Raw genomic sequence first — 72,089 nt, forward strand, 5'->3', positions numbered from 1 at the left:
CAATACAAGAAGTGTTTTTCTCAAACATACAAATGAACGAAGATCGAGCACGCTTGCTTGACACAGTATGTAAGGTCATATAATGCATACAAAAAATAATGCATAACGTATAGAACAAATAAGTGAAGGTCACACAACAACAAGTTTTAAGAAAATAAGACACTTTATATACATTGTCATATCTATTCTTCCTAACTGATGAGTTAAGGTCGCATCACCACAAGTTTTAACAAAATAAGATATTTTATACAGTGTCATATTAGCACATCCTAACTAATGAGTCAAGGTAACAATGCCACAAGTTTTAACAAAATAAGACACTTAATATACAGTGATATTAACACTTCCTAGACCTTTTCATCGACGCTTCACAAACATAATCATTCATAACATTTTTCTTGTAAAGTTTGCCTCTTTTTGATAAGCCTGCCTGAGCACTTTCATCTTGAGCTCCTCGCAAACAATCAGTACTTTCCTCTTGATCACACTGAGCTCCTTGCATACAATCATCACTCCTCTCTAGAGCACACTGAGCTCCTCGTGCACAATCAATACCTTCATCTTGAGCAGACTGAACTCCTCGTACATAATCAACACCTTTATAATTCACATTTATAATGTCTGTAACCAGAACAACTTCATCTAAAATGCATTCAACACTAGTTGATTGTTGCCTTGGTTCCTAATTGAAAATTTTAACATATAAAATCTGCAATCTGATAAACATCTAAAGAAGTATAAAAAATTAAAATTAAAATCACAACCTGAGTTATGATAGATTGATTTGTGAAATCGACATCCAATTGAGAATTATCCCACATATCATGGTTAAATTGGTCAGAGTATCCCGACGAGACATAATCAGACACTAGGTCTTGAGTTTCAAAAGGTTGTCTTGCTTCAGGCACAACAGTGTTGATATACTTATAGTGACCTCTTGCATTGTGTCCATCTCTTTTGCATATCGAGCACTTTATATTAACAGTGCCTTTTTTAGATAATTTCTTTGGAGCCGGTTTCATCCTTTTTCGCTGACCTTCTTTCAGTTTTCCTTTGCGCTTCAGCTTGTTTTTGTTTTTCTAATTCTTCGGCTTCCTTGCGTCTTAATTTAGGCTTTCTCCCTCTCTTCTTTTTTACTATATTAGGAGGAAGAACCTCACCACCATTCATTACATCTGGCCAGTGATCTTCAAGGTTGGTTGGATTAATGAAATATGAATACACATTTTTGAAAGTTTCAACCTTGTAGTATACATTCACATAGTCTTCAACTTTATCACTATTTTCATGGATACTAACCAAAGCATGCGGACAAGACAGTCCTGTTAAATCCCATCTCCTACACGTACAACTCTTTTTTTGCATATCCACAATATATGGCCCTCCTGGACCCTCAACCGATACCCTTGGCCCACCAGAAAAATTTGGTCTAAACAATGCTGCTTCAAGTCTTATTTGATTCAATTTTTTTTAATTTTTGGACAGATAATACATTGGTATTTGTTAATCCATTCCTTCTTCTTATACAACCTTTTCATAAGCTTATTCTTTATCATTTCCAATAGAGCTATAATTGATTTATCTCTTGCATCAAGTATGTACCTACAAATTAAAATATAATGAGAGAATTGGTAAGTATGTGTGATACTTTAAATAGATACAGAATGCAAAAGTACCTATTGAAACTTTCACAAAGGTTATTCAAGAGCATGTCACTTCTACTATGTGTCTTGAACAACGCTCTAGTCCATGTCTGAAATGGTCTTTCAGGATGATCAAACCATTTTCTAGCCTCTTTGTTCTCTTGCTCGAGTCGTTCCATACAAATCTTAAATTTCACCTCATTACTTGCTCTTGCTGCATTCCATACTAGATCCTTCAGTGCCTTGCCTTTATGTTTCTGCCTAAAATTTTGATACAAGTGTCTAACACAATTTCTATGTTCTGCTTCTGGAAATAGTTCTTTAACAGCTCCAATCAATCCCTGTAACATTGATTTTAAATTTAAAAATACATAATAAAAAAAAAGTAAACTAGAAAAATGAAAGAATTTGAATGTCTCACTTTTTGCTTGTCAGACATGAAAGCAATGTGGTGACTATTTGTTATCTCTAAGTCATATCCAAGATTTGTTAGAAACCAACTCCAAGTCTCTTTACTTGCAGCATCACTAATCACAACATATGCAATAGGAAAGATGCAATCGTTAGGATCGATTGCAATAACAGCTAACAAATTGCCTCCATATGTGCCCTTAAGCCAACAACCATATAGGCTTATTAATGGCCTACACCCAGACTTAAAAGCTTCTTTGAGAGGAGCAAGACACACATAAAATCCCTTGAATTTACATTCATCTCTCCAAATTTCTACGTTAGAGCCTGGATTTGTGTTCGACAAATCAGCCCTATACTGTAACAATTTTCCATATTGTGCACCCTCATCACCATAAACCCATTTTAAAGCTTGTTGTTTGGCTCTCCATGCCTTCCTATATTCTATTGTGTAGACAAGGTCTTTTTGCACCATTGCTATTATTCCACTAACATTCCAAGTTGGATCAGCTCTAAAAATATTAAAATATTTCCTTGCAATCCATTGAGGTGTCATATGAAAATTGTCAGATACGGTAAGACCTGTATGATTTATATTCAAGGTTTTGATTTGAATCGTAGGATCACACTTACTTACTGGACTTGCAAAAATATGGAATGGACACCCAGAATGTTTGCATTTACAAATACATCTTTGTTTATCATTAGTGGTGAAGTATATTTGCCTCATATGTTTAATCCCCTAGTTCATGCAAACCTCCTTAAACTGATCAAAGCTAGCAAACTTCATCCCTACTTCTAAAATAGGATTGTCATTTTTTGCATTATACTCTATGTATTCTACCTCGTCTTCTGAATCAGTATCCCCCTCCAACAATTCATCAGAATAGTCATAATCTGATTCTGCATTCTGATGCACTTGTGGAATTAAAATTCCAGTAGTGGATGGACCAACACCATCACTTCGACCATTAGTATTCTTTTTGGGTCTACCTTTCGCCTTCATATCATGACGCTCAACGACAACATCATGATAATCTTCATCATCTTCCTCCAAGTTATAATCAGGATCATTAAAATTAATATCATCTACCTCACCAATCATAGTATCTTGAACAATCCCTATTACATTATCCCTCAAACTCAAAACACTACCATTCTGAACTTCTTCAGCCAACATTATGCTAAAAATTGTTCACATTGTAATGATGTTTCCTAAAAACACAGATTAAACATAGTGTAGATAAATATCATAAAGTAGATAAAGTTCTAAGTTGCTAAAAATAATAAATCCTAACCTTATCTAATGAGAAAATCTAATACCCACATGGATAAAGAACCCTAACTTCACTCGTTGTTCCCATTCAACAACAACTAACTAAAAGAAAAAAATTTAAGCGCACCTTGTTTTCTCGAGAGTTACCCGCGTAGTGGTCCCTTTCTTCGTTAAACAAGGAATGGGGAGATAAGTTAGAGCCATTTACTAGAGATTCAGTTGTTATTCTCCTTGATTCAGTAGAGTCCTCCATCTTCACAAGTTGAATTTTGGAGTATAATGGAAGATACCTAAATCAAAATAGAGGACGAGGAGAGTCCATTCATATTTCTATTTAATATAGAGCTTGAAGTCGAGATGCCCAAATTAAAACCTAGCTAAAAGGGGAAGAAGAGGAGAGGCACCAACAATGGAGAATGAAAAAATAAAATGTAGAGAAGCTGGGAGAAAGAAAGAAAATAATTTAGGATTAAAAACAAAATAAAATGGGTCATATCATATTTTTTAATGGGTCGGGTTAGGTGGATGGATTACTAAATGGTTTAAATGGTATTTTTTATTTTTTAAAAATTTTGATTTATTATATAAATAATTAATATCCATAAATTTTAATTAAAAAAATAATTTAATAGATTGAGTGACTTTCTGAGGAAAGAGCAGATAGTTGAGTGACTTTCTGGGGAAAGAACGGATAGTTGAGTGACTTTTGAGTTAAAATTCAAAGTTGAGTGACTTTCTGAGAAAGAAGTGCATAGTTGAGTGACTTTTGAGTGAAAATTGAAAGTTAAGTGACTTTCTGAGAAAAGAGTGCATAGTTGAGTGACCATCTGAGGTATTAACTCTTAATTGGTGGTACATTGTATGCAAATGTTACCTTTACCTTAGAGTAATCATGGTTGTATTTGATGAATCTTTGTTTCAAAGAAAAAAAGCAAAATATAATAGCAAAACAATAATAACAATTAATAATCTTAATAAAATGAATGAGGCTACTTCGAAAATAAAAAGCGACTTATTTAAGCGGAGTCAAAACTTCAAAATAGTGACAAAAATATTATATACAAATCACCCTCAGAAAGTAGACTTGTGGCCTTTTGGCTAAGCTATTGCAAAGTCAAAATAATAAATAAATTTTTATTCAAAAAAAATAATAGTAAACATTGATAAGAATTTAAAATAAGAACTAAAATAACACAATTAGTACTATCGCAAATATCAACCACCCCAAGCAAGATAATATTACAATAGCTACTAACTCTCTACGCTAATACGTGTCCTCCACACCCTCTTATATATCTGGGATCACGTCATCGATACATGGAGCTTCGTTATATCCAGTCTTAACACCTCTCCCTTGTACTTCTTCAACCTACATCTGTCTCTCCTTGTACCCTCTATAACCAACCTCTTGCACATTCTCACTATGTGTTTATTCTCTCTAGTTGTTCAAACCATTTCAGTCTCACTTTCCTCGTCTTATCCACCATGGAGGCCACACCCACTTTATTCCAGATACTCTCATTTATAATTTTATTAGTTTTAATATGGTCTACGCATCCACCTCAACATCCTTATCTCTGCAATATACATCGTTTGGACATGAGATCTCTTGACCGACCAACACTTAGTTCCATACAACAATGTTGTTTTAACCACCACTCTATAGAACTTGCCTTTGAGTTTTGATGGTATTTTTTTATGGTGATAATATTTTTTTAAAAAGTAGAAAAGCAAAATTATCAAACTGAAAATTTTAATAATGTATCATGCACACCCTAATGCGGGGTGTCGGTTGAGAATGATATTGGCTAATGGCGATGTTGATGTTAGAACTAACAATCATGGTTGATGATGATGATAACTGATAGTAATAGTAAATGATGGCAGTGACAAACTCTCTCTCTCTCTTTCTCTCTCTGTCTATATATATATATATATATATATTTATTGATGACTAATGGTGATGACCCAATAAGTAATAATAGAGGGTTCCTAGACCAAATTAAACTATTAGCAGTAAAGTATTTTTAGGTCAAATATTAGCGCATAACACTTTCAATTTCATACTCATTTTGTTCCATATTAATGAATTTTGGGGTCTTTTGTGTTCAAAATAAATAAATTGTTCAAAGTTCAACATAAATGTTTGAATTTTTTTTTATAATTATCCACTCTTTTGATGAAATTTTATTTTTCTACGATATAAATTACACTACTTACAAAATTAAGTTTATAAATTTATAAAAAGAATAAAAATAAAAAATATAATTTAAATTATATCCTTAAATATAATTTTTTTAATAAATGCATTGCGTCACAAATTCACGTTATGAGATAGTTGGAGACTTTGGAGTATAGTATAAAAGGATATTTTTCAAAATGTCAATATTTTAACATTCAATAGGAATCATTGACAATACTTTTATATTTAGTAAAAAGTGTCAAAATTTTAATTTATTATGTATCTATTTAAGTTTTTATTATTTGTTTTAATTTAAAGAATACAATTGTCATAAATAAAGAAAGGGAGAAATTGAGGGGAGAGAATTTTTGAAAATGAACAATTGCTTAAAAGTCTCATTAGTTACAAAAATTGAAAATTATATACAATTTAAAAAAAAAAAACACAGAGAGAATCATCCCACTTGTTGATTAAATTTATATTATCGATTTTTAATTTTTCATTGATAATACTCAATTTTTGTTTAAATGAATTTAATTAAATCACTTTTTAATATCCAACTACGATTTCAATGGATCAGATTTTAGAGCCAAAAATCCAGTTTTGTAAAGAAGAAAAAAAAAAGAAGAGAGAATCAAAGAAGAAGGTTGCAAAGAAAGAGAGAATAGAGAAGAATGTTGCAAAAATTGTATTCATATTAATTTTTATTTGTCAATTATTTTTCTTTTACTCAACATTTATATTTTTATTAAGAATATTGTATTTTTCTTTAGTTTGTAGTAATTTCAGTAGGTGTGCCAAATTAATTTGTATTTCTTAAATATAGATGTATCCTATTTCTTTCACGGTCAATTCTATTTTTTTCCCAGAATTTTGTATCTTTTTTAATTGTATTCATATGTAATGATTAGATTATATTATGATGCAATGAGTAATACTTTTGTAATACGAATAAAAGAAAAATATATTTGGCTGTTATGTAATACAATTTTGATCACTCATATACAATTTATAATTTTCACTATGAAAGTAAAATTATATAGTTAAACGGATCTTCAAGCGAATCTACAAGATAGCTATGGTCTTCTATAGTGATCCCAAGTCACATCCGAACTCTCTCAATATTTGGTGGGCAAGCATTGAATAGAATACCAATCATCATTTTTTTTAGGTTAGGAGAATCCATATTTATTGAGATTTCTTCCTAACCCAAAAGGACTAGAAAATCTTGTTTTTCTAGAGGACTAGAAAAACCCATATTATTCTTCCTTTTTGTATAGAAATACGATTCTGAGTTCTAGTTATATATGGGCATTACAGGGACCACAAAATTAATTACCGAGGCTTCCTATTATAAAAATAATTTCAAATAATTAATTTGAATTATTCTTACCATAATAAATTACAAATCCTTCCACTAGAAATTCGTAATTGCACTCCTTTATTTCGTAATTCTCTATTAAACACTTATGTAATTTCCCATGTTAAGATTTCAGATACGAATCAATAAATTAAATTACTGACGAGATTAACTTAATGATTAATTTCCTTTAGAGCACTACTTAACTTATTTCATGTATCGGATTCATAAATCCACTTGCAAGATTTGACACGATGAAAACTTATAAGTTTCTCAAAAAGGCATATCAATCAATCTCTATAACAAGACATGAATTCCATCAACTAACTTATTATTTCACCAATATATTTTATGATCATCCAACTTACCAGGCGTATTGACCTATCTCAGAATCTCACCTTTTAATAAATCAAAAAGATAATTAATATATACAGATCATAATAGTTATATCAAGATTAAGAATATAACTACATTTAATAGTTTAGAGAATATGTTTTTGTCAGTCAGTCTAAAATAACTATCTTTACTCGGTCCCGTTCAATACATACAAAATGTACTAGCACAAGAAGTTGGAACTATACCGTCCCATAACCAGGACAAGTTACATATAATCTTGTGTTACAATCGTACCCGATGACATGTCCAATTTCTATCCTACATTGCGAACCAAAAACTTTATACTTATAAGAACCGATGATTTAATCCTCTGTGTTTAAGCTAAAACTCTACACACTAAATCATCTACTATATAATAAATAGACACCATAAACGAATATATGATTTATTGATTTTAGCAAATATTTATTCTCTAATAAATATTATTTCTTAACACGTGGTTAATAGTATATGTCCCAACAATTGCCGCCTCAAATAACTCATTGAAAAGATCAAGAACCTCATTATCTTCACCAAGAAAAGGAATAGCATCATGTCATTATTAAATTCATTAGTAACTGTTGTAAAACTAAAGCAGAATAAGACGAGAAATATAAAATACAAAACAATAGAAATAGGGAGACAAAAGATGAGAGTATTTCTTATTTTTCAAAGTATTCTTCAAATCTTCAAGTGTATACAATAGGAACTCCTATGCCTCTATTTATAGTGTAACATAGAGGCATACAAAAGGTTAGTCAATAAATATGACATTAAACATGAATATAAAGAAGGAGGTTATGGAGATGAAAGGTTACAAGAATAATTATCATAAAGGTGGAGGTTATCTTCATAATGGAGGGAAGTAATGTAGTAACGTTTTGATATAGTGGATTATCTTCATAATGGAGGGAAGTAAAGTAGTAACCATTTTGTGTAGTGGACATCCACAATATATTATTTTATAACACTCCCCCTTGGACGTCCATAGATAATATGACTCATTAAAACCTTACTTGGAAAAAATCTTGTGGGAAAAAATCCTAGTGAAGAAAAAAGAGTGCACATATCTTTAATACGCTTTGAATGTTGCTTCGTTAAAAACCTTATAAGGAAAACTCAATTCAGACAAAATCATGGTTAATGAAAAGAGTACAACGCGTATTTTTCTCCCCCTATAAAAACTTTATTTGATATCTTGAAAACAATGCATTCCAGTCTTGCATCACAACTTTTCAGATGTTGATGTTGACAATCTTTAGTGAATAAGTTTACAAGATTATTACTTGAACGAGTATTTGAACATCAATCTCACTATTTTGTTGAATATCACGTGTGAAATATACTTTTGGTGGAATATGATTTGTCCTATCTCATTTGATTGTATCATCCCTTCAATATTATTTTTGTATATAGTGGCTGGGATATCCTTTGCCAAAAGAAAATCATATATTGGTTGAGTATGACAGATCATGATTCCAACCAAACACACCCCTGACTTACTTATTGATCAATATGATTTGAAGATGTTTGTTGAATGTCAAGATATTGTTGTGTCTCCATATGTAAACAAATAACTCATTTGCGGTCGAGCTTTATGTAGATCTAATAAATATTCTGCATCTACATAATCAAATTATTTCTGACTCATGAGAGATTGATCAATTTTATTGAAACTCGTCTTTTCTTCTCAAAGAAATTCACACATCTTCTAGCATTTGCATAACCAACAATCTGTAAGTGCACTAATGCATAACATTTTAAATCATTTTCATGAGGTTTGAAAGATTATTTCTTTGTGTTAATCAATCTCAAAATCATTGAGTACTCAATGGAATAGCTTTAAAACTTTTTAATTCCTTTAAGGATTTTCATATAACCTTTATCGTCTAGTTAGACATAATAATCATTGATTCTGCATATTGAGTATTTCATCTATTGTCAGACTAAAACAAGTCTCATTGCATTTACCATTGAAGAACATATCTCCATTTAATAATGTCAAGACTTCTGCGAAAATTCTTTATGCCCCGAGGCACGAACCATACTTTATACCTTACAGTTACACTTTCGCACAATGATTCATTTGTATCCTCACTAACATATGTTTTAATCTATGAACCATATGTTCAAAAGCATCATTTTTTTAAGTGAAACAAAATACACTTGAATAGTGTAAAGCATTTATCTGTCCACACTATACGACATATTCGAATGTAAGATCCTCCTAATCATTTATAGCACTAAGTGCTACATCATATCAAATATACCGTTGACAGTCATCTTGATATCAATTTCAATACGACATAACTTATCGAGATCTCATCATTTTTCATCATTTTCGGGTACTTGAACCTTTGCCAAGGTTTTATGAAATGTTATGTCATGGTGCTCTTCAAAGCACTTGCCTCATTAATAATGACCATTTTGATAATTTACTCCTCTCTTTTATCAAGGAGTTTCACATTTGGAATCGATTGGTATATCACGCTTCATGCGTACCATAAATTATGCCCTTTAAGGACTACTTATTGAAGCATTTGCAGCTTGATCAAAATATTGGTCAGCAAATACATCTGACAAATTACTTGCAACATTTTGGAAATGAATTATCTTTTAAACTTCAAGTTCACAATTTTTTTTAACGAGGATCTAGATAATTCACCCCTCACATAATTTTCAATTGCTACATATATCTCCCCCTAATGTTAGGAAATCCAACATTCACCCTCAACCTCATTTGGGAATCCATCTTGGTGCATGGAGCAATAAAATCATATGTGAGCACATTAAATTTTTAGATGAAAATTATTTGGTTCCTGAACCTTGTTGGCTTGATGCATACATGTTAAATAAACTCATCTCATACCAAATTTTATTTGAGAGATTTGTTCTCATAATCAATGGTCTAGCTATAATTGGAGGCATACAAATTCTGCTAAACCAACCAGCATTATCAACATGACTTTATAATTTGGAACTGTGCTCTTAATTTAGTAATTCAATCAAACAACCTTACAAAAACCAATTTGTAAGTTGATACAAATACACATGTGACCATACCATAGATGCATCTATTAAATCATAGTAGTAAATGGTTCACATGGCAGGTGAACGGGCCCATATTCATCTTTTTATATGTTCCAAATAATTTTAGGGGATACAATCCAACCTTAGCTGGTACAATGATCATTTTATCACGAGAACAAGTTACAAAAGAGAATTCTTGAAGAATCTTTTATTTTCTTCAACATATAGCCATGTGAATTCTCAATTTATTTTGCATCACATGTGAATCAGAATGGTCAACCGATTATGTCAACTGATATTTAGTCTAGTAAACTTTAGTTTACTTTTGCATGTGGTTCAATCATCATGCCCATGCTTTTTGTACAAAAAACAAGAGGAAAAAAATGAGCGATCTTATAGTAATTTGAAGATATTAAATCTTTCTATAATTTATAATCTCAATATATATTATTTTTTCTATTCAATTCTTTCGAAACTTAAAAAGTTTCTTTTGAGACTCACTACAACCTCAATATTATAGAGAATTTCATTCCTCCGAATTTGTGTACTACCACAAACTTCACAATGTCATTCTTGTGGTAACCATCTCCTTCGAGGAGAATAATATTATTATTGTCATGGTTAAAAGTATTACATGCAAGACTTATTTCTTGACAACCAATGACAATTTGTTTGGTCATAACCACAACCTTTATAGGTAAAAATTATTTCTTTATTTTGTCCTTCAATAGTTCATAATTTAACATATCACAATATTTGTTTAGTACTAAATGACCATTCATGTCAAAATATTTATCTCAAACCTCCCGTAAAGGCGAGATGTGACATTTATCCAGCAATTCATGGATATGTTCTTATCCATAAGAACACAAGTCACAATTTCTTTAAGAAATGAACCATAACCATTTGAACATGCCCTATAAATTTTTATTAGAAACTCATTGACATACTTTCACATTTATCAAATTTAGGTGACTCACCTTAACATCACTTTAAGAGTCAAATGTACTATCATTTTGTATTCTTTTATTTTGATGGAGGATCTAAAAAAAAAACTTTCAAATTGGGTTGCACCAACTGAATATGCCCAATAACTTTCTTACCACTTTGATGACAAAAACTTACCTTCACACTTGAAGGACCATCTTAAGAACCCAAAATGTTCTTCCTTTTAATTACCACTATTGATTATTAACATTTTACCATACTCTAATTCATACATTTGACCACTTGTCATTTTCAGATTTATTATGTCCTGCTACCACATTCACATAAAAGAATGGAGCAAATCAATTGAAAAAATTTCATGACTTTTGTCAAGTGCATATCAATTTGCTCAATCATTGTTACATCGTCTTTATGTAATGGTGAGACTTGAACCCAACGTCTTATCCATAATAAGGCATTTTACGTCATTATTTTTTGAAACCCAACCCAACATTTCATTATCATGATGCATCGGGACTCTCACCCAATGTATTGTCCTCTTGGTGTGATAGGACTTGAATCCTTCGTCTTACCCTCAATTAATGACATGATAAATCAAAATATAACAGGATTCACCATTGAACCTTGAAATTTTTTGTCACTTTGTGGTTAACATGCACAAATAAATATAGAACAAAAGAAACACAATAAAAATATTCTCAACAAAGTATATATCAATATCTTAAATTTATTAAAATAGAGAGTTACATATAGCGTTATATTATATTATATTATATTATATTGAGTTCTCATACATTATCCTTTTTTTTTTTTTATCATCATCGGCACCATTAAGATCATTGTATCATCCAGCTTATTGATCATTGTTTTCTCCAGCTTGTTGATCAGGTATCATAAGCATATAACAAAAAAATATGTGTTAATATTCAAAAGTTGGATTCATATAATATGCATTTGGAAACCTCAGGATGACGCCAAGAGTAACGTCATTGAATGCATTGTTGGTGTTTTTTTTTTTAAAAAAAAAAAAGGGAATCACAAAAAGATTGAAAATGTATTGAAATAGTTTTCAATAATTTTATTAAGTATAAAGAGATTCTAACTAGCCAACATAAAATAATAATAATTGCATAATTTTAAATTCAAAAAATTCTAAAATATCTCAATAACTAAATATAGCCCAACTAAAATACAAATTTTAAATTTATCTTTTAAACTAGACAACTTATTTTCGTACAAACTACCGTCACTAAAACAAACTTCAATACTCTTTTGCTTTAGTCGGTGCTCTTCAATTTTTGCTGTATAGTTGATACTTGATTCTTTTCTTTGTTTCTTCTTTTGATTTTGTGTCTCACCTTCCGTACCATTATCTTATATAAAATTTTATTTGAAATTAGTTTAGTAAGAACTTTGTATGATTTGCAGAGAGAAGTTGTAAGGATTTTTCTTCCATCACATTATCACATACATAGGTTTCAACAATATGATTTTATTCTCACATACAAGATTTGATAATTTTGTTTGTGAAAATTTGTGTATTTTCAAAAAGATACTATTGATTGTCATTGTTTTTGGTTAAAAATTGGTTTTAAAAAGCTTGTGAATTAAAATGGATAATTCTGACGGGTTAAAATGGATAGCAAATATATTTCACAGATTTCATCCAGAAAACTATTTTAATGGAGCTATTGATACCAATTTTGGTTTTTTAAAAAATATTGGAAAGCACGAAAAGATATTAAGATTAAAAATGTCTCTCATTAAAATGACTTTAAATAAAGGTTTTAAATAATCAATATAAAACATTTACATTGTCAAAATATATAAAAGTATTTAAAAAATAAAATTTTAAAAACAAGAAAAATCATTTTTTTTTAAAAAATATCCACCTATTACCATTTGCATCCTCAAAATATATAAAACTTTTTAAAAAATAAAATTATGAAAATAAGAAAATTCTTTTTTTTATAGAGAAGCTATTGATGTCCACCGTTGTATCGAAAATTTGCTAATATGACTTATCATATTTTAGCTTTCCAACAACATCTCTTTGTAGAATTTATTTATATTGGGAAAGGCTATTTTAAATTAATAAAATGTTAGTTATTTGTTGTAATACAATACATTCATTTTTTGTCAAAAACATTATTGACATATATGTAGATTTAAGCGATTTATTTCAAAATTTTAAAATAATAGACAAAGTCTAGAGTCAAGAACTAGAAAAAGTTAACTAAATACATAAAGGCTTTGAAAGAATATTTACTACATTACTAATGACATGACCTGATGACCACACAATGAAATTATTATTTTTTAAAATTGTTAATTGTAATTTTTATCGCGTAAAATATTTTTTTAGCGATTACAAGAATTCCTTTGGTAAAGACTAAAATTAATCGTAACTTTTGGTAACCAAATTTGTTGTATTAATCAACAAATAAAAACATTGAAAGGCACCATAGTGCAATGTAAAAATACGCATAATATGTAATCACATTGCAACTTCTGATATAAAAATTAAAAGTTAAAAATTTGGATAATGAATTTAATGCATCTATATGTGATTATACAAGAAAAATAAGAAAATGTTATAAATATATTGAATTAAGTGGATTATCCATTAAGTTTATCATAAACTTATCCTTATAAAGGATATGTATTCCCAAGGTGATATGAACCTTTTTGGGATAGAAATGTATCTACTAATGTGACATTAAACATGTTGACCTTTTGGTTAATTTCTATACCTATAAATAGACATATTATTCACCATTGCAATATACACTTGAAAAAGAAGAAAATTCTTCTTCTTCTATCTACTTCTCTTTTCTTCTTCTCTTTATGAATATATTCTTATAACTTGATTTTATAACACGTTATCAGCACGAATATGCTCTAAAAATTATAGCACTTCGCAAAAGTGTTGTAGTTGAAACACTTGTGAGCAGGAACATGTTCTATTTATTTTTTCTTGTTACACATCTATATTTTCAAATGTTTCTCTTATACTAATAATTTCTTTTAGTATATATGTGTTATATGAAAATGTTGAAATGTTGGTTTGTTTTACTTTAACAATTTTATATATTGATTTATGATTATACTAACAGTTCTTCCTTTCAGAAAAAAAATTGAAGGACATAGAAGTAAATTTTCATGTTGATTTTCTAAATGTTAATTATGAGGAACTTATTAATATTTACAATTTCTAGAGTTGGGAAAACTCTCAATCTTATTTTGACAAAATTTGCTCCTATAATTCTTGATTTCATTTAAAGGCTCATGGTTGAGTTCTATGGGTATTGACTTATATGATATCGATTGAAGGTTAAGACGATGGATTCAAGTTTCATCGCATCAAAAGGGTAAGACATCAGGTTAAAGTCCGGATGCACCAATAAAAAAAATATTTGAGGGTAAGACGGTAGATTCAAAATCTATCACACCAAGAGGGTAAGACATCAATTTTAGTTTTGATTCACCATGATGATAATGATTGGGTTCAAGTCCCATAGAATTTGGTCCAACACGCCTTATATGGATAAGACATTGAGTTTGAGTCAATGCACCGTAGTGATAATATAATGATGACTAAGGCTTTGATGAAAAGTCTTGAAAGTTGTCCTATTGAATTTGCTTCATTCCTTGAAAAGAATGTGGTAGCAACATATGATAATTTTGAAATCGCATATTCACTTGCTCCATTCTATCGTATGAATGTGGTAGCAGTAAATAGTTAGTCTGAAAGATGACAAATGATTAACGATATGAAAAGGGACATGGAATGAAGGAATTATAATAGTCATCATTGTGGTAATTATAAAAGGAAGAACACTATTGGTTCTTCAAATAGTCCTTCAAAATGTGAAGGCAATTTTTATTATCAAAATGGTAGAAAGGTCATTAGACTTGTGAATGTTGTCGACTCAATAATTTGACAAGTTTATAAATCATCCATCAAGAGACAAGAAGATAAAGTGATGGTACACTTGATCTTTCAAAGTGATGTTGAGGTGTATCATGGAAATATGATGAATTTCAAAATCATAATAATGTACTTATAACGCAAATTTATGAAGTACATATAAATGATTAGTCCATTCTTTGAAGAGAATGTGACTTGTGATGAGTATCGTGAATGCTCGACCATTCTATAAGAGAATGCGTCAAGATGTGATAAAATTATTATGGGTTGAATATATGCCACAACTCACCTCTATGGGAGGTTTGAGAAAAAATTATATATACCAAAATTCACCTCTACGGGAGGTTTGAGAGGAAATAAATTTTATTTGCCAGAAATAGTTAATGGTATTATATGTTTATATGTCACTATGGTATGTTTATTGTGAACTACCGAAAGGGCAAAAGAAAGAAATAGTTCTTGCCTATAAGGGTTGTAGTCATTATTGGTGGTAATACAAATTTGTCATTGGTTGTGTACCTATGGTACAACAAAAGTAAAGCAAGAAACATGTCTTGCTCGTAATGATTTTGACCATGACAATGATAATATAATTTTCTCCTTGAAGGAGATGCTCACCATAGGGATGGTGTCATGGAATATGTGATAGTACACAAAATTAAATTGCAATCTCTAACGAGTTGTGCTATTATCGAAGGAATAATATTGGGTTGTAGTAAGTCTCAAAAGAAACTTTTTAAGTTTCGGATAAATTGAAAAGAAATATTGAGACTAAATTATGAAAAGATTTAATATCTTTAAATTACTACAACCGAAGAGGGTTATAAATATACCAATTTTTTCCTCGTGTTTGTTGCACACAAACATGGGCATGCTGATGGAATCACATGCAAAATTAAACTATAAGTGTACTGAAATAAAGATCAGTTGGTATGATTGACCATTTTGATTTAAATGTGATGCAAATGTAATTGAGAATTTATGTTGCTTATATGATGAAGAAATAAAAGATTCTTCAAGAATTCTCTTGTATTGCTTGTTTTCATTGTACTAGCTAAGGTTGGGATTGTAATCCCCTGAAGTTTTTGGAACATATAAAAAGGTGAATATGAGTTCATTCACCTTCCATGTGGATCATCTGCATGCATCTATGCAATGATCACATGTGATTTATTGTCAACTTACAAATTGGTGTTTGTAAGGTTGTTTGCTCGAATTGTTTACTTAAGAGCACAGTTCCAAATTATGAAATTATATTGATAATGCTAATTGATTTTGCAAAAATTGTATGTCTCCAACTATAGCTAAATCAAGGTTATGAGAACAGAATTCCCAAAACAAAATTTAGTATGAGATAAATATATTTAACATGTAGCAACACATGTATGCATCAAGTCAACAAGGTCACCCCATTAAATTGGTTCAGGGTCAGGAACCATATAATTTTCATCCAAAATGTTAAATGTGCGATTATGATTTTAATTGCTCCACCATGCACAAATATGAATTCCCAAATAGGGTTGGGATGAATGTTAGATTTTCTAACATTAGGGGGAAAGATGATTTTAACAACTGAAAATTATGTGTGAGCTTAATTATGAATTATCTAGATCCTCGTTAAATATATATGTGGACTTAAAGTTCAAGGGATAATTATTTGCATAATGTTGCAAATTAATTGCCAGATGAATGCACTGACCCTATGATATAATTCAGTTGCAAATGCTCCAATCTGAAGTCCTTGAAGGACAGAGCTTATGATACGCTGGAAGCGTAATAGACCAATCGGTTCCAAACATAAAATTTCTTGAAGAAGGAAGGAGCAAATTATCAATATGGTCATGATAACGAGGCAAGTGTTATAAAATAGCACATTGACATAACACTTCATAAAACCTCGAAAAAGGTTAAGGTACCTGAAAAATGATGAAAAATGAAGAGATCTCGATAAGTTATGTCATATTGGAATTAATATCAAATAACCGTCTACGATATCTCTGATATGAGGTAGCGCTCAATGATATAAATTGTGACGAGGATCTTGAATTCAAATATGTCATATGGTGTGGACAGATAAAAGGTTGGTCAAGTAAAATGCATGATTCAAGTATATTGTTTCACTTACAAAAGTGACGTTTTGGACAAATAGTCCATAAATTAAGGTATAATATCAGTGGGGTATGAATAAATTATTATGCGATTGTATAACCGTAAGATATCAAATACGATTTGTGCCTTGGGGCATAAAGATTTGTCGCAAAAATTCTGACATTTTTGAAAATATTTTTCTCCTATGGTGGATGCAATGAGGCTTGTTTTGATTTGGCAACATACGAAAAACTTGAATGCATGTAACGAATAATTGTAATGTTTAGCTAGACAATGAAGGTTATATGAAAATACTTGTTTCGAGGTGTCTGGAGCATATAAAAGTTTGAAAGAAACTTTTTCAACAAAGCTTCAAGATTCCTTATATGGATTGATATAGTCAAGAAAAAAAAGGGTACAAAAGAATGACCCTAATTATCCTTATATTTTATGAAAATGTTTTGGTAAGACAGAATGACCTATAGATTGGTAATTTGACAAATAAAATTTTTATCTAACAGTGCACAACTGAAAAGTTTTGATGCAATTTTATATGGATAAATCACATTCATTGAGTACTCCAATGATTATAAGATCACTTGACATAAATGATGATTCAATTTGATCTCAAAAGAATGATGAAGACTTTCTTGGTGATGAAACTTCATATCTTGGTGCAATCAAGGCACTAGTGCATCTTACTAACAATATTTGACCAGATATTTGTTTTGCCGTAAATTTACTGGCAAGATTCAGTTTCTCCCCGATAAAAGGACATTGAAATGGTGTAGAGAACATGGTTGAATATCCTCGAAGGACCATAGCTATGGGTTTATTCTATTATGAGGAATCCAAGACAAAATTGATTGTTTATACAGATGCAGAATATTTATATGATCTGCATAAAGCACGATCTTAAACACGCTATTTGTTTTCATGTGGAGGCACATAATATCCTGGTGATCAATAAAGCAAATGTTGCTATGCAGAAATAAAAGCCCTCCATAAATCAAGTCGAAAGTGTGTCTGGTTGAGATAAATTACACACCATATTCAGGAAATGTGTGGTTTTTCTTTGAAATAAAATGTACCTACCACAATGTACGAAGATTGGAGACATCATCACAAGAAATTAAGTGATGTTTTAATCATGGGGAGTATAATACGCGTTGCAGTCTTTTTCCCTTGATCGAAGTTTTTTCCCACTGGATTTTCCTGGTTGGTTTTTAATGAGGCAGCAAATAGTGCATATCAAAAGATATGTGTACTCTTTTTCCTTCACTAGAATTTTTTTCCCACAGGGTTTTTCCTAGTAAGGTTTTAACGAGACACATTATCTATGGACATCCAAGGGGGAGTGTTATAAATACATTGAATTAAGTGGATTATCCATTAAGCTTATCATAAACTTATCCTTATCATGGATATGTATTCCCAAGGTGATATGAACCTTTTTGGGATAGAAATGTATCTACTAATGTGACATTAAACATGGTGACCTTTTGGTTGATTTCTCTACCTATAAATAGAGATATCATTCACCATTGTAATATACTCTTGAATAGGAAGAAAATTCCTCTTCTTCTATCTACTTCTCTTGTCTTTTTCTCTTTATGATTATATTCATATACCTTGATTTTATAACAGAAAAAAGTTTATTTAAAAAAGGCATGAAAATAGTATTTTATGTATTCGTATCACTTGCTATTTTTTTTAATGATTTAAAATTTCAAAAATAAGAACATGAAAAGAAAATATAATGTATTGGTGGTGTCATCCTATAAGGAAGTAATTAAATTCTTTATTAATTAAAAGTACCAAATAATGAAGGGTTCAACATAAATTGTAACTTTTTGATAAATGATGGTAATTTTCTTGTGATATAATTTGGAATTAAATAAAAATGTGACCAATGATGATTTTTTTAATCAATAATTGTAATTACAAATTATCAAACGTGTAATAATACACTTATAAACGATAAAATTCGATCCGCATTAATCGTGTAGATAATATATAAAAATTTAAGTATCATAAATAAAGAAATGTCCACTCTTTCGGATACAGTTGGGGTTATTCAATAGAAAATTTTTCATATACTCACTCAAAAATAGTTTAACCATGCTTTTTGATTTGTTAATTACAATTCGTATCTATATTTTATAGGGAGGAGAGCGGCGAGTGAAATTGAGAGAGGGAGGAGAGCGGCGAGTGAGATTGAGAGAGAGTGGAGACTGATTAAGTATATGTATATTTGTTAGATAATTGTATATAGGCTCAAGTTATATGCGGCTTTATAAAGTTGTTCGCGTAATTCATTTAAACACATCATGACCTCATTTAAAGATAATACCTATTAATGGAACACCTAAAATACTTAAATTATGTATCTATTAAGCACAAAATACTGATGTGACAAAAAATGTGTTCTTCACATTCCATGACCAACAAATGATATTTTTCCATTTTCTTTTTCCCAAAAAAGTACACTATTAAAAAAAAGTGTGTTCTTCCCAGAATGTTACCTCAACATAATTCAATCATGTTTGTACTTACCTCCTATGCCCCTCCAACTCTCTTTCTCTCATCCTCTCCAATTTTTTTCTGTTTTTTCCTCTTTTTTCAGATTTTTAATATTTTGGTGAAGCTTTGTTTATTCTGATGAAAGTAAACTGAATTAATTTTTTTCGACAAAAATTTAATTGTTTCTTGTAACTGTGATAATGTTTGTTAATCGAAAGAAGATAAAGATAATGGGTAGGAGGTGTTGCCAATGCTCGATGAAAGAATGGAGGATGATTATTTGCATGTCAATGCCGACGGGAAGGGAAACCAGTTGAAGAAGAAGACGGCAGGGAAGGGGAGTTGATTAAAAAAACTATTTTTATTTTCTTTAAAATTCTTTTTATATTATTGAAATAGAATTTTTTAAAATTAAATTTAACTGTCACGTGTGACATGTCATTGTTTCATTGGTACACCTGCTATGCATTTGCGTTTCAACTACACATAACTATTAAACATTTTGTGATGACATGGCAGCATATGTGTAGTACACACATGAAAAAATGAAAGGGTATCATTTAATCAAAAAAATAATAATTTTATTTAAAAAAAAAATTAGCATCTCTTCATCTTCTTCTTTGACTCAACCACCATTGGAATCAACTTCTCACCACCACAATCATCGGTGTTCCACCATTAAAGTTCATTCCATTTTTTCACGAGCTGCAATCATTCTTCTTCTCTATGCCACCTTGTTTTTTGATTAAATATGTGTCACCATATCCACAGTGCTCTTTTCCTTTATTTTTTCGGTCATCTTCTTCCCCTTTTTTTCAGACCATCATCTTCTTTCTCCTTTTTTACCAGCCATCGAACACCACCTCATTTTTTTTCAAATTTATCATCGTCAATATCTTTTTTTCTTTTTAGCTTTTCAAACAATCAATCACAAATTTTAATTTGTTCAACGGAAAAGGGCCTAAAATACCCTCGAAGTATTAAAAATGGTACACAATTACCCCCCATCCACCTATTGGCCTCCAAATACCCTTCACATCCACCTTTGGGTCCAAATTTACCCCTTCATTAACGGACCAAAATTAAAAATAATTAAATAATAAGTTTTAATTACGTGCAATCAACCATTGGTTGCAATTTAATTATTTAAAATAATTTTAAACTCACCCATTACCCACCCATTTTAACTAAACCCGCCCCACTTGACCCAATTTTTAAAAAAAAACATCTAATTAAAATATCCTAAAACCTTATTCCTCCAATTTTTACAACTTCCATCGACTCCATTATCTTCATTTTCTTCTTCATCGACATTTTGAAGTTCTTTAGAAAAAGAATCAACCAAAATTTTCAAAAATTGTTCTACAATATGCTGTAAACAATTCTCCCTCACAATATAGGCACCATATGTGTGTGACAAAATAAAACGAATTTCCAAAATGTGTCATAATCTTCAATGACTAACTTGACCATGTTCTAGCAGATAAACATTAACTTCTCAGTTTTAGGTTGTTTACTGCCTGAGAAGTTAAAGGTACAAGCACTATTACAGCTGATGAGTCACTTGGTCTATGTGGGCAAAACTCATGTCGACGATGATAAATGATTTCATTATCCAAATTGGTTTCAGGTGTGACACTTACAATCGACCATGTACCCTTGCTGGTTAATGGTCCAATTTTCACAACTTCCATCGACTCGAAATTGCAGGATGAAGAAGAAGAAGAAGACAATGGAGTCGATGGAAGTTGTGAAAATTGGAGGAATAAGGTTTTAGGGTATTTTAATTAGATGTTTTTTTAAAAAATTGGGTCAAGTCGGGCGGGTTTAGTTAAAATGGGTCGGTAATGGGTGAGTTTAAAATTATTTTAAATAATTAAATTACAACCAATGGTTGAGTGCCACGTAATTAAAAATTATTATTTAATTATTTTTAATTTTGGTCCGTTAATGAAGGGGTAAATTTGGACCCAAAGGATGTGAAGGGTATTTGGGGGCCAATAGGTGGATGGGGGTAATTGTGTACCATTTTCAATACTTCGAGGGTATTTTAGGCCCTTTTCCGTTTGTTCAATAGAAAAAACAATGCCACCAATCATCTTTTTCTTTATATCAAATCAACTCAAACATGTATTAAATCTAAGCTTAAAAATAAAATTAATTATATAAAAAGAAGTAGAAAAACTTAGGTAATTTAAGTGTTTTTTAAAAAAAAAAAAGGAGGAAAAAGATGAAGTTAGGGTGGTGGGGGGGAGGAGGGAGCAAGTCTGAGCGGAGGCAGGAACATACATACTTTAGGATTTTATTTTTTTAATTATAATTATTTTCGAGCACAAAAGACAGATTGCTTTTTTTTAAGACACGTGGCTTCTTTTAATTAATTAGTTTGTCATGTCATGGCAAGTGCATCACACACAATAGATATAAATTTCATAAGGTTAAAGTGTTCAATAGGTAATATCCCTAGTTGAGGTGTTTAAATGAATTATACGAATAACTTTAGATGGCCGCAGATGACTTACTATTATGCATATGTATTTGTATTTGAATTCATATATAATTGAATTGAGTAGTTAAAACATTTGTATTTGTAAATCCAATCTCTCACTTGCTTTATACAAACAGAAATTATACATTATAGTTGTATAATTTGTATTTCTATAAAGCGATAAAGAGAGACAAAAGAGAACTGGGCAGTGAAAGATTTGTATTTGTATATCCCGTCTCTCTCGTTTTATACAAAAACAAATCTATTATAAAGTGAGAGAGAGAGAGATTGACAGAAGCGAGAGAGAGACTGGGCAGGGAGAGAAGAGAGATGGGAAGAAATGATTGAAAAAGAGGAGAATGGCGAGCCAGATTTCGAAGAAAGGGGAGAGAGGCGAGAGAGAATGTAATTACAGCGAGAAGTTTTAAATTGTTATTAATGTAAACTATAATCATATTAACTAATTAACTAATATATATTTACATAACTGAATATTTTTCCCTTGTTCAAATGAATGAACAAATTGAGAACTTTTCATCTCTTATTGATTAGTATCCAAAGTCTATAAAGAACAACTACTTCAAACCCTCTCAAGTTCTCTATCTAAAGGACCAGTTCCTACTCAGTGTTGCCATTTTTAGTTGAAGCGAACTGCTCAAGTTAGTTATCTTAGGATTGTTTGATATGAAGGATAATATTAAATAGTCCTGAAATAATATTACAGTACCACTTAATTTGTTGTTTAATTGGCAAGTTCAAAATAACTTATTTCGAGATTAATAATTTGCACCGAGATAAGTTATCCCTCCCCTTGAATGATATAGTAACCCGATATGAAATAAGTAAATGACAAAAATCTTTTTTTCAACCTTTTGTTAATCACTATTTACATTTATGAAGGGCATTTTTGTAAACAAATATCTATTATTTTGAATACAACAAACCAAACATTCAATAAAATATAATCCCATCATAACTAATCTCATCACAAATCTCATCATAACTTGAATTGAAATCAAACGATCCCTTACAGTTTCATTACTTGAGTTGAAGGTCTATCGAGAATAATCTAGCTCTACCTTCAAAAAATAGGTAAGACTAGATAAATACTACCCTCCTCGAACCCCACTTCTAACAATTATGTTATTGCTCCTCAACAATCGACTAGAGCCAAGTGTCAATCACATCTCACCCAGCTTTGGGGCATGATAGTCTATCATGCTCAAGTTCTTCAATTGCCGGATCAATGGACAGTGAGTATCCTGAACATAAAAAGGCACATGGCCTTATTTTTTTTTGTTATCCACCTGGTGTTCGGAGCTCGCAATGGAGTCCTGACTAAATCTAGATTGTGCGATACAGGGCCCTTCTGGTTAATAATGCAAATACAATAAAACTTATCTAGATTCTAGATGAATATGAAAATAATTTCCAATAGGGCCTATGAAAATTTTTTTGTTAATTCAATAGAACATACAAGTTCAACACTAATTTTCAACATGCATACTCAGATTTGGCAATGTCACTCTGTTCCAAGAAAAAGAATTTACAAAATGCTACCTCCTTTCAGTCCTCCCTCGATTAGAGGGGAAAGTAGTGTTTGACGATGTTTCTTCCTCCCTGAAAGGTCGAGTTGATGCATCTGCTATACTAGGTAACCTTGAAACACTACCCTTCCCTTTTCTGGCATTTGGACCGATCTCCTCTATCATATACTTCCAACCGTCTATAGGCCTCCTCCGACTAAATATATGGGTTTTAATAAAACTGGCAATCTGCATAATCAACATTTATGCAGCATTAGAAACAAGAGCAAATAATACATCGCACTGTTTCACTATCCAATGTCAAAGCCTTATAAATCAGACTAATATTCTTTTACTAATTTGCTATTATCCATTAGCGAACAGAATCATAATTCACAGAGGAATAGTGAGTACATGTTAAAATGAACACATTAAAAGATACAGATTTTCTTTAGAAAATTGTCAAGTATAGTCCAAAGATTTATACTTTTTACAACTGTAGTGCTAGCTTGCAAGCTCCTCCACTAATTCCAGGGGGCACCTACTATCTCCCACCAGTACATGATAACTCTCTCCACAAAGGCTTGGATGGATGAGAAGAAATCACCCAGAATTTTGTCGTAGCTAGGATTTGAACATGAGACCTCATGGTTCTCAATCCACTTCCTTGACCACCACCCCTTTGGGTGATAGGCAGAAGATAATTCAAAATGAGGTCTATCAAACATAAGAGAAACACGTAGCTATATTCTTGTCTACGAATAACTCACAAGTAACCATTCAAGTACCAAAATATCCTGGAATTGTGCAACTGACAAGAATGTGATGGAACTGGCTTAGAGGACATGAAATGAGAGAATCAAGTATTTGTTCAAGCTTGTATTGAGAAAGAAGCAACAACATACCCGGTGAAATCTCACAAGTGAGGTCTGGGGAGGATAGAATATAGGCGGACCTTAGACCTTACCACTACCCTGTGTGAAGAGTGGAAGATTTCATGAAAAAAGGTGTCAAGCCATCATGCTACTAAGTTATCCACCAACCACCGATTTTATTGATCAATAACATACTAGTATGACAAGGCAATGTAAACATACTCGGTGAATGATGTAAAGCTAGGATCGAAAATAGAGCATAGACTAGCTATCAGAAATGACTAGCTCCAAAGAGAATGATTACCACCAAAGATGTGAACCTCCAAGAAGATGAATAGGAAGGGAGTTCAGAGGGCTATATTTGGTCAAAAAGATTTGTTGAGGGCACTTACCTTTTCACTAGTAATGGAGGAAGAGTAGAACAAAAGTTTTTCCCCCTAAATGTACACTGCTCAGAGGACATACCACATTGGTGACATTCATATAAAAGGGAAGTAGTAGTTAAAGGAATATAGACCAAGGAATGTGGTAGTGCAACTTATGGAAACTCTATGCAGAGAGATCCACTGAGATACGACAATGTAAAGGTATCCCAATGCTTCGCAAGAAAAGCTTGAGTGACTAGAAAAGCCAATCTCAGAGGAATATTCAGTATTGGCTCTACAATGTAAGAGGAAAAGGCTCCAAAGATCAGACAGTTTTCACTTTGCCAACATCAAAGGCTGCTGGAAAATTATTAGGCAGAACATTCTGGTAGCCCTCCAACATTTTATGACATAAAAGATTTTAATAGAACAATAATTTATGCCTTGCCTCGAGAACTAATGGAGCACCTAGTAGAGGAGATGGTAAGCTTAATATCTTGCTTGTTTTTTATTCTTCTTTTTCATTTCATAAACTGTTGTGGAAGACTGGAAGTGACTTATACAAAAACAAATATTATGAAGTGATGGATAATGACTGAAATTTTATCACTCCTTCAGGTTCAATGTCTTCATCAAAGACAAGTCCTGGATGGTCAACAGAAAAATACACTTCTAGTTCAACTCTTGAAATCTTTGGACGAGTTAGCTGTTTAATGTTAATAAGTAGCACATCTTGCACCACTTGGTCTGTGTAGTTAAAAGGATTTTGATACCTTTCTTATCAAGGGTAAGAGATAAAAGGGAAAGAAAAAAAGGAGGATCTAGGCAAACTAGTATGCTTGTGGGAAAAAGACATATATCTAACCAAGGATTACTGATTCAGCAGATCTAACAAGAAGTTCGTCCAGAAACCAACAACAACAGTAGCATACCTAGTGGAATCCCACAAGTGAGGTCTGGAGAGGGTAGAGTGTACACACACCTACCACTACTTCAGAGAGGTAGAGAGGCTGTTTCCGAAAGACTCCAGCTCGAGTGCAGTAAATCCAAGTACAAAGAAGACGGAAATCATCTGAAAACCAAAAGGTTGAATATACCACAAACCTGGAATTTGTTAAATGCAATTCGGCGTTCAAATTCTTGGACTAAGATATCTTCTTCTCTTTGTGACATCTCCCATATATTCCCATCTTGTGTTTTTGAAGTCGTTTCCCAGCCATCAGGTTTGTTTTTGAACTCAGAAGTTGTGTTCGAATTGTTTGAGTCATCATTAGGTGAATCAAAAATCCTGAATATACAGAGTGTAGTGAAATCAGCAAGATATGGCAGGTGGTCATGGTATAAATCTTAGCCTCATAAGTTATTTATCATTAAATTACAATGTTGTTACACCTCCCCACCCCTCCTAAAAAAATAGAGAAGTAGAAGGCCAATACAACAGACAAAAAGTTCAAATTCAACCAACAGCATAATATAAACAAATCAGTATATTTTGACGAATTAGTAAAATTCCGTACCATCTAGCTTGACCATATGTTCAAAATCATCATGATATTAGATCAAATAGTAGATCTAACATTGACCAAGCATGCAAAAAAAATAGCCAGAAATGAAAATAGAGAAAAACATAAAATTGGCACACTTTAATACCATGCTACTAATCTAAACTATCAAAATAAGTCTATAGCTGCAAGTCTATTACTTACGGTCTGCTTTAATCATCAGTCTCTTTCAAGGCAATGTTTTAGTATAGGTAGTTGAAAAACTTCTGTCTCGCCAAAATAAAGATGTATTTACACCTATAGGATATGTCGAGATTCTTATATAGGAAAAAGGTCCAGTAAATCCCTTAGCATTAGGTTTAACCAAATGGCTCGTACAGTAAATGTATGCTAAAGGTCTCAAAAAAATCTCCACATAATAGACGTCAATTTATCCAAGTCACTAACTCTAAATTCTAAATCCACCTCTAGAAGAACTATTAAGACTCACAATCACATGCAAAATAGTTAAAGATCTAATTAAGAATCAATTCAAATCCACATCAAATAAACACAGTCAACTATATTAATCGATGATCAACTATGCCGCAATACAAACTATTTATGGTCGGTTAGATGAATCATTACATCCATAAGCACAGTCGATCACCATAAAACTATGCATCAAACCTACTTATCCTACCGAGAAAAAGAAAAAAAGAACCTACTTATCCCAAAAAAGAAAGATAAAAGACAATGCCTCATTTCCCAAACTATTTGGGTTCGACTATGAGTTTTCTATATCCATAAGCACAGATTTATGAATCAACAATCAACCACGCCACAACCCTATCATAAATGCATTAAATTATATTGATCAATGATCAACTACAACCCAATCTCAAACTACTTGTATATCTTCTATATTATAGCACAGACAATTATATCAATTAACGAGCAACTATGTCTCAACCTCAAACTAGTTGGAGTTCACTGCATGAATCTTATATATCCCCATATGCACAAACAATTATATCAATCAATGACCTATTACGCCTCAATTCCAAACTAATTGTGGTCTATGTATCCTCTATTTCCATAAGCATAGTCCACTACAATATATATTCATGAATTTTAAACCCAAAACCAAAAAAAAAATCAAATAAATAGCATTAAAAGGTGCGACTTTGATCATACTCTGAGCAGCTATCGAGAAGTTTTTCAATATCATCACCATTGCCACTACCACCAATAGAATCCCCAAGCTTAGCCTCTTCCATCTTCTCAATTTCCTTCAACCACAAACCCGCATGAACTCTCTGCTTCTTCAACCTATAATCCTTCTTTATATTCTCCAAACTATAAAGCGAACTTCCATTTTCGTTCATAACTATGCCCTCACTGCTATTTTTCTGCTTCCCCTTTCTTAAGTGCCAATTCTCATTCATATCCTCCACAAAGGCTTTAGTTTCCGCATCAACTTCCGAAACTCTAGGCTCAATTTGGGTAATTTCAGTAGTGTTGCTAGTGTCGTCAGGAAGTGCAAAATTTACGTCGGCTTCCCATGGAGCTCGATTCTTTCCAGAAAGGTCGTCGGGAAGCCACGCAGCTTCCCAGGCGTCGTTCCATTCGTCGTTGCCACTTTTGGTCGACAACCGCCGGCGGACGGCGGCGAAGAAGGTGGGGTTTATGAGGGGTTCTTTGAGAAAGGTTGATGAGAGTTTGCGGATCGGGTTCATTAGAAAATGGTCTGGGATTGAAAAGGGGCTTGAGGAGAACAAGGAATTTTTATATTTAAAAGGGAAAAATAATATTAATAAATTAATATTTATGTTTGGTGAGTTATTGGCTAATATCATTTCACAATTATGACCGAAATTGAATGTATATTCTTATATTTATCAAAGTGAAAAGAAATTATTAGTATGCTATCAAAAAAATAATAAGATTTATTCTTTAATCTATTTTTGTTAAAAAACTGATTGAACTAATAAAAGAAAATGATCACGTCTTGGCCACGATAAGAAGATCAAAATTTCTAAAAAAAATAAAAATATGAATAGAAATGAATCTTTTCATTCTCAGAATCTAAATTTTATGTATTGTTAGTTTATACGTTTTTTGCATCATCAAGTAAATTGACTTGCAACAATATATAAGTTTTGAAATACTTATACCGTATATGGTTAGAAAGATTATGTAAAAATATGTCATTTTAAAAATATTATGTTCAACAATTTAATTATTTTCTTTAATAAAATATTTAGGAATTATGTACTATATATACAATGCAATTTGCATTTTATATCATGTATAGAAATGATAAAAATTTAGTGAAATTATGTAGGCGTAAACGGTTATGAAAATAAAAAACACAATTACTTTATTCTAAAATTTTGAAGTTGGAGGATTTGGCCATATTTTTACAAAAAATATTTAGAATTTGAATATATATTTTTTTTAATATGATTTAAACCCTCAATTTCTAAAAATTAAAAAAATCACTTAACTTGACTAGCTTGTTAATGTGTATATTCATTAGACATGGTACATTTTTTATTGGTGGATTGAGTTTCTTTAAAAAATAGATAGAAGAATGAATTTTATAACTTTTTGGATAGTTCAAGGATACTTTTTATTCACTTATATAATAGAAGGATATACTTTATGTTTAGGTCATACTTCAAAAATGATTTTAGTAAAAAATCATATGTTTGTTTATAAATTAAAGTTATTTCATTACTGCCAAAAAAATGAAATATATTTTTGTTGTTTTTCAAAGACACTTGAAATATATGTGTCATCTGGCTGTCAAATATCTTTGTCATCCATCTATTGACTCTCAAATACCATGTCATCTGCATTTGGGTCCAATATTAACCATTTTTATAGAGGATTATCATTTAAATTTTTTTTTTAAAAATGTGTAGTGATTATCTATTGGCTACATTTAATTACTTAAATGAATTTTAAAAACTCACTTATTATTAATCATACCCGACACAAATTGACTACAATTGACTCGAGTTAACTATATTCAACTCAAACTAGCTATACTCGCCGATATATTTAGCTATTTGATTTAAAATATTACACCCTTCATTCCTAACATTTCGCTTCATCTTCCAACCTTACTTTCCGAATATATTTGCCCACAATATTGATAAACACTACCTAAATACAGACATGTATCACCATGAAAGATCACGAGTGTTTTGGTGATTATTAATGGTGATACATTTGTGCATTTAGATAGTGTTTCTTTAGATTGTAGGCGAATACTACAAATTAGTTTCGCATAACGAAATTGTTTGAAAATTCAGGTTACGATAAAAATGCTTAGAAGGAACCTGTTCCTCCGAATAGACACTTGTTTTCCCAAAAGACACAATGATTTTGGAAAGATATATCTGAACAGATGTGTTCACACTCTTATTCTAACAGACGCGTTTCTTGTTGCAATTGGCTATAAATAAATAGATTTCTCTTATTTTTAAACAATGAAAATTTTCTCTCTTTTGCATACATTTTCTTACAAATCAAATTGTCGAACGACCAAGTCTCTCTTGTTGCTATTTTTTGAGTTCGCTGAGATTATTGAATATTGAGGTGTCACTACTTCTTTAATAGTTAATTCATTTTATCTTGGGAGGAATCAATCTAAATTCTCGAGTACCTGAGTGAATTAAATTTCTTACGGATAACAATGAGTTGTGTGGACTCAGATTATTTATTTTCTATTTCTGTTTTTACTGACCTGAATACAGGAGATAACACATGTACGTAAATATATTTATATATGAAAGATGTGTTAAAATTAATATATAAATATATTTTGTAACACTTTTCAAATATAAATATAACTTAGGTCTTAGGCCTTTGGTGACTCGACGACTTTGAGTTCTTGCTCTTCAATTATCCTTTAATTAGTTAGATTAAAAATTAAAAGTTACTATAATGAATACTTCATCAAACAACACGATAAAACCTATGCAAGCACTCCTATTTAATGTTTATAATCAAACAACACGACAACAAGGTTTTACATTCTTAACATTTTGGTGAAGAACTAAAGTGCTTCTTCAAATACATACATGTGAAAGAAATATTTTAATAATATTATATATTGAAGTGATAGTTTAGAAGTGAAAAAATATGAAATTTAATTGAATCGTATCGACACCAAATAAAAAATCGATATGATTTAAATGATTTTAAAAATCCAATTTTAGTTATATACACTATAAAATATCAAAAAAAAATCTAATTTTCGATCATGTTAAAATAATCTTGATTTTCCGCTTTGTATGTCATAGAGTCTCTCAAAATCAATGAAATATCATAATAAAGAATAACTCTATCATAAAATTATTTTTAGTGATTGCGAGTGTTGATTTGGAAAACTTTCACCCACTTAAAAATAATTAATTACTCTCCTTAGCTATAGTTTGATAATTACAATTTGCAGCTACATGTTATATGGAGGAGAGAGGCAAGCGAGACTGGAAGAGAGAGGAGAGAGGCCAGAGAGAGGGGGAAAGAGTAGGAGAAAGGTGAATTATATATGTATATTGGTTAGATAATGTATATTATACATATGATTTTGTATATATGGCAAGAGAGATTGGGAGAGGGAGGAAGAGGCGAGCGAGACTGGGAGAGGGAGGAAGAGGCGAGGAGATCGAGAGAGGGAGAAGAGAGGCGAGTGAGAGAGGGCAGAGGGCTGGAGAGAGGTGAATTGTATATGTATATAATTGTATATTATACATATACATTTGTATATAGGGCAAGCGAAATTGGGAGGGAGGAGAGAGGTGAGCGAGATTGGGAGAGGGAGGAGAAAGGCGAGCGAGAGAAGGAAGAGAGTGGGAGAGAGGTGAATTGTATATGTATATAGGTTAAATAAATGTATATTATACATATGTATTTGTATATTCTGGCGAATTATACATATACAAACATGACTAATTATACAAATTCAGAGTCAGCCCACATAATTATTGTATAATGTTAGTTGTGAGTGGTAATCATAGCAAACTATAACTATGATGAGTAATTAAATAGTATAAATTTGCTTTGTTGCGTAATTTTTACTTATTTATAACATTATAAATAAGTTTAGTTAGTTCAATCAATAATTGATCATTTAATCATCGATTTATTGAGAAGAGACAAACTAAGAAAGTTAATTTTCTAACCAATCTTACTTCATAAATTTATTAATGTGCCTGATAAATAAGCTGTGATAATATTTTGTATTTCTTGTTTTTCTATAAAATTTATACTAAAATTTGACAAACGTTATAAATTAAAAGAGTAGTTCAAAGGAAGAATATAATAAAAAGGGAAAATTGTATATAATAGCAAACTAATAACCTAAAATAAATGAAGTAGCTAGGGTTTGATTTAATTGTGCTCCATAGCAAACGTTACCCAAAGTTTGCCAGACGCCTCTCTCCCAAAAATCTCGCTCGCCACTCTCCCTTTGCTCGCCTCTCTCGCTTTATACACAAAAGTGTATAAATTCTGTTTCTGTTTTGTATAAAGCGAGAGAAAATTGTATATACACATGCAAAAACATATATCTTCGTGTTAAACACTTAATTATACAATTTACACTTTTACTTCAATTCAATTGTAGACAAATGCAAATTTTATACAAATATTGCAGAGAAAAAGGCCAACGAATTATACAATTGCGAATCATACAATTACAGTGAAATACATTTTGCTCTAGCTTTATACAACAGAATTGTATATATTGTGTTTCTGTTTTTGTATAAAGAAAGAGAAAAACATATATCTTCCTGCTATACACTTATAATTATGCAATATACATACATTTTAATTCGATTAAATTGTGTGCAAAGCAAATTTTATAAAAATATTGCAGCGAATTATACAATTGTGCATTATACAATTGCAGTGAAATAGGATAGCGAATTATACAATTGCACAACAGGCCTGCGAATTATACAATTTAGGCCAACGAATTATACAATTGTATATGTATAGCGAATTATACAGTTTTGTGTTTGCTATGGAGAGCAATTATGCAAACTTTGCTATAACATACAAATATGAATTTTTTGTTTGCTATATGTGAAAGTTGTCCTAATAAAAATAACACCCACTAATTTATACAACTATGACTACATTTTAAAAATATGACCACTGTCTTGAAATTTCAGATTTCAAATTTATTATTATTATATCCAAGTTATTATCGTTCAATTTTTATTTTATTATATGTGAAAGTTACTCTATCTGAAATGAATTTTTTTTTTGGCTATTTGTGAAATTTTCTCAGGAATATAATATGATGAGTGACTTAAGTTGTAATCACTATACATACGCCCAAATATTGGGCTTAATGTTCAACAAAGGCCCGTTAGGGTTTTGTCGGAGGAAAATATATATATAGAAATTTGTAAACTTTAAAACCCTTGTGTAATTTACCCTTCGCCATTTCTGTTCTCTTCAGCAGATCGGCGACGACGGTGCCGGTGACCGGAAAGTATGGTGCATGTTTCCTTTTACCGCAACTGTAAGTATTCAATTTTGTATAAATCCATTCTCTTTCCTTATTCCTATGCAATGTGTATGCCAAATGTCCCAATAATAAACGATGAATCTTCATTGATTTTGTTTCTGAGATGCTAAATGTCTCTAGGTATGTTGTTTTGCTGTTCTAGTTTGGTTTTAGATAGTAGAGAGCCTGATCCTTGATCTTAGAATGCACATTTTAAAGATACGTTGATAACTCTATTCATATATATGTCGAGCTGAATCGTATATACAGTTGATAATACATATGTCGAGCTGAATCGTATATACAGTTGATAGAATAGTCATAACTGTAACTCTGTGGTGTAGGAATTTTAGCTGTTCTGTAAAAAGTTAAGTTATTAGCTCAGCCTTGTGCAAGTTTTTAGTCTGTTGCTCTTATCCTGTTTTGTATATCTGCAACTTAAGAAAAGAAAAGCTTTTATCTTTGTTTAGAAACAACCGTTTTGACTTTGTCATATACTTGACAGAAAATGTAGAATGATGAGCAATTTAGTTGGAATACTGTAGAGTGTAGTTTTATATGCAGTGAGAAATTAAATTCAATTAAAAAAGGATTGGATACTTGGTCATTGTCCAATTCAGCTTGGTTCTGTTGGTGATTAGATGCACTGTCTTGTATATAAATTTGAAGGTCGTGATGATGTTCTTGGTTGGTCGAGATATATAATTGAAAAGTTTGAATTTTTGTTGTGATTCTATTAGTTAATCACATTGTATTAGACCACCATTTCTTAATGATTAGCTGAGAATAGGATATGTGTGCATCACCATTCTTTGATAATCTAGTAGTCTTTAAAGATGATTTTATTAGGAGCAATTATTCATATTCATAGGGGTGATACTAAGTAGTTACGATTGAGGCTCAGTCTTGTTGTTGCCGTAAAGTATTCTCTTAGGAGTTTCTTTTGGTTTGTTTCAGAGGTTTGTTTGTCAAGAACGTTATAACTATGGGATCTAGAAATCCTCTTGTGTTGGAGACCCTAATTAGCCGTATGAGACAATTGGTTGAGTTTTGGAATAAAATCGCTCTAAGGGAGTAAATGAATAGAGAGGATTCAAGCAATCAAGCCAAATAAATTGGGAAGTAATGAGCAGCAGCATTTTTTATACGTGTCTCTGGAGATAATTACCATTGTCTGCAGTTTCTATTTTTGCTATTCTATGTAGAAGTTAATGTTGTATCCATAATGTGTTGCTTTTGACATTTATTATCCATGCTTTCTTAACCTTTGATGTATAATTCAGATGGGAAGACCTTTAAGAAGCCTCGACGCCCTTATGAGAAGGAGCGATTGGATGCAGAGTTGAAGCTTGTTGGAGAATATGGGCTGAGGTGCAAGAGAGAGCTTTGGAGAGTTCAGTATGCCTTGAGCCGTATCAGAAATGCTGCAAGAATGCTTCTGACCTTGGATGAGAAAGATCCACGCCGTATTTTTGAAGGTGAAGCACTCTTAAGAAGAATGAACAGATACGGATTATTGGATGAGAGCCAGAACAAGCTTGATTATGTCTTAGCCCTCACTGTTGAGAACTTTCTTGAGCGTCGTCTCCAAACCCTCGTCTTCAAGACTGGCATGGCCAAGTCAATCCACCATGCTAGAGTGCTCATTCGACAAAGGCATATCAGGTATTAACATATTACAGTTTTAGTGACACAATTCAAATATATAACTTCATTTTTTCGTTGTAACATCTCTGAAGGCCCACTAAGATGCCTCACCTTGACACAATAATTCCTAGTCTGATGCTGCTTAGGATCAGTATGCATTTTGTGAAGATTGTTGATCTGTACTTTTGAGAGGTTTAACTTGTCTTGATTTTGGAAGTATCATTTAACTCAATAACCTATGATTATCATTGTGCAAATTCTTACGAAAATAAGCCATATAGTTGCAATAAAGTTGTGGGTACTTGCACAAAATGAAATACGTTGCAGTATGTTAAACTGTTTTTCGTACTTTCCACTTTTGAATTTTTTTAATCCAAGGAAATGAAAGTAAGAATTGTGTGTCAAACAATTGTTATTGTTTGTGTAGTGTTGGCAGATCAAAATTATGAAAGCTTGGACGGGTTCTAAAGAAATTAATTTCATGAAAGCTTGAATGACCGTATTTTTCAGAAGTATGGGAATAGACTCCAATCAGCTTAGGTCAATCACCCTGAGGTGTTGGGTTCCTTCTGATATCTTTGTACTCCATGATTTTATCTAACACTTTTGCTTGGCCTGCATTTTAGATTTTGTCGGTCTCACTTTGGTACGTGAAATATTTTTCCAGAGTCTAATGATATGTTTGTCATGCAGAGTTGGTAGGCAGGTGGTGAACGTTGCTTCTTTCATGGTGAGAGTGGACTCCCAGAAGCACATTGACTTCTCTCTCACCAGTCCTTTCGGTGGTGGTCGCCCTGGAAGAGTGAAGCGAAAGAACCAGAAATCTGCTGCAAAGAAAGCAGCTGGTGGTGATGGAGACGAGGAAGATGAAGAATAAACTCTTGTGTTTATTTGTGTTTGGATGTTTCACTTCTGCCTATGTTGTGTACTTTCTTGTTTTATGTTTTTTTTTTTTTTGCAATTTAATCTACCTTTAATATATTAGAAATGGTTTTGACAGAGGTGGAGAAGAAATTGAGTTTGGATTTAGCACTTGTCAAGTACTCAGTTAGACTTTGGTCTAAATTTATAATATTGAATCAACAGACCTGATATTTAAAGAAATTTTGTCTTGGATAAAATATTTAGGTTTTCTTTGGATCTATTTCTGTACATATAACATTGCAAATTATCTTAGAGTAATGGAGGTTGATTTGATAAATCTTTGATTTAAAGAAAAAACTCTAAAGCAGTCTCAAAAAATTAATTGAAGGAAGTACAAATAGCAACATATAATAGCAGAACAATAATAACAATTTTTGATGGCAACAGAACTATTTTACAAAAATAACACCAAAATTTACGGATATTAATAATAATCTTAATAAAATGAATGAGGCTACTTCAGAAATACAAAGCGATTTATATAAAGGGAGTCGAAACTTAAAATAGTGACAAAAATATCATATACATACAAAACACCCCTCAGAAAGCAAGACTTGTGACCTTTTGGCTAAGCTATTAGAAAGTCAAAATACTACATAATTTTTTTTATTAAAAAGTAAACATTGATAAGAATTTAAAATAAGAACTACAATAATACAATTAGTACTATCACAAACATCAACTGATCCAAGCAAGATAATATTACAAGACCTACTAACTTTCTATCCTAATACGAGTCCTCCACACCCTTTTAAATATCTGGGGTCACGTCATCGATACTTGAAGCTGTGTTATATCCGGTCTTATCACCTCTCCCTTTTACTTCTTCAACCTATATCTGTCTCTCCTTGTACTCTCTAACCAACCTCTTACACATTCTCACTGATGTGTTTATTCGTTTCAGATGTCCAAACCATTTCAGTCTCACTTTCCTTGTCTTATGAGGCCACACCCACGTTATCCCGAATGCTCTTATTTATAACCACACATCCATTTCAACATCCTTATCTCTGCAACATATATTTTCTGGACATGAAATTTCTTGACCGACCAACACTTAGTTCCATACAACAATGTCATTCTAACCATCACTCTATAGAATTTACCTTTGAATTTCCGTGAGATTTTTTTAATGATAATAATATTTTTTTAAAAAATAGAAAAGTAAAATTATCAAACTGAAAATTTCAATACTGTATCATGCACACCCTAATGCTAGGTATCAATTGAGAATGATATTGGCTAATGGGATGACCCAATAAGTAATAATAGAGGGTTCCTAGACCAAATTAAACTATTAGCACTAATGTATTTTTAGGCCAAATATTATCGCATAATACTTTTGTTCAATTTCGTACTCATTTTGTTCCATATTAAATGAATTTTGGGGCCTTTTGTGTTCGATATAAATAAATTATTCAAAGTTTAAGATAAATATTTAAAACTTTTTCTATAATTATCCACTCCTTTAATGAAATTTTGTATTTTTTACGATATAAATTACACTACTTACAAAATTATATTTGTAATTTTACAAAAGTATAACAATAAAAACTTACATTATTAGATTGTTGGAGTATACTGTACAATATAAATGCAATTTTGACCTTTTTTTCATTAAATTATTATTAGTAATTTCGAAACATAAAGTTAAATTTAAGTTAATCATTAATATTTGATAAAATAAACCTAGAAGAAAAGACATAACCCGCCCCATGACCCGGAGTTGACTATCCAGATCGCCATTTCAATCCTTTCTAGCAGAAAACACTGCAAAATTCTCTCCCAATTCAAGAAAATATGTGTAGAGACAAAAGGGTCTCCATCTTCATTGCCTACATAACCCTTCTCAGCTTTGTTTCAAAGGGTATCCATGCATTTGAACCAGAATTCGGGTCGACCCGTGTTGTGTTTCAGGTTGATCTTCATTTACATTACAGCTTTTATCATCGTATATGTACTGAAACACTGTAAATTCACATTTTTTTTCCTGTTAAAATATATGGGTTCTAGTGCATTTTGGTTATTATTCTATAAAGATCAGAACTTTGAGAGCTTCTTTTGTTGTACTGAGTTTATGGGTTCTGGATTCTAGAATAAACGGTTATTGGGTTTGATAAATTATTTATATGTATTAAGTTGCTTTTAAACACAGATACAAGATTTGGGTCAAAGTTATTGGATAGATGAGCTCCCCTGTCTAATTGTTGTTAATTGGTTCTTGATTAGGGGGATATTTAGTTTAGTGGGTTGGATTAAGTGACTGCCAAAGCCCAAAAAGTGTTTTTTTTAATGTTTAATACATTATTAACTGTGAAAAAGTCATGCTGTGTAGTTAATTTTGCTAGTATGTGTAATTGAAAATGGAAGGCGGATTTAGGAACCTTTAGTCCTGGATGCAGTATACAGTTGCATTCACTGCTACTTTGTGCCAATAAATATGAATTTTTTGTACAAATGATATTTTTAGAAGTTGTTTAAGCATATACCATATTCATCAGGGGGGGACAATAGGCACACGCCCTTGATGAAATGTTGTTTTAGTTATGTCTACAACTAAAGAAGTAGAAGGAAGTGATAGACTTTTCTTGATTGGTGTGATATTAAGCCTAATTTGTTGGTTATTTGATTGTCATGAATGTTTATATTCATGTTTAATCATTAGGTGCTAGAAAAACATGTTGTTTAGCTTATTCTGCTAGCAATTTCTGTTGAATCGAAGGCAGATTCATGATGTTTCGTTAGTGGGGCAGAGTATCACTGCATCTACTACTATGTTGTGGCAGTGAGTTCGAGCTTAGTAAAAATATATTTTTATAATGATGTATGTCTTCTTACGAAGTCTGGTAAAAGACACTACGTCTTGAGCTGGCTCAATTGTTGTATTAAGTTTAGTATAAAACTTGGGATAGAAGTTTCTTCTTGATACTTGGCATGCAATGATTCATAGATATAAATTCAAAAACAGGACCTGGAATCTTCATTTGTTATCTACAGCAAGTATATTTCTTCATTAGTATCTTTTGCTTTAAATTATAATAAAATTAGAAGGAAAATGTGGAACTTTTTTTTTTGGGTTAAACAGATATTCAGCATACTGGGCCGTGATACTGTGATTATTTAGAATATATATATTTATTAGCTATCAGATGTCTCGCTGCTACTTGATTCTGATGTTATATTGGATTGTAATGTGCTTTTAGTTATGTTTAAGATAAATGATAAAAGTTGCTTGGCGTACAAGAACTTTGTCTTGATCCATCTGAATAGTTTTTGACTGATTTGAGCTATATGACAGACAAATTATGGAGATATCGAATTTGGTTTCTACCCTAGTGTTGCGCCAAAGACAGTTGAGCATATCTTCAAGCTAGTGCGCTTGGGAGGCTACAATACCAATCACTTCTTTCGGGTAACTACCAGTAATTAAAACATTGTGCTTTGTCATGCTTGGAATTTGATGATGAGAATCTTAAAGACCTCTGCAGGTAGATAAGGGTTTTGTTGCTCAAGTGGCTGATGTTGCTGGGGGGAGGAGTGCACCTATGAATGAAGAACAGAGGGCAGTAGCTGAAAAAAATGTTGTTGGTGAATTTAGTAAAGTGAAACACGTTAGAGGAATCCTTTCAATGGGAAGGTAATATTTGTGGATTTTCTTGGTTACAAATAGCCAGATATACTAAGTTTTAACCATGGTACAGTAATTCCTTTGAGACGCACTGGTCCTGTATATTTTCTTGAAACAGCAATTTTTCTACATAATGCAACTTCATGCTTGGAAGAAATGTTCATCAGGAGCAAAATCACATGATATATAGTCTACTATCTTTTATTGGGTGGCAGTGCTTGTTAAGAAGCTGTACATTTAACTTCTAAAATATGGGTATATTTGGAGTAGTACAAGTAGGAATTTTCTAGCATATTGCATTTCGTCCTTCGCCGCAGATGGTCATGGTCTATGCTAAGGATTGATCGAGGTGTATCCGGATATTGTCTTGGATATATAAATTAAGATCAAAGGCTATGGATGCTATGTGAAGTTAAAATTCTTTTCTATTCGTGGCAAATAAACCTTGAACGCTTTCTGAATTTGCTGTTATCTCATTTGTGCACCAAGTATGACGTTTGCTGAACTTTACCATCTCTGTTTTCCATAGGCATGATGATCCTGACAGCGGTTCCTCATCATTTTCAATGCTCCTTGGAGATGCACCTCATCTTGATGGCACGGTATGGTGGTCAAAATCCTAGCTATCACTATTATAGATAAGGTTCCGTTTGTTATTGAAAATGTATTTATTTCTCATTTTTGTTAAATAATTCAGTATGCAATATTTGGCAAAGTTACGAAAGGAGATGAAACATTGAGAAAGCTTGAGCAGTTACCTACTAGACGTGAAGGAATCTTTGTAATGGTATCATTTCTACTTCAACTATTTTCTTTTTCATTCTTTTCATTTAAAACAGGTCTAAAATTATCTACTTTGCTTGAAAGAGGTATCTTATGCAAGGTATATTGACTATGCTAAAAGCTATAGTTTTTTGAACTTGATCCTTTTGAAGCCTACTTTGTAATCCTTTGTGTGGTTTGACGAACAGAACTTAATGCACATCATATTTTTAAGAATCTTATTCATGGGAGGAAGTTGGAACATATGCATTTTTGTTGGTTGATCATGCAACGATTGGACGTAGGACTTGTGCTGTAGATTTCAGTTTAAACTCCTAGAACTATCAAAAACTCTTCATTAATTATGGCGTGACTTTTCATATATGGAGTACATAGAAAAGTTAATCCTGTATCACACTCAACTGGCATAAACTGTTTGAAATTCTTAGTATAGATCTACTTATCTAAATTTAACTGAGTACATATCAGCCATCATGTCTGAGATTGTTTCCTAAGAGGTCCTATACTTGATGCTGCGGTAAATGTTGATTGCACATGCTAAAACTAAGGGGGAAAATCTTCAATCAACACAATGATGTACTGGAAGAATAAGAAATAGGCCTGGGAATTGTGATTGTTAGGAGTTGCCGGGGGGAAGGGGGTAGAGGAGGAGAAGAAGAAGAAGAATGGATGTTGGGGAGGGCATCATCATCGGCAACTGCTGGAAACTACCAGGGGGTGCAGCAAAGGAGGTTTATGATGGTTTAGAGGAAGTGGGAAGTGGCGTTGTAAACCGGGGGTTGTGGGGAAGTGGGACTGGAGCGGTAAAGGTTAGGTAGTTTGGATGGTGAAAGGAAGTTGAGGGGCGGGATACAGTAGGGTGTTGGAGGATGATGGTTCTGGTAAGATGGTGTATATAGAACATCATCATCTTTAATATGTACTATATTTTTCTTTATTTATTTTTTTGCATTTTAGGATCTTCTCCATTTCTGCCACTAGTTCAACTGCTGGAAATATGCATGCCCAGAATTTGGAGTTCTGGGTGTGGGGGGTTCAAGTACCTCCTCTAAAACAAATCTCAAACATAGAATATGTAATTGACACATCTATTGCTAAGGACCAATTCAAAGTTTAAGCATTTCTCTGTGGTCAAATTAGTGGTCAGCCCTCTCCATTTATGGTTTGTCTAGTTAATCATGCAGAAGATGCTGACAAATTGGTTAGTTGTTGTCTCTAGTTTATGAAATGAGGTAATAGATACCGCAACCAAGCTTTTGGAAAATTTTATATAGTGATGTATCCTGCACCATAAAAGATACTTTTCCGAATGCTGTTTCATTTTCTCTGCCTTTTTTTATTTGTTTTTAAGTAATATTATTTACTTCATCTAATCTTTTGGCAGTTTCTTCCAGATTAAAGCTTGTCATTTTACTGAATAGTCTTTGTTCTCATTATTCAGCCGACGGAACGCATCACAATTCACTCAACATATTATTATGGTAAGACAACGTTCTACTTTCTCACCTTTGTTAATTCTTCTAATATCCACATCATTACCTGACATGTAACTTGCTCTTTCTGAAACCACAGTACCTACTTAGCCTTGGTCTTTGCAACTTATGCATTTAAGAAATTTACTTTTCAAAAGAGTTTTATAGTCTCTTTGGAAATAGATCTAAAAGTGCTCATCTCACAAGTACTATGCCAAGAACACAGAACTTGTCTATTTAGGCAAGGGACTGACTCACCTTTTTTTCTTGTCATGGTGGAATTCTTTTGGCTCAAAAAGTCATGGTGCTGGTATCTTTTACTTCAGCCATAAAGATTATGAAGGTCCATGTAGGAGTCATCAAAAAAGACTCTTTAGTGTCCTTTCAAATAGTTAAAAGCAAGGGTTCCAAAAGTGGGAAAAAGGCCTCTGATTCTGGAGGTCCTTATTGTAGATAGCAGGACTTCATTTGGTCCCAAAAGCATCATTTGAGACTGGAGTGTTTAAGCGCATAATACCTACATAGACATGTCAACTTGGCCTTAACTAACAACTAAACACTCCAACTTTGAGTATGTACATCTAGGCACCTCAACTCATCTCCACTGTGTTAGTTGAACATTCCAACTTAAAAAATGATCATCTAGACACCGCTAGAATTTATGTGCCATGTCAGTGTCAGGTATCCACGAGATAGTGGGACAAGTTAGAGTGCTTAGTTGCCAGTTGAGACCAAGTTGAGGTGCCTAGATCTAGACGTGCACTCTCAAAGTTGGAGTGCTTACTTGCCGCTGAGAGCCTGAGACCAAGTTTGAGCATCTTTTTATGTATTATACCTAAGGCTTTTATTGGAGAATTTTTTAGTTGTATTCACCTGAAACTGATGCTATTCTTGGTAGCGGTAGGCAATATCTACCAAGGAGATCTAGGTTATTTGTTTGCTCCCCAAAACGGCATAATAAATATTTCAAAATTAAAAAGGCGCTCCATGAAAACAATGGAGGATGGTATGCTTTTATGGAGAATCGGATACACTCTTAGACAATGTGTTGTTTACATCCTCTCTTTTATCTGTGGAATGAATATTGGTCAGTGCAAAAGTCATTCTTTCTTATAGAGCTCTTAGCTTGTATATCTTCCATCTTATGTGTCTTTTGTTTTGTTTTAGACACCAAGATGGAATCTTGTGAAGACGAGAGATTGTCGTTAAAAAGAAGACTTTCTGCCGCATCAGTTGAAATAGAAAAACAGGTATGATACTCATAATGTAAACTAAACTAGATTTTACAGATAAAACCTTGTTGTTACTCAACCAACCACAAACATTTCTTTTCTGCAGAGGATGAAATGCTTTCCTTGATCAAGTGGTAAAAGATGAAGAGTTCGGGTGACTCTTATCGAAAGCTGTATACAATCTCTACCTCTTTATATTGAGTGAGCGTATCACATAAATTGGGACAGAGCAAGTATTATTACAAGTGGGCTGTGTGTCAAAACTCATGAAATTATGAACAGTTCATTTCTTAGGAATGTGTCCAATTGAGTACTGACCATATTTTAGTCAATCATTATATGGAATTGACTTCTATATAGTCCTTTATGTGTTGTTATTTCATTAAATGTTACATGTCAAATATCTTATTTAATTTCTTAAACTGCGTATCCGATCAAACCTTACTACACAAAATGGGTCTGAAGTAGAATGAACTTGCCACCCAGACCCCAATAGAATTTTTACACTACACTACACAACAGTATAACAAAAACAGCAGTTAAGAATTACCTATACACTTTTATTTTTACTTTTACAAACTTTAGCTAGTATAATTATTATGTATGCATACATTATACAATTGTTAGTATTTACCAAGAGTAACCTCGTCCCTGTTATTCTCTCCTAGTAATGCGTGATATCGATGATGGAAGGTGGATCGACGAGGACAGAGAAGAATTGATGAGCTTTAAGGTTGTCAAACTAACTTTTGAAAAAGATGAATATAATTTTAAACGATCAAATTAACTTTTGAAAAAGATGAATGTAATTTTAAATGACTTCATATCGATATGGATTGAAAAAGAAAGTTTGAAAATTGTTAAATAAAAGGAAGTACTACACAAGTTCATATGATACATGCATGCACTTTGGAATTTGATGATAGTTCAAAAGACAAATCTGCGAGATATGTTGAGTCTAAAATAACAATATATGTCATAGACTATTTCTGTGACATAACATTTTGGTCAACAAAATTGAGAGATTAATAATTAAGGAACACTCTCTATAGGCAACTAACATGTCATGTTGGATTATATTAGTATAGGAAGTTTCAGAATAATGCTAGCCTTATTTGAGGTATAACATCATGTGCTTGGTATTAACATTGCACTAATTGTCTTCTATCTCAGAAATGACTAGCATGAGCCAAGTATCAACATTATATATAGTGGATGCCTTAATTTGTCCCTAAATATATATTTTTACTCAATGTGGTTAAAGGCATAGTGATGTTGATAGTTTAGAAAAATATTTTCTTGAAAGATAATTCTTGCGATTAGATACATTGTGAAGCATCCAAAATTTCACATATTTTATATGTGCCTAAGTTGTGGTTGTGCATGAAGAGGTCTCAAGTTCGAAACCCCTTGCCAGCGAAAGTAAGGAGTTTGTCTTCTGGGTCGAGCTCGTCGCATCAGGCTTGCCTGGTGTGGGTGACATCTGCTATGTGGTTTGCGAGCTATTGCATAGGAGCGGAGTTTTACCCTGTGCGCACCCAAAAGGATAGCGACTGCGGGTTTTCCTTGTAGTCAAAAAAAAATAAAATCGACTAGAGGTGTCAATGATCAGATAGAGTTAAACTTGGATTGATTAAAATGAATTGCGATAATAAAGAGACAAATTATCGATCCATTTAAAAGTAGGATACATTGCTGAAATGAGTTGAAAATTGGGTTTGTTCCTTTTTAAATTTTACAACATAATAAAATTATAATTTCATTTAGATGGGTATAATATATTTATACCATATAAAAAGGTAAATTTAGATCTCCAACTTAATAAAACTTTACACTACTAAATATATAAGAATTTGTGCCTATATAAAATTTGAAAAATTATTGAAATACACATCTTATGTTTTTCTTATTTTTAATATCTCCTTCTATCTCTAAAAACCTCTAAAATTCTTTATTTTTTTAATGCATTCGAGCTACATATTAATGTATCCGAGTCAGTATTAATATATTTGAGCTACATATTGTGTATTCGATTTATTTTATATGTATTCGAGCTGATTTTTAATGTATCTGAGCTACATATTATGTATCTGGTTTATGATATGATGTGTCCGAGCTACATATTATGTATTCAGTTTGTTTTACTTTTGAAGGGATTAATTTAATTACAAACTAATTGGGATAAATTGTAATTTCAAGTTAAAACTATGTGATTCCTAAAATTTTTGAGCAACTTACAAAAATGAATATATTTATAGGGTTATTGAAGTTCAATAACTATAAATATGTTATTTACTAGAAATGACTACACTTTATGTCAATTACTAGCTGTATATTTGTATTAATTTTTTAAAATTATTATTATTTATAACTGATCTTACAATACACTAAATAAGGTATGATATGTTACCATAACTATCAAGTGCCAACATTTTATTATGTTCCTAAATCACTCAAATTTTCATTATTAAATTACCAACTAATAATTACATATTTTATGCATATCTAATTCATTCACCTAGTACAATAAGTTGTATTTATATTCCTAAATATAATATATTCATTAAAAACTAATTATAAAGGTATTCATAAAATTTTGAATATAAAAGAGGATTCATCTCTTTTTCTCGTTGTATTTTTGCATATGTTTTTATTTTTTTTATTTTATATATTAATACAGATGTAATTATAATAACTAAATAAGGAAAATATATTACTTGTGCAATTAGCATATGAATACTTTGAATTCAAATTGGTGTTTCTATTTATAAAACTTAAAGTATTAATATATCAAGGATACATGTATTTATAAAAACTTAATGTATTAATACATCAAACAAGGTAAAGTAGTACAATTTTAGCATATGAATACAACAATCTGGAAAATGGATACACTATTGTTAAACCAAAAAATGAATACACTATTACATTATATATATGAGGGAAAATGCACAAGTACCCCCTCAACCTATGCCCGAAATTCCAAAGACACACTTATACTATACTAAGGTCCTATTACCCCCCTGAACTTATTTTATAAGTAATTTTCTACCCCTTTTTAGCCTACGTGACACTAGTTTGAAAAAAAAAGTCAATCATCATTGGGCTCACAAGATAGTGCCACGTAGGTCTAAAAGGGGTAAAAAATTATTAATAAAATAAGTTCAGGGGGGTAATAGGACCTTAGTATAGTATAAGTGTGTCTCTGAGATTTCGGGCATAGGTTGAGGGGGTACTTGGGCATTATCCCTATATATGAATACACTGTTGTTAAATAAGAAAATAGAAAAACAATAGTGTGTATGTATGAAAGTGTGTAAGTATTTGACTGTATAAAAAATCGAAAAAATCAACAAAACGTCGATCTATTTTTCCTAAAGTTTTTTCAATAATACTTGAGGCTTGATGTTAACTTAGGTATTTATTTATAAAAATATAGTATTGATGTATCCAACTATACTTATGTTGCCTAATCAAATTGGATAAATTACTTATGTATCTAGATATACTTGTATTTCCAAATCACCACTTGTATTAATATTACAATAGAATTATCTACGTATATAAGTATTATACTATATACAAATTTAACAAACAACAAAATTCTCTCTCTACACTCTCTGCTAACAACTATAACCTAATGGCTTCGCTGAATAGCGGGTATTCCCTACGCTCCATCTCATAGACAGCAGAGGATCTTTCGATGTGCCGGAACAAGGAAATGGATCCAACGTTAAAGGTGACACTCTTCGCAAGGATATATACAATTTCGTCATGAAAAGAAAAATATAAAAGCAATATAAAATTTCATGAAAAAACAATTTCAATCAAAAACTATAAAAATAGATGCATACAAATAAATTTTAATCTATAAAATTTGCGCCCCAAAACATTTTTGATATAGGTTAAACTGGCCCCAAAAATGAATTTGAAAATCTTAATGTTGAGTTGTATGCAAATTATATTTTAAGTTTGTTGCTATTGAAGTGGTATGAAATTTATAAATATTTTTCTAGTTGTATGAAATTTTCAGAAATCAGCATGAACTTCATAGAAAAAACTTATATCTATACATATTTATAGATTTCATACCCATTCAGTTTTTGTTCACTAAATTGTGAGAGAATTTCTAAATCTCGTTCGAGTGTAAGAGGGGTAATGCTAAATGATCAGAAAATTTGATGAGAAATTTAAAAAAGTTTATGACATTTTTTTATTTTAAAGTAAACTGATTTTTTTTTCTATTTTTTAATTAAAAGATACTTGAGTTTTTTAATTAAAAGATACTTGAGTTAAAAGGATAAAAATATTTAAAAATGTAAAATATCATTCTATACAAATTATGACAAAATTTTCTCACCAAAACGATTTTTCCAATTAAGAGCACTAGATCTTGAGTGAGAAATTCCTATTTCAAGCTAATTGCAATTATTGCAAATAACCATCTTAATTTTAAAGTTAGTAAAGAAAATGAAACATTAATTTGTATAAGCTATCAATTAAGTTTAGATAATATAATAGTTAAATAAAATGACTTGAATTATAAAATGTATAACCTAATTTATTTTCACCAAGTTATAGTCAAATCTGTTATGAAATTCTAGTGAAAACTCTTGCTATAAATAATAACAATACTTTGTTCCAACCAAACACTTCAAAATACAAAAGAAAAACATATTCTATTAAGAAAAAATAGTGCATAAATAAAATTATTAATCATGAGCTTCACAAAAGTTTTATAGACAATTTTTCTCATTGTGATTGTTTCAACAAATGTTGAAGCTATTGATGAAATTAAATTATCTAGGGGGTGACACTTTCAACATAACTTTTTTCACACCTAAGATTTATTTCAGTAATTTTTTTAATTTTAATAATTATTTATGTTATTTATTACTTAATTTGTTACATATATTTTGATGAATTTTACGTAGATTCAAAGATAATGGAGAGCTGCTTGAAAGAATGCTCAACTGAAAATTTCATCATAAAAGGCATTTAATCTTATGTTTGTTGTTTTTCAAAAGCAAAAGTAATGAAAAAAAACTAAAAGTAATATTTATGCTATATATTGTATTATATATTCAATAACTTGTTCTTGGTGTTTTATCTTTGGTGGTGGTATAATTTCGTTGACTACATAATTTAAGAGCTAAATAAATTATTTTTAGAACTTGTAATTTCGAAAATATGATTAAAAAAAGAAGAAGCTTTTTTTTATTATTGAATCATATGACTAAAAATAAGATATACGATATTGAAATTAAATTATTTTAAAATATGAAATAGAGGGAGCATCACAAAGGAAATAAATTTATGTTAAGTCAGCTTGCATAAATTCCTGATGAACACTTGGTTTGTAACTCACTATATGTTAAGCTAGCTAGTAGATACACCTTGTAACATATTAAGGTTAGCTTAATATAGCAATACTTTTATTCTCTTTGTAAATTTTATCTACATGGTTAAGAAATGACGTAATATATAAATATGATTTTTAATTAGTTTTAGTGATTAATTACACATTTTAATTTGATTATGCATAAATAGACACTTAAACTTGTATAAAATTAAACCAGTAGACACGTCCTACATGATATAATACATGTAAGACGCTACGTAAGACACAAAATTGTCATGTAGGACGAATGTGTCTATTTATTTAATTTTATACAAGTTTAAGTGTCTTCTTGTACACATCCAAAGTTAAAAGCCAAAGTTGTCAACTGATATCAAATTAAAAGTCATGTTTATGTATTATGTCTTAAGCGAAAGTTTGTTAACAAGACTTTGTATGATTTCTCCCTACTATTTCACAATCCAAAGGCGTTGTTTCTCCTACTCGGTTATTCTTAATCAGACGTTTCAAGTTTAATTTTGATATAAATTATTTTTACTTGAAAATACTTTATCCTTTATTCTTAATTAGAGGTTTCGAGTTCAAATCCTTGATATAAAATAACCTTTGACAGAGATAGTACCTTATTCGATACAAATTTAAATTAATCGTACTTTAAAGTGAATATCAGAGTCTAAGAAACTTTTGATTGTGACTTGTTTTCTACTGCTCCCTACCTCTTTCTCCTCTTCAAATCCCTCTTTTTTAAGACACTATTTGGAAAGTCTGAAGTAAAATGGAATTGAGTGTAATTGAATTAATTGCATAATTTAGCATATTTTTTTGATCAAGTAATTATCAAAATAGAGGAATAATTGAAATGGTGAAATTACACTTTTCAATTCTCAACCCACTTGAGAATTTTGGGTGCAATTACATGATGTAACTAAGTGGTTCATTTTTTTACAACTTTTTTTTCTTCATATTACATACTTAAATGCTAATAGAAAAGTAAAGATGTTGGTAATTATATATGTAGTAATGAATATCCGATCTATTTAGTGGAGCAATCCTATGATTAGGAACGTGACACATCAATCCTTATCGAAGTAAGGTTGACTACGGATGATAGTTATACGTCGGCCAGCGAGGAAGACTTTTCCCTGTTACAGAAGGCCCTATGGAGTAAGGGGAAGTGAATGCATTCTTGGAAAAAGTGTAAAATAGTACGCTTATAATTACACTTTAATTATATAATGATAAACAAATATTGATAAACACTTGCCATTTCATACATGATACAACATTCTAATACACCAAAGTAAAAAATATATAGTAATTTTTTTAAAAGCTCAATAGTAAAAAAAAAAATCATCATGTGAAATTCATCTTTGATAAATTTTAACCAAATTTATCAAGCTATAAATCCTTTTATTTTTTTGAAATTTTTTAATTGAAATGTGGTTGTTGATCAAGCCATGGCCAGAATCCAGATGAATTGTCATCAATTCCACAGAAGATGTTGGATAAAGTTTCTTCTTTGACAGTTTGGTCCATTAATTTCATATTATTGCATTGCAGCTTCATAATTTCAGTGCTATTTTCACTTCTAGTACTACAAATTGAACCTTGATCTGTCTCCTTGTTCAAATTGATTGATTCTGTTGGCCCCTTTCCATTTTTCAGTGTCATTATCTGCAAACAATATTGATCTAATTAATATCGAAATGTATGTAGTTATTTAGCAGTTAATAAACAAATATGATTTTTTTTTTGAAATTATTCGATCATTGTATTTATAAAAGATATACATCAAAATATAACAATATAATCAAAATATGTGTAAATTGAGGAAATACCATTATAAAAATAAATATAAATTTATCTTTGTGCTGATAAGAGATAGAAAATATTTTGTATGATCATAGACCTACCACTAATTGATTGAGCACCCATCTAAAAGAAATTGCAACTCTAAATTAAAAACTTAGATACTTTTCACAAGTTTTTTTTTGCTTCTTTGTAGCAACGACCAATTTGAATTTCTTATTTTGATGGTCAAAAATATGCCTCAAAGTTTTTACAGATACAAAAAATAAATTACAATATAACCATAAAAAAGTTTATTTTTGCATTTTTTTTATTTCTTTTTTTTTTCGATTCACACTTCTTTATTTCTCATATTATTATACTAAAGAATGAATAAATAAAATAAATAAATAAAACTCAAATAATAATAATCAAAAAAAGTTAAAAAGAAAAAATCATGTATGAAAAAGATTCATATATACCTATAGATGAATTTTTTCAGAATTATAATTATTTTTTCACTTCCTTTAGATAAAAGGGCAGCCACTTTTGTAATGATATATAAAAATATATGTGATTCATTTTTATAACAATAGTAATATATTTAAATTACTTTTATAACAAAAATACATCAATTCTTAATTATAAAAAATATATAAGGTTTTTATTTAAAAAATGCAGATGTGTCCTTTTTTTTTTTTGGAGTTTATTGATGAATTATTTTAAGTCATCATGAGCAGTAGATCTACTGAAGAGAACATGGGCAAAAGATTCTTAATTTTGCTCAGAAAAACATGCACATTATGAATTAGCCAATGCTTTTTTTAAAGGGTAAAGAGGTAAATATAATTTTTGAACTCTGTAATTTAGAGCAAATATATTTATTCTTTTTCATTAACATATTTATTATTTTAATTGAAAAAAGTAATTATAAATCTGATTTTTAAATTTTAAAAATATCACGTCGCTTTCAAAAATTATTTCACCTCTTTTTTAAATCCCTATATCAGATCTAAATGAAAAAAATTATCAAAATTCCTCTTCTTCTTAATTATTAAATGAATTTAGATTGAATTTGAATAGAGAAAGATTTACGTCTTATTAAAATTGAGCTGGATTTGAGTGCGTAAAAATATGAATTACGTAATATTTTGAAGCCACATGGTATTTTGGAATTTAAAAACCAATTTTAAGATTTTTTTAAAAAAAGTTTCAATTTGTTGAAAAAAAAAGGTAGATGTATACCATTTATTAGACGATGAGGGTATTTATTAGATGACAGTGGCATCTAAGAGGTATATTTGCCTTTGCCCTTTTTTAGTGACAAGAAAATTCATATATATTTTTTAAGTATATACCGTATAAATCCCACTCTAATATAATAACCAATACTAGCTTGCTTATATAACAAATATATAATAAAAAATAAATATCATTATATATATATATATATATATATATATATATATATATATATATTGTTCTGAAATAATGTTATATTTATTTATTGATAAATAATTTCACTTTAAACTTTGTTATTTTTTCTTTGATAAAATGATTTATAACTAAACAAATTTTTACAGTTTATTTATGACAAAAATTTCAAAAATTCTTTGTTTTCTTTTCAATTTTGTATCTAGTCAAAGATCACCGCAACATACGTTGAGGTAATAACTCTTTTCATTTTATAAGATGATGTTAGAATGAACATAATTTTTTTAAAAAAAAAGAAAAAATACCCTTGAAATTGATGGTCTTAAGTATGCCATGCCATGACATTGACATGACTATATTAACATACCATCAACAATAAATCAAAAAGTTTAGACTAAGAAATATTTAAATATAATTTTAAAAATATATTAAAAAAAATAATGTCATATAAAATAGAATAACGTTACCTCTGCTTGAAGCTTGTTGTTATGAGCTAGGAGAGCCTCATTTTGTGACTTGATAACATCAAACTCCCTCTTGAGAACATCATAATGCTTCTCCAATTGCTTTGTTTTCCATCTTGCCCTCCTATTTTGGAACCAAATGGCAACTTGCCTTGGTTGTAGGCCTAGAGCTCTTGCTAGTTGTATTTTCCTCTCAGACTCAAGTTTGTTCCCTAACTCAAAGTTCATCTCAAGTGTCTTCACTTGTTCCATGTTAAGCCTTCTAATCTTCTTTTCCCTTAATATAGCCTCATGATGTGTCCCATCATCAGACAAAACATCTTCTTGATCTCCATGATTTTGATCATCACATTTACTGGAAAATGACATGGATCTTTTTCCTAGAAATGAAGTAACACCTGTATCGAAATATACTATTAGATTACTCAAAAGATATTTATTAATAAATTTTATTTAAAATATGATTTTTTTTATATATCATGAAAAAATTTAAGTTATTTACACTGACGACAATGACAAAGTTTTTTACATCATAACGTCAATTTATACGATCATAACAAGTTATTCTTCTATTTTCATGATTATGATATCAGACTTGCTCTGAAGCTCCTATTCTTCCAAGTCAACTTAATCTGATGATATAATTTTTTTATTTTACATCATATAATGACAGTATGCAAAATTTAAACTCATCATGAAAATAAGACGAATTTACATACTACAACAAGTAAAATTAATGTTAATACATACTACAACAAGTAAAAGTAATGTTAATATATATAGATGCTTCACTCTTTTAAGAAGTTAAAAAAATTGAAAATCTAGATAAAGAAGTTAAAGATACAAATAAAAAAGATGATGATGAAACCATGGAAGTGATCTTGATGGTTATCTTCATGAGGAGTATGTTGCATTAAATTGGTAGGGAAAAAATCCATTTCATTATTGCAAGAAGTCATAGGCTTAGTGAACTTTTTCTACAACTCCAATTTTTTATTTTTTTTTGATGATTTTGAATAATGCTTGAGAGGATCAAGAAAATATAAATTAATTAAAAGAGATAAGAGGGTTCTATCAACAATTTTATTCAAGAAAATAAAGAGAATATGAAGTAAAAGAAAGGATAGTGATGTAGTACTTTCTTTTGTAATTATCAGACAGAAATATATATATGGGAGAAAGATGCAGCCTATCATAGATACCTTATCAACTTCACGAGGGAGACAGGTTTCATCTGACAACATTTTCTCACAAAAGTTTATCAAATTTTTATGTAAATATTTTCTTACAAAAACTTATGTTTATATTTATTGTAATTAATTACCATTAAAAATAAGAGAAAATTGCACGATTAAGTAAGTTTATACTATTTAATTACTCATCATAGTTAGAGTTTACTATAATTATCACTCACGACTAACATTATACATTAATTATGTGGATTGATTTTGAGTTTGTATAATTAACTATACTTGTATATGTATAATTCGTCAAAATATACAAATACATATATATAATATAGAATTATTTAATCAATACATATACAATTCGCCTCTCTCCCAGTCTTGCTTGCTTTTTATACAAATGCATATGTATACTATAAATTATCCAACCAATACACATATTCAATTCACCTCTCTCCCACTCTCTGCCCTCTCTCGCTTGCCTCTCTCCTCCCTCTCCCCATCTCTCTCACCTCTCTCCTCTTTCTCCTACTCTCTTGTCGTATATACAAATACATATGTATAATATACAATTATCTGACCAATATACATATACAATTCACAACTCTCCCGCTTTTTGCCCTCTCTCACATCTCTCCTCTCTCTCCTAGTCTCGCTTTCCTCGCTATAATATGTAGCTACAAATTATAATTGTCAAACTATAGCTATGAAGAATAATAAGAATATTTTTTAATGACTATACGTGAAAGTTCCCTAAATAATGCGAAATAAACAATGATTTGAAATATGTCAAACACATATCACACATATATATCATAATTTTGAAAGTATACTGAAATAATTTAATTTTTAATTTTGCCATTGCCTTCACAGTCCTAGACGTAGTTCCATGTGGCGTATTAATACTCACTCTCTTGTAAATTAATTATCATATTTTACTTTTCTAGAGTTAGTTGACTAGTTTTACCTGAATGGAATAAATCAGCTAAATATTTTGCAATTTAAATTTAAATGTCTAAAATATTATATAGAAGTACTACATGTTGGAAATTTTTGAATTTATTTAATTTTAAAAAATATTTTTAAAAATATTAATCAAAGTTTAACAAATTTGACTTTTTGAAAGTTTAAGTCCGACAAATACTAATTAAAAAAAAAAAGAAAGGGACGAATATGCATAGGGGCGCCACTGATCTTCATGAAATATTTTCCCTATTTTGCTTTTTGGGATTTTCATATATTAATTAGTCAATGTTTATTATTTTCAAGGCTAGTTATTACTAAAAATAAAATAAGAAGAAGGTATTCAATTATATTTTGATTTTCTAAAGTAATAATTATTTTAGATTATCTATTTTCAATAAAAATGACAAGTGAAGTGATCCAGCGAAAGTAGGGTTTCAGGGGACGGAAGATCGGTGGCTGCATTGTCTTCAAGAGAAGAGTCTTTGAAATATGAATTTCTTACTTAGTTTCAATTTATTTGACAGTGTTTAAAAAGAATGAACAATTTTAAAATATGTGATCTAAAATAAATGAAAGATATTTATATAATTACAAATTATTTTATTAAGAGTAAAATGAAAAAATTAAAATTGAATAACATTATGTTATAAAATTTTCACTTTGCTCAAATGTGATATTCTGTTATAAACCAAGTTCAGCCTAATGTGAACACCCAGGTCACACAAGTAGTTATTGGGTTGACAAAAGCTATTACGCCTAGAACGAGCAATAGGGTCAAGTTAATTTGGGATCCAGGTTGAGTAGTGAGCATGAAATGATTTCATCAAAAAGGCTAGTGATATGTGAATTAGGAATTATGAAAATCGTTAAGAAAAGAGTATTCCTTTGATCTCCGTTCTTAGTCTAAGCTTCTCATCCTTTTCTATCCATCTCTGTAATTTCTGATTTTCTTTCCCTTTGATTACATTCTCAGTTTCGGTTTAAGGATAGCTAGTGGTTACTCGCTTGTTGTTTTCATTTCTCAATTGTATTTTGGGTTCTTCAATGATTATAATATATATTCTTCTTCTGTGATAACTTGAGTTGTTACATATTTAGATTGTGATCTATAGCAAAAAGATCCATAAATTACAAAAGAATCATGCGCTAAATAATCAACTCAAAAAGGATAACCGGAAAAAATTATTACACAAAATTAAGTTATTATTAGGAGAGAAATGTGTGGCTAAAATAAATTATAGTATTAACGATTGAAAAATACATATACACAAATTTCATATTTTAACTATTCATTGTTCTTTTTTTTTTATCTTAGTTATTCTTTTATTATGAAGAAATAAAAAATCTCATAATAAGTAAATTTTAAAGGTAAATAATCACCCTACTGTAGCGACTGAGCACCCAATACCCACACCATTACCAAGGTACACGAGGAAACATCCCTCTAGAGCCACCAGAACCACCAGATGCCATCAATCACATGGAAAAAGACTTAGAGCCGACCCAAAGCTTCAAATCAATCCTCTTAATCAAAAGGGAGGAAATAAATCGGAGCTACACCATCCTAACAGAAACAGCATAATAGGACACCATTGGTGACCCCGACTTGGACTTAATTCAACAGTCGGCTAAAGACACGCAGCGAATCTACCAAACATGGAACCTCTCCGTGATTGTGAAGGTATTTGGAAAAAGAATTGCACACACCTACTTGAAGAACAAATTGGTCGACCTTTGGAAGCTACTAGAATCACTAACACTGATTGATCTAGGTTGCGATTTCTTCATCGCAAAATTTAGCAACCCAGTCAGCCTCCATAAGGCCCTCCACGAGGGCACATGGTTTGTAGCATAAAAAATGGGAGCCAAACTTTGTTTCGGGCACGTCAACACTCACCCATACGACGATATGGGCAAGACTGCCACAACTTCCAATAAAATTCTATGATAGGCAAATATTAGAAAAGGTAGGGAGAAAATTGGGGTCCATCCTAAATATCGATACCTGCACATCTGCTTCACTAAGGGGACGTTATGCACGCATCTGTGTCCAGGTTCCGATAGAAAATCCTGTCAAGACAACAGTTAGAATTGGGAAGCTGGTGTACAAAATTGGAGATATCATCGCAAGAAATTAAGTGATATTTTAATCAAGGAGAGTATAATACGCGTTGTGCTCTTATTTGACCGAGGTTTTGTCCCACTGGATTTTCCTAACAAGATATTTAATGAGGCAACAAATAATGCATATAAAAAAGTATGTGTACTTTTTTTCCTTCACTAGAATTTTTTACCACTGGATTTTTCCTAGTAAGGTTTAACGAGGCGCATTATCTATGGACATCCAAGGGAGAATATTATAAATCCATTGAACTAATTAAGTGGGTTGTGTTGGGAAAGACAAGGCACTAACAAAGAATGCCTGACAGGATAACAGCGGAAGAATACCCAAGTCTATATTTTCCCTTCTCGATTTGAACCAAGAGAAGACAAACAACCACAAGCAATATGATAGTAAGGCAGCAAGTAATTCAAACAAACAAATATAACAAGACAATAATAAACCAATCACACAAGACACCAAGATTTACGTGGAAAACCCTTCGATGTGAAGAGTAAAAAACCACGGGACCAAAAGCTCCACTATAATCACCAAGAGTTACAATATTGTTCTCTAAAATTGGCCACAAAACAAGTGTCAAACAACGAGCAACAACAAAATAAGATTGCACCAAATCTAGAGAATTAAAGGAGCAAAATCACCAATTTCGCAGCTACTGTTCACGACAGCAAAACTGAAGCTGCAGGCCACCAAATCCAACTCTGTCAGTTCCTAATCAAATATTGAGATGAAGATAATATGCTGTCCAAAAATCAGCTCAATCGGACAAGAAACGAAGCGGGAATAGCAATTTGAAGTTGGCTGTTAGGGCTGAATTTTTGACTGCGAAAATCTCTCTTTCTCTCTTTTTGACTGCTGAAAAAACACTCTTGTATGTCTGAAAATAAGACCCTAAATAGGTTTATATTTGCCTCATATGAATGGGCCTATGGGCAAAAATGGGTTGGTCCAAATTGGACTTTTATTTATCCACATAGGAAGGGAAAAAGGTCCATAAACCAACAATTCTCCCCCTCACGACTATGTGGAGGAGACCGCCATCCCGGCGACCATGCAACAATCTTCAAACTTCCCTCTTGGCAAAGCTTTAGTCATCATATCGGAACCATTGTCATTTGTATGAATCTTTTCAAGCTCAAGCAACTTAGAATCCAACACATCTCGAATCCAATGGTATCTCACATCAATGTGTTTAGACGGACCATGGAACGTAGAATTCTTGCCAAGATGTATAGCACTTTGACTGTCACAATAAAGCACATACCTCTCTTGAGCACAACCAAGTTCCCCCAAGAATCTCTTCATCCAAAGCAATTCTTTACAAGCTTCAACGATAGCAATAAGCTCAGCTTCTGTAGTAGATAGAGCAACACATTTTTGCAACCTAGATTGCCAAGACACAGCTCCCCCTGCAAAAGTAACCAAGTACCCTGAAGTAGACTTGCGAGTATCAACATCACCAGCCATGTCTGAATCAGTATAACCACAAAGAATAGGCTTCCCTGTACCAAAACACAAACTCAGACTAGAAGTGCCACAGAGATATCTCATAACCCACTTCACAGCATTCCAATGTTCTCTTCCCGGATTAGAAAGAAAACGGCTAACAAATCCAACAGTGTGAGCAATATCTGGTCTTGTACAAATCATCGCATACATCAAACTACCAATAGGTGAAGCATAAGGAACTTTCTTCATATCTTCCTTCTCATCATCACTAGAAGGACACTGTTTCGTGCTCAATTTGAAGTGCATAGCTAAAGGTGTACTGACAACCTTAGCTTTGTCCATGCTGAATCTGCGAAGTACTTTCTGAATGTACTTCTCTTGTGATAATACCAATTTCTTGGCCTTTCTATCACGGACAATCTGCATGCCAAGAATCTGCCTTGCTGGTCCTAAGTCTTTCATAGCAAAAGACTTACTCAACTCTTGCTTCAACTTCTAAATCCTGCAAGTATTATGACCAACAACAAGCATGTCATCAACATAAAGCAACACAATAATAAAGTCACCATCAGAGAACTTTTGCACAAAAACACAATGGTCTGAAGAAGTCTTATTGAAGCCCTGCTGACTCATAAAAGAACCAAACTTCCTGTACCACTGCCTGGGAGCTTGTTTCAAACCATACAAGCTCTTCTTCAATTTGCAAACATAATTCTCTTTTCCCTTGACTTCAAAACCTTCCGGTTGCTCCATATAAATTTCTTCATCTAAGTCACCATGGAGGAAAGCAGTTTTAACATCCATTTGCTCAACCTCTAAATCTAGACTTGCAGCCAAGCCTAGAACCACACGAATGGATGACATCTTCACAACTGGAGAGAATATCTCATCAAAATCAACTCCCTTTTTTTCTGATTAAATCCCTTGACAACTAATCTAGCTTTGTACCGTGGAACTGGATTACCATCTTCATGTTTCACCCGAAAAACCCACCTGTTTTTCAAAGCTTTTCTGTCTTTAGGTAAATTAACCAAATCAAAGGTATGATTATCATGCAAGGATTTAATCTCATCTTCCATAGCATCAAACCACCTTTCTTTTTCTTCACTTTCCATGGCCTCATCAAGACTCTCAGGTTCTCCCCCGTCAGTCAAGAGTACATACTCATTGGGAGAATAACGAGATGAAGGAATTCTCTCTCTACTAGATCGTCTGAGAGAACTCGCTGGAGCATCTATAATTGGTTGTTGGACAACCACATTATCTTGCACTGGAGCATCAACAACATCATGCCGGTCATTCTGAACATGATCAACATCTTCATTATCAACTTGATTTTCATCATTATGAAGATTTTCTTCCAGTGCGATAGTCAAAGAAACTGGATTAACATCAACTAAGCTCTCACTACTCTGAAAATCAGCCTTGTCATCTTTGTCAAAATCTTCAATTGTTTGGTCTTCAAAGAACATAACATCATGGCTTCTAACAAGTTTCTTCTCAACAGAATCATAGAAACGATAGCCAAATTCATCTTGACCATAACTAATGAAGATACACTGCCTAGTTTTAACATCCAACTTTGACCTTTCATCCTTAGGAACATGTACAAAGGCTTTACATCCAAAAACTCTAAGATGATCATAAGAAGCATTCTTACCAGTCCAAACTCTGTCAGGGACATCACCATCTAAAACAACAGCAGGAGATAAATTGATAACATAAGCAGCAGTATTAAGTGCTTCTGCCCAAAAAGAATCTGACAGCTTAGCATCTGAAAGCATACATCTAACCCTCTCAACTAGAGTTCTGTTTATCCTCTCTGCTAAACCATTTAATTGAGGAGTCTTTGGAGGAGCTTTCTGATGCCTAATACCCTGCTCTTTGCAATATCTATCAAAAGGACCAATATACTCACCACCATTATCTGAGCGGATGCATTTCAATGTCTTCCCTGTTTGTCTTTCCACCAAGGCCTGAAAACTCTTGAACACATCAAGTACTTGATCCTTGGACTTCAAAGGAAATACCCAGAGTTTGCGAGAATGATCATCAATAAAAGTTGCAAAGTAAAGTGCACCACCATGAGATCTTACCTTAAAAGGACCACACAAATCAGAATGTACCAACTCCAGCAGATCAAGCTTTCTTGAAGGCGGATGACTCTGAAAAGAAACTCTTTTCTGTTTACCAGCTAAGCAATGAACACATTTCTTCAACTTTGCTTGTTTCACTCCAGAAAGAAATTTTTCTTAGCCAAACTATCAATCCCCTTCTCGCTCATATGACTCAGCCTTCTATGCCATAACTCTGATGAAGTATCATTCTCCACCAAATTTACTGAGTCTCTAGAGATGGAGCCCTGAAATACATACAAGTTAGACAACTTGTCACCACGGGCCACAACCATCAAACCTCTAGTAAGCTTCCACTGGCCAACACCAAGTGTATTAACATAACCCTCATCATCAAGATATCCCACAGAAATCAAATTCAAGCGAACATCTGGAGCATGCTTGACATTATTGAGAACTAGTTTGGAACCATTGTTACTTTCCAAACAAACTGTCCCAATGCCAATAACTTCAACTTCATGATTATTGCCCATTTTCAACGTTCCAAAATTACCTGGAGTATAAGAAGAAAATAATTCCTTCTTTGGCGTGACATGAGAAGTAGCTCCAGAATCCACAAACCAGCTAGACTCATCACGAACAAGATTAATGACATTTGCATCATAAGAAACAAGAAGATCATCATTAGCAACAACAGCAACACGATTTTCATTATCGCCTTCTCTCTTTTATTGTCTCATATCTCTCTTGTGCTTGTAACAATATTTCATGATATGCCCATGCTTGTGGCAATAGTCACATGTAATATTCTTGTATTTAGACTTTGACTTGCTTCTACTTTTACCTCTATCATTTTGACCTCTGGACTTGTTTCTCCCCCTATCTTCAGTAACCAAAACATCGGAGTGTGAAGCTGAAGAAGATGAGGCTTGAGATATTCTTCTCATTTCTTCATTCAATACATCACTCTTAGTATATTCCATGGTTACAACACCACTGGGAGCAGAATTAGTCAAAGAAACTCGAAGAGTTTCCCAAGAGTCTGGCAGAGTATTAAGAAGCCAAAGTCCCTGTATCTCATCATCAAACTTTACACCCATTCCGGACAGCTGGTCAAAAACACCCTGAAAATCATTAATATGATCAGAAATAGGAGTGCCCTTTTTATACCTGATATTCATTAATTGTTTCAATAGGAACAACTTCTTGTTGCCAGTCTTCGAAGCATAAAGTGTCTGAAGCTTGTCCCACAAACTTTTGGCATGTGTTTCATTCACAATATGATTTCTAACATTATCTTCAACCCATTGTCTAATATAGCCACAAACCTGCAGATGCTCAAATTCCCATTCTTCATCATTCAAAGACTGAGGCTTATTAGAAGCAAACACAGGTAAATGCATCTTCTTGACAAATAGAAGATCTTTCATCTTGCCTTTCCAAATATGATAGTTACTACCAGTTAAACACACCATTTTACTCATATTTGCCTCCATCATTCAAAACGACAATCAACAATAACCAATGCTCTGATACCACTTTGTTGGGAAAGACAAGACACTAACAAAGAATGCCTGACAGGATAACAGCGGAAGAATACCCAAGTCTATACTTTCCCTTCTCGATTTGAACCAAGAAAAGACAAACAACCACAAACAATATGATAGTAAGGCAGCAAGTAATTCAACCAAACAAATATAACAAGACAATAATAAACCAATCACACAAGACACCAAAATTTACGTGGAAAACCCTTCGATGTGAAGAGTAAAAAACCACGGGACCAAAAGCTCCACTATAATCACCAAGAGTTACAATATTGTTCTCTAAAATTGGCCATAAAACAAGTGTCAAACAACGAGCAACAACAAAATAAGATTGCACCAAATCTAGAGAATTAAAGGAGCAAAATCACCAATTTCGCAGCTACTGTTCACGATAGCAAAACTTGAGCTGCAGGCCACCAAATCCAACTCTGTCAGTTCCTAATCAAAGATTGAGATGAAGATAATATGCTTTCCAAAAATCAGCTCAATCGGACAAGAAACGAAGCGGGAATAGCAATTTGAAGTTGGCTGTTAGGGCTGAATTTTTGACTGCGAAAATCTCTCTCTTTTTGGCTGCTGAAAAAACACTCTTGTATGTCTGAAAATAAGACCCTAAATAGGTTTATATTTGCCTCATAAGAATGAGCCTATGGGCGAAAATGGGTTGGTCCAAATTGGACTTTTATTTATCCACATAGGAAGGGAAAAAGGTCCATAACCCAACAGGTTGTCCATTGAATATTCATGAATTACTTGAATTCATGTATGTATATTTCCAAGGTGATATGATCTATTGTGGATAACTATATACCTGTGATATCACTCACCATTTGAAGGTTACACTTGAATAGAAGTTTAAAGTTTTCTTCTTCATCTCTATATCTTGTCTTCTTCTCTTTATACTTATATTGCTATGAACTTGATTTTATAACAATTAGATATATAAATATTAGATAGTCAAAATATAAAATTTACAAAAAAAATGATAATTTAAATATATTTTATTAATCATCAACTCTAGACTATATGTGTGATTAAAAAGAAAATGCTTATGGAAAAAGAAAAATGGGTTGGGCATATCCTTTCATTTTCAATTTCAAGGGAATAAGGACATATACTTTATTTTTTTATTTTTTTGGTTGGGGGAGGGAGGGAAGAATTTAGGGGTGGGTCCTAGAGGGGGGTTGGGGTTGCCACTTAGCTCCCCAACAGGTATCATGCATTAGAACTAAAGATTTCCCTATTCATATTACCCTTTCTCCTCACATTAGAGACCAGAACCTTCAAGTTTGTTCTATACTTTACTTCAAATGAATGAAAATATAGAGTCAGAGTTCAAAATGATCATTATTATTATAAATATGAATTACTTTTTAAAAAATAAGTTTATATATTTTGAGTCGAATCAGTAAATTTAATTAAATTTATCTCTTGTTATATCATATGATCAGATTCAGTTAATATTTATTGTTAAAAAATTATATTGTATAAAGTATTTTATTTTGATATATATAGAATTGCATATGTTTACACATTTGATAATCTAATCTAAAAGTTTGAGTTAATAGATAAACACATTTTGACTCATATTTATATTTTCAACATGCCTTTTTATGTGTATTTTTTTAATGAGCCAAGTGCATGTAGAATTGTTTTTAATAAAGAATGAATGTATGCTTGCTCTGGTACATGTCATATAACGCTCTCATCTAAAACATTAAATTATTATAAAGAGTTCATTTTCATTTGTCGAATAATATTCTCAATATTTAATTCTTTTAACATAAGTGGATCTTCTAATATAGTGTTGCTGAATTTATTTTATTTAGAGTTTATTGTTTTAAGTCTTATATTTCGAATTTTCTTAATATAATAATTTTTGAAATTTTATAGTGAATTTTGTCGAACTCGTAATTTCCTCTATTTAGAATATGCTTCACTCTGTGTCAAACTAAAATTGCAAGCATAATGGCATGCATACTATCAAACTTATTGGAGCAACATCATGAAAGAAAAATAGGTTTTTTTTAAAAAAAATTAAAACTAAATAATATGATTTAAGTGTTAGGATAGAATCTACACACACTTGATGAATGAAAAACACAAGAACTTTCGAGAGAGAGAGATGAGAGATCTAGAGAGAGAAAGAGAGAAACCAATATTTCGTTATAATACTCCCTGAGTAAAATTCCACGGTGGTGGGGTATATATTAATGATTCAGAGTATTTTTGGTTACAGAGAATAAATAGTGCAATCTAATATATGACAGTACATGAAATATTAATCTGGCTCCACAATCTAACATTAAGTTCGTCAAGAGAAAAAACTTCATATTGTTAATTAAGTAAATTTCTCTAAAATATCTAAGTCTCTTCAAGGTTGTATCCTTCATTTGCTAGGTAATCGGCACACTATAATTTGCCTATATTTAAACATGACTTTTAATTCGTTAACCTTGAGAAAATATTAAGGAAAAATTACTTAACTACACTCCTTTAATTATCTTAATAACCATTTATCCCTACTTATTATAAAAATTTCAAAAATCCCTTATTCCCCCCAATTAAAAAAATATGAAAGATACATAAAGATTTCTCACCCCTTTTTCACCCAATTGGCAAGTTTTACTTTACTAAAACAAAATCCTATTTTCAAGCTACCCACTTCCACATTAACAACCCCAATTAAAATTTACCATATTAATTTTTATTTCCCTACGTTTTAGGTGTATAATTGTCTAATTTGAATTCCTCATTCCACACGTTTGCAGTTTAACAAAATTTGAATTCAAGTACAAATTTGCAGCCATATCTATTTGATATATTGTAGGAGTCTCCTTCTTTCTAATCAGATTTTCTAAGTTTTTAAAGGGTAAACATTTTAGTCTCCTTCTTTCTCTTCATCGTGTGAGTTTACAAATATTATGGAAGAGTGTAAATCTGGAGATGGCAATTCACAACACCAATTGAAGATGACATTGTTAACATAGATTAGTAATTAGCTGAGACAGGATGAACAAGTTTTTATGTTGTTTTGTGTTGAAGACAATTATCTTTTGTGTTTTTTTAAAATCTTATTGGTATTACAATAATTTGTTAGTTATTAATGTTATGTGTTTTCAAGTTATAGTTTTAGACACAGTTGTTGCTTTATAACGTTAAGGTACAAAATTTTTATTGTTTCAGTTTAAGTAATTTTGACAGTTAATTTACAAAATGAAGTATATGACACTTAAGATCTAATGTGTATGATACATTATTGTTTGAGTTTTTAAGTATTTTTCACTTATAAAAATGATGTATATGATACATAAGTTATAATATATACATGTACAAATATTGCAGTTATATATTTAGCAACTTGAATTATACGAATGTATATGATACATCATATACATAAACAAACTAATCACAGATTAATATTACAGTGCAAAGCACCACTAGAATGTAATATATCAAAATTATAGTTCATAAGGCAGTACACACGAAACAAGTAGTACACATTTGAACAAGTCAAGTTTTGGGACACTAGAATAACTCATAAGGGAGTATACACGAAAATATAACATATTTTCAATCATATGAATGTATCTGATACATAATATACATAAATAAACTCATCTTTAATTACTGTTACATTGAAACCCAACACTATTGAATATAATATATCAAATTTATAACTGATAAGGTTGTATACACGAATCATATAGTAAACAATTGAACAAGTCAATTTTTTTGTACACTTGAATAACTAAAAAGACAATATACACGTAACATATAACATATTTTCAATAATATGCATGTATATGATACATCACATACACAAACAAACTCATATAGCATTACTGTTACATTGAAAACGCACCACAGTTGAATCTAGTTATTTATAAAATTTTATCAGTTGTATCAATACAAAGCGGATACATGCCGATTCCAGATGCATTCTTTTTTACTTCGAAATAAAGTTTCACACCCATGTCGTTTTTTATTTTCAATGGACATGAGCTTTCCTCGACAATGTATCGTATTTCAATATCCTTTGTAACAGTGTCGATCTCAAGCTCTGATAAAGTCAACGTTTTCAGATTCACAAATGAAATGGAATGGCCAACAACAATACCATCAACTTTGTAACTTTCATAATTAACATCGCTTACCCAAATTCCAGAATGCCGCAGCAGAATTGAGATATTCATCTTCAAACCTTTTTTTTTTATTTCTTAGTATGCAGTTCAACTTTTACAAGAATAATTTTGATTTATGAAGACCATCTGATTTAAAATTTGAATTTACTAATCAATTACACAAGTTGTATAGCATTAATTACGTGATTTCAGTTACAAATAACAGAAATCACGGTAATTACTCCTAATTAATAGTAGCAGATGCAAAATATGATGTATCAAGACTTATGTATCCCGTGTCATTTGGATGTATCCCGCTTCCTTGAATTTTAAGGGATTTTTAGTAATTTCAATTCTAAAAGGGATAAAAGATCATTTTGTATTTATAATATGTGATTCCTATAATTTATACGAATATTAATGATATTCAATAACAACTAGCCTAGTTCAAAATACAACAACACAAAATTAAAGATAGAACATTTATGATGTTGAATATTTGAGAATTTCTTTCACATGGAAGAAGGTACAAAGAATTATTGTCATGATAAAAAAAAAGAGAGCATATAATAAGCAATGTAGGGTACCATGAATAAATTTTGTGAGATTAAAAGGACAAGGTCCATGCATGAAATTACTCAATTGTGTAAGCAACATTTTTAAATTGTTCTAAGACCATATAATACTTAAAATGGTTATTGATGTGTACTATACTATAGTTGCCATTAAAATTATGTGTGTTGGAGGTTCAAAGTCTCCATCACCACCATATAACATATTAAATTTGCCTAATTTCTTTGACAATTTTTAAGCCAATTTTGCCTTCTTTGAAAAATTTCTTCCCTTTCCATTTCTATCATATCGGTTAGGGAACTTCCCTCTAATTACTCCCTCCTCTCGACTTAGTTGAAATATAACTCTAGATAACTTTAGCATTTATTCATAAATCAAAAATTCAAAGGAGGTCGGTAGGAACACATTTTTAATAAGAGAAAAGACATAAAGTTATCATTGAAATTATCTTGAATTCTTAAAAAGACGTCTTAACTTTGTAGGTGTCCTATTTCCCCATTGAACAATTTAAGAGTGTTATGAATATCTCATTTCTTACTCAACCCAAATTGCAAGAAAAGAGGTGCAATCACGCACCAATAGTTGTTTGACACGCATTAAGTTCTTTTAATTTTTAATTTTTAGTTTCATTTTATTATTTTTATTTTTATTAACTTTATTTTCATTTTCTCCCTCTTTTTTCTCAAATCTTTTGTTCTTTGTTGTAAATTCTCCAAAAGTAGCAGCCATAGTCACCTTCAATGTAGCCTCTATGATGCTTTCATGTTACAACACTATTTTTGTCATCAAAACATCACTAAACAAAATCAATTAAACTCTCAAGTTACTAAAGCAAGGTAATGAGATAAAAAAAAAAAAGATGGAGTTTCATAGTATTCTCTAATCAATGGACTTCTTTTTTTTGAAAAAAAAAGATAAAAGAAGAAAAAGAAACAAAGAAAGCAAGAGACAAAAAGAAAGTGATAAAAATGGATGAAGTAAATGGATCTTCTAAGTTGAAAAAGATGAAGAAAAGGTAATTGGATTTTTGAATTTGGGTGAATAAGAAAATGGGGAAGATAATGTAAATTAATTAAATAATTAATATTAAATAAATATAATGACACCTGACACTTTATAGCTGGTTATGGCAGTAAAAAGATTGGGTCACGTGCCCCATTTGCGTGATAACAACCCAAGCAAGAAAATGGGTCAAATGTATCATTTACAAAGATATTAAATAGTTTCATGGGGTAATCGGACACTTTCAAAGTTAAGGTGTCTTTATGCAAATATCGGACAACTTTAAAGGTGACTTTATGTCTTTTCTCTTTTAATATTTTACTTCAATCGATAGATAAATATAAATGAGCTAGATAGCCCTTCCCCCCCCCCCCCCCCCCTCTTCCCCCACCCCCAATAGTTTTTTTTTTGGATATAAGTGCTACATGTTGAATTTTATTTGAGATTAGAGTTGTACCCTACAAAAAATGTATGAGATATAGGACATAACATAATGACCCATTGGAAAATGAATAATATTCCAATCCAGCAATGAGGGGTCACTTATATGTTGCCAGAAATTCCTTTGGTAATTTAACGATATAGACAATAATTAATTCGGCTATAATTTCATATTTCAAATACTAGCTGTATTTTCTTAAAAAAAATAATAATAGGAAAACGGGTATGATATATCTCTCAACTTTGTCATTTAAAACTGATATACATATATTTCTCGTTATGAAAGTGATCGTTTTAAAATGTCACACATATACCCTTCATTTAATGGAAGTGGAAAAAAATTGATTTTAAATTGATTTTCTTGACTTTAATTTTTTTTAAATCATGTAGGGATATATGTGGTCCTTCTAACAAAGTTCAAGGTATATTTTATTCTTTTTCATACAAAAAATATTTTTTGACTTCTTTGATTATCATTATTCAAGTTTCTTATTTTATTTTCATAAAAAAGTTTATTCTTTAGTCTTAAGAAATAATTTAAAACTAAGTTTTTTGCGGCTATATGTTAATTTAGTTTTTTTATTTGTAAAAAAAAATGAGGCATGTATAATAATTCTACAAGAAAGTTAGTGAAACATAACTTAATTTGACCATCAAAATAATCAAAGATTAAATTAAAATTATTATTATTGTCGCGTCCATTAGAGAAAAAGGGTGTATGTGAATGATTTGTATAACAACATGAATATGTATGAGCTACTTTTATAAAAAGAGATATATCAATATTAAATGACAAAATTTAAAAGTATATTTAACTATTTTTCCAAAAAATATATACATAATTTATTATTGGTAAAATATCTAAAAGACTTGGCAACATTTTTTCATGTAACAATTCCAATTGAGACATATAACTATTGGACACTCCATCTTTATTCAAAGTGTTCCTATTAAATAGGATATATGATGACAATGGGAAAAAAAGTATTCTCACGTATATTCCTCTCGAACATTTAAGATATTTCAGAGTTATATCTCAATATAAATTTAAATTTTTTTTAAAAAAATAGTATAAATTTAAGGAATCCCATAGTGTAATTCAATAATTACATTCTATCCCGACAAGTTTAGTAATTACAAAAAAATCTCTTAAATTTGTTGAGCCGTGATACTTTAGACTCTAGTGATACTAGGGGTGGGCATTCGGTATTTCGGTTCGGTTCGATTTTTTTTTTCGGTTTTTTCAGTTTTCGGTTTTTTAAAATTACGTGCCGAATACCGAACCGAAATATTTCGGTTCGGTTCGGTTTTTGTTAATTCGGTTCGGTTTTTATTAATTCGGTTCGGTTTTTTATTTCGGTTTTTTAATGGGCCTGTTTAGTGGGCTTTTTAAAATTTTAAATTTTACAATTTTTTGTTTGATTTTTCAACTTAATGGGCTAAAAAGTAAAAATAGACAATAAATCAAAGGAGTGCATTACTAATTTACTACCAAATTTCAATATATCAATTATCAATGATTCAAATCTTCAATATGTCATTAGGCATTAACACCGCAAATTTTAAATTCACAATGACACTAAAACAAAAGTTGCATTGTAGTCTTTGTAGATTTGTAGTTAATAACTTAATGTCTTCACAAATACAACATATTAAGAATCTAACAAGTAACAATAAAGTCTCTCATTAACTCATAATAAACAATAATAAGCAACAAACAATGTTGACTTTCATGAGATTACTTTCAACAATAACAAACAACAATAATGAGTTTCTTGACTTTCTTCCATGAGATCGCTTTCAACTTTCAAGTGTCACGTGCCAACAAAATTATTTCTTCATTGTCTTGACCCTTGGACCTTTTAAGATAAAATCAAATATTAGAAACTTAGAATACTACTTTTAAGATTAAAAAATGATATGATTAAATAAATGATGTATTAAACTCACCGCTTGCAAGTCAATCATAGATCAACAATGGAAGAGCTTCTTCCACTATTTGCCATCTCTACAATTAATAAAAAGAAACATGTCATACAAGATACAACACAATAAGTATTTTATTTTTTCCATAAATAAATAAAAAATAAAAAGTCTTACCAAGTTCAATTTTTTCAAGAAACTCCAAACTTTCAACACAAATAGGCTTGGTTTCTTGTCTAAGCCAATCTTGGACACAAATAAGACATTGCACACATTTGGGAGTCAATGAACTTCTAAAGGGATCTAGAATTCGACCACCGGTGCTAAATGCACATTCCGATGCCACACTCGACATAGGAATAGCCAATACATCTCGAGCCAACTGTGAAAGTACTGGAAATCTAGGAGAATTAACTTTCCACCAACTCAAAATATCAAAATCTTCATATTCAGGTTCTTGGTCTTCAAGAAGATATTTATCCAACTCAGATTTCACACCTAAACTTTCAGAATCATTCTTTTGTTTCTTCATGTGCAACTTAGTTCTCAAAGAATTTTTGGACATATTTTGAGAAATACCACTACCAGAAGAATCAGATGAGTCAGATGAAGATGGTTGACTTTTGGAACCTTTTCCATACTTACTTACATATATCGCAAACAAATCCCTCAAGTAAGCCTCTACTTTCGTATTCACTACATTTCCCGTTTCTTCCCCAAGTAATTCTTCAAGAGCAAAACTAACATAGACAAATTTATTGCGAGGATCCAAAACAGAAGCAATAAAAATCATTTTGTTCATTTTTTCAGGAGTCCCCCAATATTTCTTGAATTTTTCTTTCATTCCCAAAGCCATTTTACTCAAATCAAGGTCATCACTTGCTACACATAATTTCAAATAAGCATCAAGTTCACATATATCTTCAAAATGAACATTACAAGTAACATACCGTGAACCTGAAACTTTCAAAGTGAGTTCATAAAATTTTTCAAGAAACTTTGTGACATTCCTCACATTAGCCCAATCTTCATATTGAATTGACCCTGCGATACTTCCATCTTCACAAACATCAGTAGCAAGAAAAGAATGAAAATTACCATCATAAAGATCAAACCTCTCAAAAGCCTTCTCAAACTTTTCTGCTGTGTCTAACATCAAATAGGTGGAATTCCACCTAGTAGGCACATCTAAAGACAACATCTTATCACATTCTATCTTTTGCATTTCAACACATTTCAAGAAATTTCTTGCCCTTGAAGAAGATGATCTAACATATTTCACCATTTGTCTCACCTTTTTGATAGAAGGACCAATTTCTTTCAAACCATCTTGCACAATTAGATTAAGTATGTGAGCCATACATCTCACATGGAGATGTTTACCTTCCATCAAATTAGTTCCCCACATATCTAATTTTTTGGACAACTCTAAAACTGCCACATCATTTGAAGAAGCATTATCAACCGTAACAGTAAAAACGTTATCCAACTTCCAATCAAGTAAACAATTACTAATAGACTCAGCCAAATGCTCACCTTTATGACTAGTGATAGGACAAAAATTCAATATTCTTTTATGAAGCACCCAATCCCTATCAATAAAGTGAGCAGTCAAACACATATAATTGATTCTTTGCACTGAAGTCCATGTGTCTGTTGTGAGACAAATTCTTGGTTGTATTTCTCTTAAAGATTGTTTCAAATTTATTCTCAATTCACCATAAACTTCATAACAATCCCTTGTTATGGTTCTACGAGAAGGAATATGAAACAAAGGCTGGACTTTACTCATAAACTTCTTAAAGCCTTCTTTTTCAACAAAACTAAAAGGTAGTTCATCCAAAATAATCATCTCAACTAAAGCTCTCCTACATACCTCTTGCTCAAATTTCCAAGTCTCTAAATTGTTATTTTGAATATTTAATAATTTTTGAATACCGGGTGCAACAGTCGGAGGTTTATACACTTTACACCGATAAGTCAAATATTGTTTTAGTCCACTTGTTCCATTTCTTGTTGTATTGGCAGCATAATATTGTTTACAATGTAAGCACTTTGCTTTAACTAATACACCATTTTCAAAAACCTTTTCAAAGTGTTGCCAAACAAGAGACCTAGGATCCATTTCTTTTCTTTTTTTTTGTTATTTCTGTACCAATCGACAAATCATTGCTATTAGTAGGTGTATTATCCGTAGAATCAGCCATACTTATTCGACTTTGATCAGCTACACCCATATTTAATTCTGTTTGTTCAGCCATCTATATATATAAAAAAATCATAATAAATTCCCAATAGGCAATAACTATTAACTAGTAATAAAAACAAAATCAGATAAAAAAAATCAAAAAAAAAAATCAAAAAAACTGACCTGCTGCGGCTGAGTGCTGACCTGCTGGCTGCTGCGGCTGGTTGCTGCGGCTGGCTGCTGCGGCTGGTTGCTGCGGCTGGTTGCTGCGGCTGTCTGCTGCGGCTGGCTGCTACTGCTGCTGCTGGCTGCTGCTCGACGGCTGCTACTGCTGCAGCTGGCTGCTGCTCGACGAGGACGGCGGCTGAAGAGTGAAGAAAAGAGGATGAAGTTGAAGAGAGGGGAAGAGGATGAAGTTGAAGTCTTGAAGAGAGAGGATGAAGTTGAAGAGAGAGGAAGAGGATGAAGTTGAAGAGAGAGGATGAAGTTGAAGAGTGAAGAGGATTAGGGTATTAGGGATTTAGAGTTTTTTATTTTTTTTAAAAAAATTATTTAATATTAATAATTATTAAATATAATATAATTTATAAATTAAAATAATAATATTTCGGTTTAAACCGAAATACCGAATTTCAAACTAATACGTACCGAAAACTGAACCGAAATACCGAAAATACAAAAAAATAAATCGAATACCGAACTGAAAACCGAAACCGAAATTTTAAAAAAT

General features: G+C 31.4%; 4 protein-coding genes across 8 annotated transcripts; 2 read left to right on the plus strand and 2 right to left on the minus strand.

Moving 5' to 3' along the window:
* Window positions 1-23,237: 23,237 nt before the first annotated feature.
* LOC101253611 (protein GAMETE CELL DEFECTIVE 1, mitochondrial) lies at window positions 23,238-28,278 on the minus strand. Of its 2 annotated transcripts, none has more exons than XR_011220497.1 (3): window positions 27,700-28,278; window positions 25,954-26,309; window positions 23,238-24,030 (listed from the first exon to the last, which is right to left on the minus strand). XR_011220497.1 is itself a non-coding variant. In XM_004228349.5 (3 exons), the coding sequence occupies exons 1-3, from the start codon at window positions 28,239-28,241 to the stop codon at window positions 23,812-23,814; spliced, it is 945 nt and encodes a 314-aa protein (XP_004228397.1). In that variant the 5' UTR covers window positions 28,242-28,277; the 3' UTR covers window positions 23,238-23,811. The 2 variants fall into 2 exon arrangements, 1 of the variants encoding a protein (XP_004228397.1); XM_004228349.5 differs by having other exon boundaries at window positions 26,126-26,309; window positions 27,700-28,277.
* A 4,604-nt stretch (window positions 28,279-32,882) lies between these two features.
* LOC101253011 (small ribosomal subunit protein uS4y) lies at window positions 32,883-35,785 on the plus strand. The gene is made up of 3 exons (XM_004228347.5): window positions 32,883-33,049; window positions 34,318-34,699; window positions 35,375-35,785. Exons 1-3 carry the CDS (start codon window positions 33,022-33,024, stop codon window positions 35,556-35,558), a joined length of 594 nt encoding a protein of 197 aa, XP_004228395.1. The 5' UTR covers window positions 32,883-33,021; the 3' UTR covers window positions 35,559-35,785.
* Window positions 35,786-37,275: 1,490 nt separating this feature from the next.
* Window positions 37,276-43,079, plus strand: LOC101253307 (peptidyl-prolyl cis-trans isomerase CYP23). Of its 3 annotated transcripts, none has more exons than XM_004228348.5 (8): window positions 37,276-37,522; window positions 38,904-39,017; window positions 39,094-39,242; window positions 39,763-39,835; window positions 39,931-40,020; window positions 41,458-41,497; window positions 42,656-42,738; window positions 42,827-43,079. In XM_004228348.5, exons 1-8 carry the CDS (start codon window positions 37,406-37,408, stop codon window positions 42,845-42,847), a joined length of 687 nt encoding a protein of 228 aa, XP_004228396.1. In that variant the 5' UTR covers window positions 37,276-37,405; the 3' UTR covers window positions 42,848-43,079. The 3 variants fall into 3 exon arrangements, 1 of the variants encoding a protein (XP_004228396.1); XR_011220498.1 differs by having other exon boundaries at window positions 37,328-37,522; window positions 41,401-41,497; XR_742123.4 differs by having other exon boundaries at window positions 37,328-37,522; window positions 41,411-41,497.
* Window positions 43,080-49,328: 6,249 nt separating this feature from the next.
* Window positions 49,329-54,108, minus strand: LOC101252709 (homeobox-leucine zipper protein ATHB-13). 2 transcript variants are annotated; one of them, XM_004228346.5, is made up of 3 exons: window positions 52,634-54,108; window positions 51,769-52,163; window positions 49,329-49,753 (listed from the first exon to the last, which is right to left on the minus strand). In XM_004228346.5, the coding sequence occupies exons 1-3, from the start codon at window positions 52,722-52,724 to the stop codon at window positions 49,508-49,510; spliced, it is 732 nt and encodes a 243-aa protein (XP_004228394.1). In that variant the 5' UTR covers window positions 52,725-54,108; the 3' UTR covers window positions 49,329-49,507. The 2 variants fall into 2 exon arrangements, with proteins under 2 accessions (XP_004228394.1, XP_019069724.1); XM_019214179.3 differs by having other exon boundaries at window positions 52,610-54,108.
* Between the last annotated feature and the right edge of the window lie 17,981 nt (window positions 54,109-72,089).

This window comes from Solanum lycopersicum, chromosome 1 (genome assembly GCF_036512215.1).
Source record: "Solanum lycopersicum chromosome 1, SLM_r2.1".
NCBI lineage: Eukaryota > Viridiplantae > Streptophyta > Magnoliopsida > Solanales > Solanaceae > Solanum > Solanum lycopersicum.

Bases quoted from the DNA above. Each gene is read 5' to 3' on its own strand.
- LOC101253611 (XM_004228349.5), bottom strand. From the start codon at position 28,241: ATGAACCCGATCCGCAAACTCTCATCAACCTTTCTCAAAGAACCCCTC. The intron at 26,310-27,699 runs GTATGATCAAAG...CTGTATATTCAG, and splicing joins CTTCTCGATAGCTGCTCAGA to GATTTTTGATTCACCTAATG. The intron at 24,031-26,125 runs GTTTGTGGTATA...TTGATTATGCAG, and splicing joins TTGCATTTAACAAATTCCAG to ATTGCCAGTTTTATTAAAAC.
- LOC101253011 (XM_004228347.5), top strand. From the start codon at position 33,022: ATGGTGCATGTTTCCTTTTACCGCAACT. The intron at 33,050-34,317 runs GTAAGTATTCAA...TGTATAATTCAG, and splicing joins TGTTTCCTTTTACCGCAACT to ATGGGAAGACCTTTAAGAAG. The intron at 34,700-35,374 runs GTATTAACATAT...TTTGTCATGCAG, and splicing joins ATTCGACAAAGGCATATCAG to AGTTGGTAGGCAGGTGGTGA.
- LOC101253307 (XM_004228348.5), top strand. From the start codon at position 37,406: ATGTGTAGAGACAAAAGGGTCTCCATCTTCATTGCCTACATAACCCTT. The intron at 40,021-41,457 runs GTATCATTTCTA...CTCATTATTCAG, and splicing joins GTGAAGGAATCTTTGTAATG to CCGACGGAACGCATCACAAT. The intron at 42,739-42,826 runs GTATGATACTCA...TCTTTTCTGCAG, and splicing joins CAGTTGAAATAGAAAAACAG to AGGATGAAATGCTTTCCTTG.
- LOC101252709 (XM_019214179.3), bottom strand. From the start codon at position 52,724: ATGACTTCTTGCAATAATGAAATGGATTTTTTCCCTACCAATTTAATG. The intron at 52,164-52,609 runs GTATCTTTAACT...ATTTCGATACAG, and splicing joins CATCATCATCTTTTTTATTT to GTGTTACTTCATTTCTAGGA. The intron at 49,754-51,768 runs GTAACGTTATTC...TATTGTTTGCAG, and splicing joins ACAACAAGCTTCAAGCAGAG to ATAATGACACTGAAAAATGG.